The sequence below is a fragment of the Sminthopsis crassicaudata genome, chromosome 5, assembly GCF_048593235.1.
Source record: "Sminthopsis crassicaudata isolate SCR6 chromosome 5, ASM4859323v1, whole genome shotgun sequence".
NCBI classification, from domain to species: domain Eukaryota; kingdom Metazoa; phylum Chordata; class Mammalia; order Dasyuromorphia; family Dasyuridae; genus Sminthopsis; species Sminthopsis crassicaudata.
Genome location: NC_133621.1, coordinates 91,093,161 through 91,157,898, shown reverse-complemented (window position 1 = coordinate 91,157,898; position 64,738 = coordinate 91,093,161). Strand labels below are relative to the sequence as shown.

The following is a 64,738-nucleotide window of genomic DNA, read 5'->3' as shown; positions in this document are numbered from 1 at the left end:
TTTGTTGGGGATTTGCAGGCTTTTGATGAGACAAGGCGCTGGTGAGGTAAAAGAATTTACTAAATTATAAGTAAAAGTAGAAGTAAGTTTATTATGAATCATCCAGAGATCTCAGTGGAGCAGAACTTTGGGATGGAATTAGAGTTCTGTCCGTTCTGCCCACCTGCCCATTCTTCCCACCCTTGTATATATGATTTGAGACAATACAGAGTTTTTGGGTTTGAATAGGCTTCAGTAAGGCTATAGAAAGTTTGATTAATGATAGTTCAAATTATAAAGAGCTTAAGTGGAGTAGTGTCAGCTGAACTCTATAGAAAGGTAAATTAGTGGTACTTAACAGAGGTGGGGTTGGGCTGACTTCTAGGCCAAGATAATGTGGAAAGTGACTCTTTTTAGGGTCTCCAGCCTCAGTTTCCCTTGTCAGATTCCCCCCTGAGACAAGTCCCACCAAATTCTTTTGGGGAAAAGGGACGAAGATCTCATCTTCTGTAGCTTCTTCAAAATGGTAGTAGAGATGTCCCTAGTTCATTTGGGGGATCAATGTCAGGAAGGGAAACACGGGATCTGAAGATGGCAGCAGCTGAGTCTAGAGGGTGTGTGTCTCCTTGAGTCCCACAGTCTGCAGGCTGTAGAAGCAGCTGAAAGTTTGAAGCTCGAAGCCTAGAAGAAATGACTCCCACCAGTAGTCTGAAAATACAAGGGCCAAATATGAGTAACAAGGCAATTATTAAAAGTGGAGTTAGGATGGGAGTTAAGAAACACCATGTCCATGAGCTCCACCCAGAGGAAGAGTGGAGAGGAGTAAGGATTTTCTTTCTCCAGCGTCTTTCCCGGGCATTTTAGGAAAGAGAAACTTCAGGTCCTCTATGGGTTCACAGGAATAAACTGGATTATCTGAAACAGAAGCAACATGCTTAATCCTAGAAATATGAGTCCAGCTGGGGGACCCTTCCAGTTTAACTGCATTTGGAGTAGTTAAGATGACCTTGTATGGGCCTTTCCACTTCATGCCTAGGGGGTCAGACCCCTGGGCTTTCCAGATCTTTAAATAAACCATATCCCCGAGATTGACAGGGGAATTGACCTGAGTAGGAGCATCTGTGGGTTTGGGGAGATTCAGAAAGGGCCTTATGAATTGCACCAAGTTGTGAAGCAAATCGAGTGACCAGATGCTGTTCCAGGTCGACAAGAATGTTGGTTGTTAGAAAAGGCCTTCCATACAAGAACTCAAATGGTCTGAGTTTAATAGATTTTCTGGAGGCAGTTCTGATTCTAAGAAGCCTGACAGGGAGATTTTAAATCCAATCTTCTCGAGTCTCAAGATTTAATTTAGTGAGGACTCGCTTAAGGGTGTAGTTCATTTTCTCCACTTTTCCCGAAGCTTGGGGTCTCCAGGCAGAGTGAAGGTGATAAGTAATTTTAAGAGCCTTTGCTACAATTTATGTCACCTGAGAAATAAAGGCAGGCTTGTTATCACTCTGTAACGAGGCAGGTAAACCAAAGCCAGGTATTATTTCATTTAACAGGCATTTGGATACCTCATGGGCTTTCTCAGTCCTGCAAGGAAATGCTTCTACCCAGTTAGTAAATGTGTCCACTAATACTAGAAGCAACTTGAAACCTCTGCAGGGGGGCATATGCGTGAAATCTAGTTGCCAGTCCTCGCCAGGGTAAGTGCCTCTCCTCTGAATTGGCTTCAGGAGAGGTGGGAGCTTAACGGCTCCTTCAGGATTCACCTGGGCACAAATTGGACAGGCCTGGCAGACTTGCCTGATCGTTTTCCCCAGCTTATGGCCAGTGAAAACGCGTTCAACCAAGGAGTGGAGGGCATTCCTCCCCAGATGCGTAGCCTGGTGCAGACCAGAGATCAGTTTCCTCTGATTTGCCTCTGGAACTAAGAGGTGGTCTGAGAGAGTCTGGTACCAACCAGAGGGAGAAAGGGTGTATCTTCTTTGTTCTTCCAGAGCTTTCTCCTGTGTGCTATAGGAAGGAGTAAAAGACTCAGCTGAGGAATTAAAGATGCCAATAGAGGTGTAAGGCAGCCGTCTTAGCAGCTGCATCTGCCAGCCTATTTCCCTTAGCCTGAAGTGACTCTCCCTTCTGGTGCCCTCTGCAAAATATAACCGAGACCTCCTTGGGTTCATGGACAGCTTGTAATAGACGTAGAATTTCTCCCGAGTGTTTAATGGGAGAATTCCTTGCTGTTAACAAGCCCCTTTCTTTTCAAATAGCTCCATGAGCATGCAAAACATGAAAAGCATATTTGGAATCAGTATAAATATTGACTTTCATCCCCTTCCCCAGTTCTAAAGCTCTGGTTAATGTTATAAATTCGGATTTCTGTGCCGAGGTGCCAGGAGGCAATGGCTTAGCTTCCAGGGTGTTATAAAGAGATACCACTGCATAACCCGACTTTCTCTCCCCATCCTTGAGGAAGCTAGACCCGTCCGTGAACCATTCCTTCTCTGGGTTCTCAAGAGGAATTTCCTTCAAGTCAGCTCTGCTAGAGTATACAGAGTCTATAATGTCCTTGAAATTATGGACAATCTCTGCAGATTGAGAGACATCAGGGAGGAGGGTGGCAGGATTTAGCGTGTGGCAAATTTGAAGAGTCAGGTCAGAGGTATTAGTAAGAGAGCCTGGTATTTAGTAAGTCTCCCACTTGAGAGCCACTGATGGCTTTTGGATTCTAGAATGCTTTGGACCCCAAGGTCAGTTTGGAGGCTTCCTTTATTAAGAGGGCGGTTGCAGCTACCACTCTAAGGCAGGAAGGCCATCCTAGAGAAACTGAGTCCAGCTTCTTTGAAAAATAGGCCACTGGCCTGGGATCTGGTCCCAGAGACTGAATAAAGATAAAGGTCCCAAAGCCTGCCCACGCCTTTCATCTATATACAGAGTGAAAGGTTTCTGGAAGTCAGGCAGGGAGAGAGCAGGGGCAGAGGTTAACTTAGCTTTCAAGGTTTTAAAAGCATTGGCCTGATCAGGTCCCCATTCGAGAGGAAGGTTATCGGGACCTTGAATAGAACCATAGAGGGGCTTATCAATAATCCCAAAATTTGGAATCCAGATCCTGCAGAAGCCTGCCATACCTAAGAAGGTTCTCAGCTGTTTCTTAGAAACAGGAGGTGGGATACTTAAGATAGCCTGCTTCCTCTCCTCAGTTAGAGAGCGAGAGGTGGGGGTGAGATTGTGACCCAAATATTTGACAGATTGGCAGGGAATGTGGGCCTTGGATAGAGAGACCCTGTAACCTCTTGAAGCTAAGAAATTCAAGATTTTTACAGTCGCTGCCAGAGACTCCTCCCTAGTAGGACTACAGAGCAAGATATCATCCACATATTGAATAAGGTTGCTGCTGGGCAGCTCAAGATCTCTCAAATCTTTAGCTGGGGCTTGCCCGAATAAATTGCCCGAATCCTTGAGGGAGGACCGCCCAGGTTAATTGGCCAGGAATTCCACCTGGCTTTACCCATTCAAAGGCAAAGAGAAATTGGCAGTCCTCGTGCAGAGGAATACAAAAGAAAGAATCTTTTAGGTCCAGGGTAGTAAACCATTGAGTATTTCCTGGAATCTGGATAAGTATAGTATAGGGATTAGGTACTATGAGATGGATTAGGATAACTGCTTCATTAATTGCTCTTAAATCTTCTATTTTAGATAATCCCCATTCACTTTCTTAACTGGAAGGATAGGAGTAGTACTGGGAGACTGGCAATGGATCAGGAGTTTAAACTTAAGGAACTTCTCAATCAAAGGCTGTAACCCGATCCTGTCCTCCTGCTTAATTGGATACTGCGGTCTATGTGGAAACACAGTAGGATCCCGTAGCTTAACGACGGCTGGTGTAGCATGCGTCGCCCTTCCAGCAATGCCTTGATCCTAGACAGAAGAGTCTATGTCCTCCCAGATTTCATAAGGAGCATGGGAAGGTCTCAGAAGGAGCACAAATATATCACTTGGAGATTGGAGCAGAGAGAATTGGGTTTCCAGCTTCTCCATTAAATCTCGACCCAAGGCTTGGAGAGACTTACATCAACTGATGCTGAGTGAAACGAGCAGAACCAGAAGATCATTATACATTTCAACAATGATACTGTACGAGGATGTATGCTGATGGAAGTGGATTTCTTCAACATAGAGAAGAGCTAATCCAATTCCAATTGATTAATGATGGACAGAACCAGCTACATCCAGAAAAGGACTGGGAAATGAATGTAAACTGTTATTTTTACCTTCTGAATCCAATTCTTCCTGTGCAACAAAAAATTCGGTTCTACACACATATATTGTATCTAAATTATACTGTAATATATTTAACATATATAAGACTGCTTGCCATCAGGGGGAGGGGGTTGGGGGAGGAAGGGAAAAAATCTGAATAGAAGTAAGTGCAAGGGATAATGTTGTAAAAAATTACCCATGCATATGTACTGTCAAAAAATGTTATAATTATAAAATAAAAAAAAAAATTAATATTGGAAAAAAAAAATAAATAAATCTCGACCCAATAGAGGAGTGGGACAGGAAGGAATAATTAAAAAGGAGTGTGGAAACAGCAAATCTCCATATCTACAAGGTAGAGGAAAAGTTTCCAAGCAGCTCTGGAGGTTCCCTTCAATCCCCATTATTTTACAGGGGGAGGGGCTCATTGGACCAGAGTGGGATAATAGAACCAAAAAACAGGCTCCAGTATCAAATAGAAAATTAATGTGCTTACCTGTCACGTCTAGAGTCACCCTGGGTTTGGCTGAGCTGATGGAGAATTGTGGGGCCTCGACGAACCCCGGGCCCCATCATTCCGAGTCCTGAGAGGACTGGAGGGCAAGGTTTGAGGCAGTGGCTCTACCCCTCCTCTCTGGGCAGTCCCTTTTCCAGTGTCCTTCCTTGTGGCATGTAGGACAAGGATCTGGAGGCTTTTTCTGGAGGCATGTTCTCGCCCAGTGACCCTGCCTCTTGCATATAAAGCATGAACAGGTCTGATCTCTAGAAATGGCGGCTGCTAAGAGCTGAGCCTGTTCTTTATTTCTGGCTCTGGCCCTGTGATCCTTCTCCATTGCTGCTGCTTGGTCCCTATTATTGAACACCCCAAAAGCAACTTCTAATAGAGTCATGGGGGTCTGAGGCCCTAGGGCCAATTTTTGTAGCTTCCTTCTGATATCTGGGGCAGACTGGTTAATAAAATGCATGCTAAGAACTGTGACACCCTCCTGCTGAGAAGTGGGGTCCAGATTAGTGTATTTTCTCAGGGCTTCTTCCAATCGACCTTGGAAGAAGGCAGGATTCTCCTCAGCTGTTTGAGTAATCCCCCTGAGCTTGTCATAATTGACTTGCTTTTTGATTCCTTTCCTCATGCCCTCAATGAGGCAGGTTAGTAGGTGGTCTCTCCTCTCTATCCCTGCTTCCCTCCTGATAGTTCCATGAGGGGTCTGATAGAGGTACAGCAATAGCCCCTGCCTGGTACCTAGCAGGGGAGGAGGAAGCCATATCGTCCCCGAATTTCTGAGCTAAATCCCAGGTTCGCCTTTTCTTCTCTATGGTATAGGAAGAGGAGATTATAATATTAATATCTCTCCAGGAAAGATCATTTTGGAGGGTGATGGCTTTGAATCCCTCAATATATTTAGTAGGATCCTCAGAATATCTGCCCAATTTTTCCTTGATTTGGGAGAGATCCGACATGGAAAAGGGCACTTGTACTCTGAGTACTCCCCCCTGAGGGTCGGCGACTTCCCTCAAGGGGAAGAGATTAGAAGGAGGCTCCTGATCCACAGCTGTAGCAGAATCAGGCTCCTGTGGAGAAGAAGGGGAATCTACAGCTTCAGCCCGAGGAGGGCAAGGCCTTGAGACTGGCCGGCTTCAGAGGGAGGTGGAAGGGATTGGGTTGAGGAGAAAGGCAGCCCACTTCATGTATGAGAAGGACTAAGAAGTGGGGGTTGGGCATTTCCAGAACTCGACTCCGGTGGAGAGGGGAGTCCTATATCTTTGGACCCTGGGTCCTGTTTCTGATAAGGAGGAGGTTCTGGAGTGCAAGCATTCTGCTGAGAGCCAGAGGGCGGAGCAGACGCTTTTTGTGCCCTTAAGGAGTGGAGAAGAGAGGATCGTCTAAAAGGTCAATATCTTCCTCTCCATTAGATTTGGCAAGTAACGATTTGCAATTTGGCCTTGGTTCAGCGTCCTGCGCTAGAGCCATGAAGGCCTGAACATAAGGGACTTCAATCCACTTCCCTTGTCTCCTGCAATATAAGTCCAACTCCTTAATAATTCTATAATCTGTTGAGCTAAATATGGGCCATCTTTGCTGGCTGCCTAGAAGGTACTTTGGCCAAGTATTTTTGGAAAAATGAATTAACTTTTTTGTTTTGAGATCTTTTATGCCAAACTTGTCTTTGTTTTTTAAGAGACACCCTAGAGGTGAGTCTTTAGGAATGGATGAGATAAATTGACCCATTCTTTCCTTAAGCCTCAAAAAATTACACAAAAGCCTTAAGAGCTGTATAGCACCCTGAATTTTTCCCAATAGCTCCTTCGTTCTCCAAGGACAGAAATCCTTATCGCAAGCGTCCCCATGAGTAATGTGTGGTACGGAAATGGTGAGGGGTCACCATTTAATAAAAAAGCTGGAGAGAGCTCTAGAGAAAAGCAAAGTTTATTGTACATTCTCATGAGAAGGGCATCCCACCCTTTGAGCAGACAATCGTAGAGAGGAAGCGCCTCCTGTGGGCAGGACAGCCCCTTTAATTCCTAACACAAAACACCCCCTCCCACCACTGACCCTCCTCCTCATTGGCTGAGAGTCTTACATTCTAAGCGAGATCTGCCCATGAAATTGAACTTGACCAATAAGTACATAGTTGCCCATATTTGGCTGAAATAGGGAGATGATATCATGGGAGGGGAACGCAATTATGCCCTTGACTCTGAAGTAGATGAAGCCTTACTCGATTTTCACAACTGTCTTGAAAGATCTCACCTCATCTCATTCAGTAAGAATTTTGCTCGAGCGGAAATGCCCGGGCAGACAAAGTTGATCCGGATCTTTGGCTGCTCACAGCTATGGGGGTTCAGAGAAAGAGGGGGCTTACCTACAGCTGGCTCTGTCGATTCCCCGTACGGGGCCATCGGGTTTGTTGGGGATTTGCAGACTTTTGATGAGACAAGGCGCTGGTGAAGTAAAAGAATTTACTAAAATTATAAGTAAAAGTGGAAGTAAAAGTTTATTATGAATCACCCAGAGATCTCAGTGGAGAAGAACTCTGGGATGGAATTAGAGTTCTGTCCGTTCTGCCCACCTGCCCATTCTTCCCACCCTTGTATATATGATTTGAGACAATACAGAGTTTTTGGGTTTGAATAGGCTTCAGTAAGGCTATAGAAAGTTTGATTAATGATAGTTCAAATTATATAGAGCTTAAGTGGAGTAGTGTCAGCTGAACTCTATAGAAAGGTAAATTAGTGGTACTTAACAGAGGTGGGGTTGGGCTGACTTCTAGGCCAAGATAATGTGGAAAGTGACTCTTTTTAGGGTCTCCAGCCTCAGTTTCCTTTGTCAGTTTGAGCCTCAGATTCAGTTGGAATAACTGAATATAACTGAATGATAAGATGCTTCTGGGCTCAGATCCCATCAGACAGCTAGAATGTTTATATGTTCTGCCTGATGGTATTAAAGGTTTCCTTTAGTCTGGGATTCCTGCCCTAGTTACCTCTCTACTACCCTAGGACCTCTCTTTTTGGGAATACTAAGTCTGATGCAGGTCTCTTTTCAAGTCCACCCTGGATCTGTAACCTGGAACTGGGAGACAAAGTAATTATTTGGCCCCTCTCCCTGTGGCAGTAGCTTAATATAGATCTGGGGATACCCTAATATGGGTCTTCCTTTTGCCTTGGTGTACAGCCTTTCCTGAACATGAGTGCTCCTTGTGGTGTGCTTCTGGCCTAACCTCTCTCCAGACCTTTCTGTCTCTTTCCCTATGTCAACTTGGAATGAACAAAAGACTCACTGTGACTTTTTCTAGATCTCCCCATCAGGATATGGTCTAGTGCATTTTTTAAGTGTATGGGAGCTTGGTACATTGCTCTCTCACATTCCACCATCTTGCCTCTGTCTCTGGACACATTCGCATGGAAAGAAATTACTGGTAATGACTGACAATGGCTTGAAGCTACACAGGAAAAAAAGACATCAGGATTCCTAGAGATGTCAGACACCCTCCATGGATTCCCCTTCTATGTCTGTGCTCTGATCTCTGGAGAGAGAAGGAAAAGTGGGATGCAGAAAATTTACTGGAAAAGATATCATTGGTGGTATCCTACTTCAATGCAGGGGAGAGAAAACTGAATTAGGAGTCAGAGGAATCCTCCCCTCTCATTCCACCAGTTTCTTTATCTGTAAAATGAGAGGGTTGGATTATATGGCCTCTAAATTCTCTTAGGATCTTGTGATGTTATGACTCAACAAAGGGTTACAAAGACCCAGAGCGAAGTCAGAGGGAATGATTTAGCTTTCTTACCCAGGGAAAAGAATAAGAAAGTGAAAATTTATAAACAGACAGAGAATTGCTCTCCCAGTTGGAACCTCTGCTACTTTGTTGCCCTGGAGATTCAGAGTCCCTCCACTCATAGTGGAGGATTTGTCTTTGCAAGAGAAGATATAGAGGGGGAAAGGACACAGAAATGCTAAGAATAATTTACATATGTATAATCGCTAGATGACCAATTCCTTATCTATGCAACAGACTCTACCAATTCCCAGCCAGGAACCTTAGCCTCTATCCGGATGTTGAGGTTGTGAATTATTAACAGCCAGTGCCATGGGAGATGAGGCACAGCTAGGTCACAGAATCCTTAGGAGCCCCTGCTCCCAGGGGTTAGGGAAGGAATAAAGCTGGGCTCAGAGCTGGGGTTTGAGATGGATTGAGAGGTATCCTTTAAGTGAGCAAGACTGAATGAAGGCTGTAAACTCTATTGAGCTATTTAGTAACCAGGGCATCACTGGAAAAGACTGTGTAATAGAGGATGAAGAAAAGAGGAGATGCAAATTGTGATCAAACAAGGGAAAGTGATAGCAATGTATACCTTTGACTGAAGGCAAAGGGGTAGACCAAGGAGAGAAGAGAAAGCTTCAGCCTCTGCCCATTGAAGTTGAGGGGGTTGAGATCTGACAAAAAGCATTAAAACTTTTTTTTTTGGTCCTGTCCTATTCTTTGTGATTCCTGGCAAAGCTATTGGGGCTAGTTTGCCATTACCTTCTCAGTAATTTTATAGATGAGGAAACTGAGACAAAAAGAATTAAGTGACTTGCCTAAGGTCACACAGTGTCTGGGGTTAGATTTGAGTCCAAATCTTCCAGACTTCAAGCTCAATGTTCTACCTGCTCACCACCTAGTTGCCCCATGAAGATCCTAGCCATTGCTACTAACGAGCTTAATGAACATGGATCCTCTACAGATTACTTTTACTTAGGGGGAGGATTATGGGTTTAACTGTTGTTAATTAGTCACTGGATCTTGGGAATGTGAGTAGAAAAAGAGAGGTAGAACCTTATTTTCATACTTGAGTTGATGTGATTTTCATGGAATGACTGCTCCCTCCACTGGTAAACATCACAACATCTCTACCATCAGCAGATCATGGATTCTTAACCCATGGTCTGATGAAATTGTTTTTGTTTTTGTTTGTATTTAACATTTTGATAGTTCTGTTCTAATATAATTGATTTCTTTCATAATCCTATGTATTTTATTTTACCAATTTAAAAACATTATTTGACTACTGAGTCTATAGGCTTTACTAGTTTGGCAAAGGAGTCTGTCTATGAAATTTTTATGCTTAAGACTTACTCCAATAGATAGTTTTTTAAGACATCTGTAGGGCAAGAATTCATCTTCCAGTGATGAACCTCTAGGAAACTAAGGTAACAGTTGTCACAGGAGTAGGATGCAAAGTTTTTCTGCCTTCATAGAATAGGATAATTTGCATTCTGTTGATATGACCTTCAAGAACCCAGAATCAACTCCATGTCTTGATGAGATACTAGAGAGATATTAGATTAGGACTTTAGAAGAGGAATTGAACACCTATAAAATCCTAATGCTCACCTATACATTATCATAGTATCGGGTTCCATTCCTCCAGATGTCATATCTATATAGCCTAAGACAATAGTTTCCAATGTTATTTGTTCCTTGAACCTTTTTCAAGAATAATAACAAGCTATATTTTGAACCCCCAGGGTAATTTAATGTAGTATTACTACATGTAATACTCTTTTATCTTAATAAAGTGCTTATAATGATTGTGATGTTTTGCCCTTCAAATTTCCAAAATAAAATTTGCATTATATAATTCATTATAAATAAATTCCCTCCACTATCTTGTTTCTTCTTACAGTCTGTAGCAATTTGATCTACTTTTCTTCCCTGCTCTCAATAACCCAATTATATAATTCATTATAAATAATAAAATATTATTCTATACATAATTGTGAAAATTCTAAGATTATAAAAACCTCTATAAAGTTGTTACAAATATTTTATGTGGGATATTCTTTAAGAATTAAAATGGGGGGCAGGTAGGTGGTGCAGTGGATAGAGCACCAGCCTTGAATTCAGGAGGACTGGAGTTCAAATCTAGTCTCAGACACTTAACACTTCCTAGCTGTATGACCCTGGGCAAGTCATTTAACCCCAGCCTCAAAAAAAAAAAAAAAAAATTAAAATGGAAAAAAGCCCCCACTGGGGCTGTTATAATTTAAGAAAATTTTCTACAAAAATTTCATTTTTATATTCAATAGTCATTAAATATATGATACTATACTAGTTATTAACACCTGATGCAAATGTATAATATTTCACACATGCATGCCTTTATCAAAGAGGAAGAATATTTGTATTATAATGGTCAATTATTTTCTGTTTAAGGTGTCATTAAAGATTTTGGTGTAAATCTCTTGGACTATTAAATTAATAAATGAGAACCATTGGCCCAAGAAATGTAAAATCTTAGCAGATAATCAAACATACTATTCTATTGGAGATCTGCTGAATTGATATTAAATTATTTCAACTGCTCCTTGAATACAGTTGTCTAATTTCCAGGGTTATGAACTGACTTTTGAGAGCTGATTATTAAATTTTCATTGTGAATATTTATGCCTTGGAAATTAATAAATGCTTCTGTTTATGTTTTGTTTAATGTCTAGACTTAAAATGATGGAGAAAAATTTTAATAATGCAGATTAAATTTAAGATTGAATTGTAAGTACATTTTTCTCCCAGAAGAATCAGTTTTTAAACATTTACCAGTATATTCTTGTGTCTAGACAGTTCTGAGTCCATCTCTAGTATAGAACTGTCTAACTCTACCACTCCCAAATACAATATAGCATAGAAGATGTTAATTTATAGTGTTCTAAGTCAATATGTAGCTCACAAGACTCCATATTCTATTTGAGCTTGATACTATTGATCAGATCCACATCTCAATCTTCATAATAATATAAAAATACTTTATCAAAACTTTGCTAAGATCTAGGCAAACCATATCTACAACATTCCCTTCAGTTACTAGCTTAATAATCTTGTTAAAATTTGAAAATAAGGGTAGGTAGTATGAAGTGTTTAAAGCTTAAAAAAAAAAACCCTAATAAACATTTATTTTTTTTTCTGCCACTCACATATGTTCCATTAAGGGGAAAATAAAACTCTTATAACAGATATGCATTATCAAGTAAAACAAATTCCCATGCTGTCCATGTCCAAGAATCTATACTTCATTCTTTATCTTACCAAATCACCCTTTCTTTCTTTTTTAAAATTCTTTTTTATTTTTATATTTTTTAGCTTTTAAAACTTTTTTATTATAGCTTTTTATTAACAGAACATACACGTGGGTAATTTTTCAACATTGTCCCTTGCAATCACTTCTATTCCAATTTTTCCCTTCCTTCTCTCTACCCCTTCCCCTAGATGGCAGGCAGTCTCATACATATTAAACATGTTAAAGTATATGTTAAATACAATATATGTTGCACAGGAAAAATCAGATTCAAAAAGGTAAAAACTACCTGGGAAGAAAAAACAAAAATGCAAGTAGTCCACATTTATTTCCCAGTGTTCTTTCTCTGGGTGTAGCTGATTCTGTCAATCATGGATCAGTTGGAACTGAATAGGGTTTTCTCATTGCCCAAGATATCCACTTCCATTAGAATATATCCTCATACAGTATTGTTGTTGAAATGTATAATGCAAATCACCCTTTCTTTTAGAAGATGAGTAGCTTGCTTCCTTGTCAGTCCTCTGGAATTGTGATTACAAAATAATACAGGAGTGTACTGGTAAATATTTAACAATCAGAGAGGAAAATGTATGCACACACATTTTAACTTTCACCTGCATTATTAATACTTTTTAAAGTCTAGATCAACAAGAAAACAACACATCAAACTCTGATTTGTAGATTTCAAGATTTGAACACTCAAATTGAAAATTTAACCATGGACTCTTCTCCATTCCAGCCTACTGTTGGGGGAAGAAGATGTTTTCAATTATGTAAAAAGATCCAATCTAGCATCTTAGTGACTTGATACAACTTCCCAAGTATCAGTTCTTTTTATAGCTCCCATTTATATAGCACTTTAAGATTTGAAAAGTGCTTTATGAATATCATATTTAATCTTCACGACAATTCTATGAGATAGGTGTTATTATTATTATTATCCCCATTTTATGGTTAAAGACAGAAGTGAACAGAAGTGAAGTGATTTGCACAGGCTCACGCAGCTTAAGTGTCTGAGACTGAATCTAAACTCAGGTCTCCCTAGCTCCAAGTCTGGCAGTCTATCCACTGGGCTATTTGATTGCTTCTGTCTGGAAACTGTCTGAAGAATTTTTCCTTTTAGTACTTTCACCTTTCACTTCTTGTTCAGTTTCCTTGATCACTTAATTCATTTGAGACAATCACTTCCCAGATACTTTCCTGAGCTTGATCTGTGATGCCTGATCTTTGTTGATTACCTGTCTTCTCGCCTCCATAATTACTTGGGGCTTTGGAGTTGGTTCCAATTCTGGGTTTCTCACCTTATCTCCTTTCCCATCCCTCACTATAAATAAATACTTGCTTTTTGGACTTTTACTTTAATAGAACATGGCCATTTATATATAATGTCTGGACTAGATTTCTGGAGGATCTTGGTACCATCCTGAGTCTTTGATCTTAGGAGAGGAGTGAAGAGATGGGACTCAAATGGATAGTCAAACATAGTGTCTATTCCATATTTTCTTAGCCTTATATTTTCTAATATGTTTACATAACTATAGCATATTGTGCATGTGTTAACTATATACTATGCACACAGAACCGCATAAACAACTTGCTATTGTATGTAAATGTTTCTTTGCCACTTGGTATAACTCTGCTTTAATTATAACACAGGTTGTCATGCCCCCTGACTTCTCAGGAAAGCTGGGAGCCATTGGGGCAGCTGGGGACCTGAACCAGACACTGTAAGCAAGGTTTCCTTTACTGGACTAAAGGGTCTTATTCCTTGCCCAGGGTTCCCCATTATCTGTGGCCCTCTACATTTATATCCCTCTTTAACTTTTTGGCATTATAAGCAAATTATAGTAGACGGGACACAATACACCACATAGAGAAAAGATACAGCAACTCTAATGTCCTGTCTCTTGATATATACAGTACATGTTGACCTTATTATGTGTTAAAATTTTAATTTATCTTCCTGTAGAGATTATGTGTGAAGTTATTCTTCATTTCCCTCCTTCATTCCCTCCACTATCTTGTTTCTTCTTACAGTCTGTAGCAATTTGATCTACTTTTCTTCCCTGCTCTCAATAACCCAACACACAGCTTATCCTTTCTTACTTTCAGGAAGTATAATTAGCAAATAGTAATGTAGTGGTTTGTTTTGGTGGTTGTTTTTTAGGCATGTTTGAATGAAAAAGGGAATAGAGTATTTCAGACTATTCTATATATTTTTTTCATTAAAATTAATGGAAATAGCATTTTTGCAATATAGGTTTTTACTTTATTGGTAGTTTTCATAGAATGGAATATGTGTATATGTGTGTGTATGTGTTTGTAGCAAATGAAGACCATAGACAGTGACTTGGGGAATATAAATTAAGGAGAATATTAATTTCTGAAGAAAATATATCTGGTTTATTTGAAAAGGCATAAATGTATAGGCACAAATATGTTTTATTATAGATATGTATAAAGGTATATGTGGATTATAAGTCTGTAACAAATAACAAATATGTTGAACCTGGAAAGAGTGTTGAATTGGGTTGCCTCGTTTAAGATTTTTAAGTCTAGTGTCACATATAAAAGTGAGGTGCATGTGCATGTATATATTTATTTATATTGTTGATTTGCTTTTGTCTAGTTAAAAATCCTTTCAAGGGGCTTGAATAAATTCAGTGCAATAGCTGAGATAGCCACCAGATAGCACTTTTCTCAAACGCTATGGGGACTATGAATATAGTCTATCCACCTTTTAAAAGGCTGCCATATGCCTTCTAGCCACTAGAGGACTATCAAGCCTGTGAAGTCCTGAGTTTTTTGTTTTTCTTTTTCTCTCACAAAGATGCTGCTTTTGTGACTACAAAACATGTTCATTCCTTATTCCTTAGTGCCAACCTAGAGAATGAGTTGAAATATTTGATGATATAATTTTTACAACTTTCTGGATCTGCTCCTCCCTCTTGAAAGAATTTTCTCTTTCAGGTGTCCTTTGTTAAAGTGACCATAGATTTAGAAATTTAGTCTCTGATCACTGTAAAGTTTATTTTTGTTGGAATAAAATGAAAAGTAAAATAGGCAATTCTTTCCTTCACCTGATATATGTTATTTCTTTCTTCTTGCTAACTCAATTTATGCATCTTATCTTTTCTCACTTTCAGTAAGTATAATAGGCAAATAGTAATTTAGATTTTAAAAAATTTGGATGTATTTAAGTGGAAAAGGGTAATGGGTTATCCAAGAATATTCCATATTTTTTCTCATTAAAAATAAATGGAAATAGCAGTTTTGTAATTCAGATTTTTTTTTTTTTTTTTTTTTTTACATTAAGGGTAGTTTTCATGGAACAGCATTAATAGTGATAGTTAAAACTGACCAGATACCAGGCACACACTGTCATTGACCTTTGCTAATTCAGGGATGTTCCTGGCAAGGGCCAGAATTATATCAGAAACTGTCACTGAATTAAGCCTTCAATGAAGGCTGCTGAATTGTCTTGTAACCAGGATTACTTTTGGTGTAATTGAAATTCCACTGGGATAGAAGAACAGGAACAGGTAAATCTGATATATGAGCCTGGGTTAAGCTCAAGATTGGACCTCCTAGAGGAATCAAGTCATCTGCTGAGAGTGACAGCAGAGAACATTCTGCAGCTAGAGGAGCTAGCAAAGGAACTAGACAGTCCTATTGCATCTGCTATCCAAGATTTGAGCACATCAAATCCATTAAGGACTATTCCATGTCTTCACAGGGTATCTCTTCCCTGATAACCTCCCGACAAAATCCTGTATTTGATCAGGACAAGGAAATGGCTAAAGTCCTAGGTTCAAAGCCATGTTCAAAATGAGCATGGTTGCTGGCATGGCTATTTCCTTCAGTGAAGTTCAGGGGGAGGGTGTGTGAAAGAAAGGGCATGAAGGAATGATTAAGGGCTTTATCTCTCCTGGATTTCATCTAACTTTTCGGTCCAGAATAAAGAACATCATCCTGTGACTCCGAAAATTCTAGGGTCAAAATCAGTAGAGTTGCTACTAGTGGCTTGCCAGAAAATGAGAGTTCCTTGTAAAATTTGCTGTGAGAAGAAAGAATCTCTGATTCTAGAAGCTGTGAATAACCAGCAGAAGGCAAAGGAAGGATCAAGAAAAGTCTGTTCCAAATACTAGAACATGTTGCCTTTTGAGGATATTGGGCATGATAGAAATATGGAGATGTAAATGGAGTTTAAAATCTGCTAGAAATATATCATAGAAGCAGCAGTTAGTTGGAGGTTGAAGAATATGGCTTCCAAGGTTTTTTTTTTTTTTCTTTTAAAATATTTTATTGTTGCCCAATGATTGCTGTTACTTTCTGTTCCCTTCCCTTCCCCCCATAGAACACTCTCTTGTGATAAATCGTTATGATCAAATAGTAAATCAACACAATTGTTTCTGAAAATGTATCCTTTTTTAACACCTATAATCTATCATCTATTTCTCGAAAGGTTATAGATATGCTTTATTATCAGACTTTTGAAGTTTTTCCTCTGTGTTACTATATTCAATACACAACTAAATTCCAATTTTGCAAATTTTACCCCTCATGAGCTTTGGATGATTGATGTGTTTGATGGAAACTCAGGAGAGTTGATGTATCGATTTTTGACCCAAACTTCTTTGGTATCATTTCATTAATTTTTTATTCCTTTGCTCTGAATCAGTTGTTCTCAAGTTTCTCTGAGTTCTTCACATTCACCATTTTTCTTGGAGGGAAGGGGAGTTGTAACAATATTCTATTATATTAATAGACAGTTGTTGCAAAAAAAAAATGTGGATATGAATTTTTTTTTTGTATTTATGAGTTCTTCTTCCCCTTTCCCCCCTTTTAATGTTTGTAGGTTATGTCTGGTAGTGCTATTATTGAGTCAAAGTGCCTTTAAAATTTAGTGATGTTCTAAACATGTTTTTAAGGATAGTTAAACCAATTCACAGTTCCCCAACTTCTCTCCCATATTTATCATTTTCATCTTTTGTCATTTTTCTATTTTAAAGGGTGAAATACAATCTTAGAGTTATTTTAATGATCCAGAAAGATCCAGAACATAGGCACAAATCACAGTTCAATTCCTATGTTGGAAGGAGGCTCTGTGCTAATCTCTCTGGTTACAGATTTTCTTCAGTGTCATCTCTGTTTTCTTGTATGGATTAGTGTTTAAGAAATAACTCATTCTAGTTATTTTTCTGTGCATTTTTCAATTAATACTAAGTCAGAGGCTCTTCCTAGATGCTTGTTGGAGCAGGTCTGAAGAAGAAAGCTGTACTGAGTCACTTTTTTCCAACACACAATCTTTCCTATTTGATAGGAGAGATGGAGCAGCTTTAGGATTCTGAGTTTCCTGTGAGGGAGGGATGTTTTCCCCACAAAGGGCATGAGAAAAAGCCTAGAAAGAAAAGGTTGGAATCAAATGGACAGACTCCTCATATCTGTTTTGCTAAGAGGATAGCTCTGCTGAAGAGAAGAAATTACTTACAGAATTTATAGTCTAGACATAAGAGCTAAAAACTATTCTCACAATAGGGGAAAAATAGGGGAAATAAAATAGATGGACACACAGACTCCAAGTTCAGTGACTGTGTAAGAAAGAGAGACCCACTTTGGCTTCCAACCTTCACCTGACCTACTTCATATGTTCCCTGGATATAGATTAGGAATCATTGCCTAGAGAAGGGTTTGTCCTATCTGAACACACTCTTAGAGAAATACCTGAAGGATAGTTATAAATATTTAAAGGGCACATAGTGAGAGTAATACAAGGCTGAGGCTTAGCAGGACAAGAAGGATGGTAGGATAAGGGAATGAGAAACTTAAAAAAAAAAAAAAAAAGACAGTATAGAATTGAAGTGCTTCAACAAAAGCTCCTCATTAGGAAAATGAACAAAAAGATAACTTACACTATTGCCCTCACAGGGTTGTTTTGAGGGAAACAGTTTGTAAATCTTAGGGTGCTACTTAAATGTGAGTTACTGTTCTTACTATTATTGCTACTTATATGGAGATGTTCCCATGAACAGAGTAATTGTAGACATGTTCAATAACCACTGGGTGAAGAAAAGGGAAGAAGAGCACAGTGGCCAAAACATTTTTCTTTGGGAATGTTAGCCCTGTGTAGATAACAGAGATAGCTGGGATAATATCTTCTTGGTATCCACTCCCTCCCCCACCCTATCACTCACTATAGCCTCTCAGTGAATATTTTTGGGTGAATTTGCATAAGGGTTTCTTGGAGATAAAGCTCTATCTCCTGGAATAATGGAAAAAGCATTGGATTTGGAATTAGAGGGTCATGGTTCAGAACCCAGATCTGCTACTTTCCACCTCTGTGACCTTAGGCTTGTCACAAGTCCTCTAAGTAATTTTGACAATGAGAAATTAAGCATTGCTGATGGCATTTAAAAGTTAGGTAGACCTTGTAGAGCTCACAGATCATCCAGAAACACTACCAATTTTTTCATCTCAAATAGAAGTTTTCATTATATCATATTGCCCCATGGGGGCTCCAGAGTTCAATGGATAAGGCCACTTCCTGAACTTCATGATGTAAAGAAAACTTAGTTTTAGAAGCAAAAGTGAAAGCAATTTTCTAAGACTGCTTTACTAGCCCAGTGGAGAAGATAATTTCTACCTACCTCTCTGGCAGAAGGTGAGCCTGGGGAAAGGATTGGAGAAAAGTAAGGAAAGTAAGGAGAAATTTGATGGGTTAGAGGAGTCAGGGGGAGGCAACACTGAAAGAACTGGAGCAGAGATTTGGGGGCTTGGATTGTGGAAAAAGAGAGAATCAATTTAATGTTGTGTTTTGCTAATTCTCTTCTCTTTATGAAGGGGAAGAGGATTGTCAGCTTTCCTCTTCCTTCTTAGTAACTTTCTTTTTTTTTAAAACTAAACTTTAATGAAGGAAATGTTGCAAAAATTGTTCCAACAATTTTTAGAAAGAACATTATACATACTGCTCCCCTGAATAATTGTCTAGCACTGCATATATACAACAAATAAATGTTCCCTTTTATTTTGATGCATTTCTTATATTCTTGTCAGTGTCTATTTCTGCTCCAACATGTCTAGAAAAGTAAATGGTGTTTTGGATCTTTAGATTACTATATTAAGATGCTTCCTGGGGTTCACTCAGAAAAAGAAAAAAGCACCCTAAGAGTCTGTCTAAAGCCAACCAGAATCAGCTTAATTGACAATCACATAGCAATTAGATAATAGGTAACAGCCAACTTGCTAAGTTTAAGATCTGTCTGTCTGTCTGTCTGTCTGTCTGTCTATCTATCTATCTATGTATCTATTATCCATCTAGTTATCTAGCTACAATATAGCTAAGGACATATGTTAAATGCATATATATATATGTCAATGCAGGAAATAAAGGAGTTTAGTAGAAGGAGAACTGAATATAAAGGTAGGATACCTACAGTAACTTCAAATCCTCCCTTAGATGCTAACTATATGGCCACAGGCAATTTTTTGATTTTCAGTTTCCTCATTTGTTAATTAGGATAATGGTACCCATACTATGTGTTTTAAAATAGTGTTGAAAAGAAAACATTTTTAAAAGCCTTAAAACATTAAATAGGAGCTATTTTGACAGGTCTCAGATATTTCAGAAGGCATTATTGTTAGGACATTCTTCTGTTATGTCCCTGTATGTTCCTGATGAGATTTTGGCGATACCCTTATGAAACTAGATTTGTTTTGGGCATTCATGAGGAGACCTGAGTATCCCTCTATCATCATCGGAGTTGTGTGGTTGTGTGTGTGTGTGTGTGTATGTGTGTGTGTGTGTGTGTGTGTGTGTGTGTGTGTATTAACTTAAAAAAATTTTGAATCTTTCTCTTTTTCATGATATTATGGTATGATGAAATAAGAACCCTTTCTTTTGCCTAGTTACCCTACCTATTGTGGAAGTAATTAGTCCTTCACACAGAAAATCTCTCCCAGTTGTATAAAACAATTCTGGTTTGCTTTCAAGAGTCAGCTCAATTCATCAGCTGTTTACAAAGCTTTTATGAGTGCATTTTATGAGCAAAACTCTGTTAGACTCCGTGGAAGAGTGTGGGAGTGGGAGACTGAGGCACAAGTCTTTTGGGAGTTTAGACTCTGATACACAGATAACTCCAATTTCAGCTAAAGAACAAGATCTTTGTGAGTTGTGCATTAACAAATACATGAGTTCAGAGGAGGGAGAGATGATCCCCAGTTATGATCTGGGAAAGCTTTATAGAGGAGGTGGTCCAGAGCCTTCACTGACTACTTGGAACCTTACTGATCATCCTACCCCTGGAATCTCTGACATTTACAATTTATATCACACAGTTGGGAGCTTGTTTTTATCTGTATAAATCTCATCTCCTCAGGAAGACTGCCAGCTAAGACCTAAGTGTCTCAAACACTTAACACTTCCTAGCTGTGTGACCCTGGGCAAGTCAATTAACCCCAGTTGTCTCAGTAAAAAAAAAAAAAAAAAAATTCCAGCTTCTTGAAGTCAGGGGACATTTCCTATATTTCATTTATATCTTCTGCAGGACTAACCATAGTTATAGGAATATAGGTACACAATAAGTAGTAAATAAAAATTTGTTGATTAAATGTTCATATTGCTATAAATGTCAAATGCAGACGCATATTGCCCTTTGTCTCTCTTCTTCCCCACTTCCAGACCTGATACCTCACCACTGTTCAAAGATGGGATCCATCTTAAGTTCTGTCAGTTCAGTGAGTATCTCCTTCCTCAATTTCTCATATTCTGGTGATTAAGTATCAGAGATAGACTCCATAGAAGCATAAAATGCCTACACTAGTAGATCTAGTCCAAAGTCAATGTGTTTCTTTCCTTTCTCTATTTGCCTTCTACATGTCTCAAAACAGATGAAGATTAGCTTTTGAAACCCTTTGGAAACCATGGAACAATTTTCTGTATCATGCCAAAAGCATATTTTGATGAAAGTAATCTAATCAATCCTATTTTATTTGATAGGGAACCCCCCCATTCCATATTTAATGACCCAATAACAACTTTTTGAGGACACATTAGTTTTATGTTGACTTCTAAGTAAATTATGAAAATTTGGAATATGTAAAATTTAGTAAAGTGTCAAAAACTCTGTTCTCAGCTGAATGATGAAGTAAGAGACAGGGGTTTCTAGGGATTTTACAGCTCCAATTTTGAGCCTTTATCTCTTAAGAACCCCCTTTCGTGCTTTGTGAATCTTCCTGGATGACCTAGAACTCCCCATTAAGAATGTCACAAAATAGGCAGATCTTCACCCTTGACCTTGCCTTCCTCTCTTCTCTGTTAGCCATGCTTACCTACCATTTGTGCCACATTCTGACAGCAGACCATCTGACATTTATCAAACAGAAAGCAATAATTATGGATAATGACTTAGTGAGATTCCCTTTTCTGAAAACATCTTTTGCTTATTTTAAGTTTTTCAGTGCTTGAAGTTGGAGATGAGTGAAAGTGGGAGATATTTTGGGGCCTTATCAATTCCTTTCCTTCTTCTTCTAAAAAAGGAAACTCTACCATTAAATCATCTCCTAAGCCTCCTTATGTAAAAACAGGTACAAGGAAGAGGGAGAGTTAGAATAACAACTAATTTTGATAAGATTTTTAAAAATCTTATAAATCGTGATATGGACATGGAACACTGGTGGGTGATGGGAAATATAAATATATAAATATAAATATATTTCACTTATATTTATATTTATGTTCACTTTTCTTGTCTGATGCTTCCATCAGCTTGATACAATCTCTCCTCATTTCATTCTGAACTATTGCAGTAGTCTTGTTAGCCTCTCCAAAACATGTTTATCCCTGGTCCAGTTCATTCTCCACTCAGATTTCAAATTAATCTTTTTTAAGTGCAGGTCTTTCCATATCATTCCCCTATCCTATAAAATCCAATTGCTTTCTATCATTTTCAGGATCAAATATATAATATTTTGTTTGGCCTTCAAAGCCTCTTATAACTTGGTCCTTTCCCACTTTTCTAGTCCTTTTCCATCTTTTTCTCCCTCGCATACTCTGTGATGTAATGACAGTGACCTCCTTTCTGATTCTCCCACAAGCACCACCTTGAGACTCCAGGAATTTTTACTGGCTGATTCTCATGTGTGAAATATTTTCTACCCCTTATTTCCATCTCCTGTTCTCCCTAGGGTCTTTCAAGTTGAAGCTGAAATCCAGCCTTCTCCATGAAGCCTTCTCTAGTCCATCATAATTTTAGTTCTTTTTCTCTGATAATAATCTCCAGTTTTTCAATCTATACCTTGGCTGTACATAGATGTTTGCCTGTTGTCTCTCTCTTTATACTGTGAGCCCTTGGAGAGCAGGGACTAATTTTTTGTTTTTCTTTTTATTCTCTGTACCAAACACAGTGTCTGGAATATAGTAGATATCTAATAAATTCTTGTTGACTGAATGATAAAGTTCTGTGGGGATTCAAAGGAAGGAGAAATCACTTTTAGCTGGAATGATCAGTAAAAATTTCAAGGAAGATGTAGGTTTTTAGATAAACCTTGAAAGATGGGCAGGATTTGATAGGGGAAGACTGGAAGACTACATTCTATGTGTAAATAAGGACAGGAATAAAAGTTTGAAATAACCTTGAGGAATGATGATTCATTTTGTATGTATTATAGACTATGAGGGGATTAGTGGGAAGGAAACCATAAAGGCAGGTCATTACAGCTTGCACGGAGAGCCTCAAATGTCTGATTGAAGTAGACTTAGCACCACAGATTGCTAGCAATATGTGTTCTTTTTTGATTAGGACCTTATTATGATTAGACCTGCAGATTAGAAGGATTCATCAAGGAGCTCTGTGAAGGAAGGTTTAGAGAGAAGAGAGACTATTGGTGAAAAGTCTACCAAGGAAGTTATATCAATAGTCCAGGCAGGAGATGATGAATAATAATTAACCAGGTTAATAACAATGTAAGAATGGAGCTAAGAGGTGGTAAAGGAGTCTTACTTTCCTTAATAGGTTGAGCTTTCTTGAGTGTTTTTTTTTTTTAAACTTAGTGGCATCTATATGGTGTCTTAAGAGGCTCCAGAATTGGGAAGAAAAGGGCACAAAGTTGAGGAGTAAAATCTTCCCTCCTTGACTAGCAATGGAAACCCTCCCAATGGCTCTCTGGGACACAGGGATTTATCTGGTTATCTGCCTAAACCAAACAAATAGCATATGAGTCTATGATTCACAATCTTAGTAGGGACCTTAGAGATCACCTCCTTTATTTTTACAGATGAGGAAACTGAGGCTCAGACAGGTAACATGATTTGCCCAGTTACATATTGAGTTAATGGCAGAGAGACAAAAGTAAAACAACTTATTCTGCTCCTAAGATAAATGCATTTCCCCAATTTCAAAACTGACTATACCCCAATCTCTATAAATGGGGATAAAAGGAGCTGCTGTTTTTTAGACAGAATGGAGGATTTGTTGTGATTGTTGCCACTGGCCTGCTATGTGATCTTGAGCAAACTGCTCTTTGGGTTTTTGTTTCCTTTTATGTCAAATGGAAAAATAATGCTTTGCCAATCCACTTAACTCAAAGCGTACTCACAGCCCTCTTAAGAGATGATGAGTGCTGTCTGAATGGAGCTGTCCATGGTGAAAGGGATATAGGAAGGTCCTGAAAAGCTGGATCAAGGCTCCCCTTGGGCAGAGTCAGGTAGACTCTCCCTGCCCATTTCAAAGTTAGCCTTAGTGACCAAGCTGGCTGGTCTGCTCTAGTTAGGACTAGCTAACCAATGGACAAAATCATGTTTTTTTTTTGTTTTGTTTTGTTTGTTTGTTTATTGATTTTATAATTATACATTTTTTGACAGTATATATGCATGAGTATTTTTTTTTTATAACATTATCCCTTGTATTCATTTTTCCATATTTTCCCCTTCCTCTCTCTACTCCCTCCCCTAGATGACAGGCAATCTCATACATTTTACACATATTACAGTATAACCTAGATATAATATATGTGTGTAAATCCAATTTTCTTGTTGCACATTAAGTATTAGATTCCGAAGGTATAAGTAACCTGGGTAGATAGACAGTAGTGCTAACAATTTACATTCACTTCCCAGTGTTCCTTCTCTGGGTTTTTGTCCATCATTGATCAACTGGAAGTGAGTTGGATCTTCTTTATGTTGAAGATATCCACTTCCATCAGAATACATCTTCATACAGCATTGTTGTTGAAGTGTATAGTGATCTTCTGGTTCTGCATGAGTTTTTTTTAAATACAATTTTTTTTTTTTTGGAAAGGTAGAACTCTAAGGGAAAGTATTGGAGCTTTATCTGGGGTACACACAGAGGGTGAGTTCAGTACCTTGGGGCAGTAAGTTTATCTATATTAAACTTGTGCTTAGCAATGTTACTTATATGCTTCTTTATATTATGACAGGAGTTATTTTGCTAAGGTGGGGGAGTACATATTTACAACTTCACACATAACATAGGGGATTTTAGAAATTTAAATTGTAGAAACATGTGATAAAGCAATATCCTCTGCTGTCCCCATTTTTCTATTCTCCATGTCCCTATAGCATCTCTTATTATGGGGGATATCATAAGTTTCAAACCTCATAATATGACATCAAAATAAATTAAACAATAATGTTAAAAAAAATCTTATAATTATCACAGGTCATTGCCAGGAACATCTCTCTAGGAAAAAAAGCAGATATTGTCAGAAACAGGACCAGACTCACACAGATGTAGACAGCCACCCACCTGTGTGATCTAAGGAACAATGTATCTGTTCCCCAAAGTCTTATCCTTAATGGCTTACCCTCTTGTCTGTAATAATGCCATTAAAGTTTCATTCCTTTGGATAAAGCTATTGCATCTTCAGGCAGTGGCTTTTAAAATATTTATGGCCCAGGAAAGGACAACATGGCAAGCTATTTTCTGCAATCAATATGTTATTATTAATTAGTTTTACACAGATTACCAAGACATTAAGGACATTAGGAATGTCTATCTAGAGATTAAGGAATGGAACATAAGGCAATAAAGTTTTGATAGAGAGAGAAGCAAAGATTCAGAACCTTTAGCCACTGTAGGGAAAAATCTGGGCAGGCAAGTTCAACCTGACAACTCTGGATGTTTATTTTAGGAAGATCAAAGAAAGAAATGCAGCTCATTAAAGAGACATTAGAGAGCACCAAAAAGGAATGTGGCTGACTTTATAGCTTTGACAGGGGTTGCTCTAAGCCAGAGAATTGAGGGGAGAAGGGGTATGAACCTGTCCTCCTCTTTGGTCCTAGGCTAGGAACAGAGACCCATAGAGCCAGAAACCAATGATTAAGTCAGTAGTTTAACACAAATTAAATTCACTTTCAAGAACATCAAAAGGATTAGATTTGGTTGTTGCATAAGTGAGATAATCATTGGAAAAAACACACATTTACATAATATATACCCACTGTTGTGTTAGACATTGTGGAGTTAGAAGACAAGGAGAAGATATGGTCCCTGCTTTGGATCTAATGGGGGGAAAAGATGAATATAAATGATTCAGGACAAGGCCCTTTTTAAAGTACTGCATGTGTCTGGTACTGTTAGATACTGGTAACACAAAGACAAAAATGAAGCCCTTAAGAAGCTTGCCTTCTGAAAAGGGAGAAAAGCTTTGTTTAGAGCAAGAAGCAACTTCACATGGTGGTTGGAGCTCTCTGGATTGGAATTAAGAAGACCTGGATTCAAATTCTGCTTCAGAAACTTGCTGTGTAACTCCCAATTAGTTACACCTATCTTTGTCTCAGTTTCTTCATATGGAAAATTAGGATGACTGCTAAGATCCTTTTCAGCAATAGAGCTATTAACCTAAGAAGCAAATATTTAACAAAAAACAGACAGTTTTGGGGAACCTTCCATCATAAATCTATTTTTTTTATTATATATATATATTTTATAATATTATCCCTTGTATTCATTTTTCCAATTTACCCCCCTCCCTCTATTCCCTCCCCCCGATGACAGGCAATACCATACATTTTACATGTGTTACAATATAGTCTAGGTACAATACATGTGTGCGAATATCATTTTCTTGTTGCACAATAAACATTAGAATCCGAAGGTACATGCAACCTGGGCAGACAGATATTAGTGCTAACAATTTTCATTCCCCTCCCAGTGTTTCTTCTCTGGGTGCAGCTACCTCTGTCCATCATTGATCAACTGGAAGTGAGTTGGATCTTCTTTATGTTGAAGATTTCCACTTCCATCAGAATACATCCTCATACAGTATTGTTGTTGAAGTGTACAGTGATCTTCTGGTTCTGCTCATTTCACTCAGCATCAGTTGATTTAAGTCTCTCCAGGCCTCTCTATATTCCTCCTGCTGGTCATTTCTTACCGAGCAATAATATTCCATAACCTTCATATACCACAATTTACCCAACCATTCTCCAACTGATGGACATCCATTCATCCTCCAGTTTCTAGCTACAACAAAAAGAGCTGCCACAAACATTTTGGCACATATATGTCTCTTTCCGCTCTTTAGTATTTCTTTGGGATATAATCCCAGTAGTAGCGCTGCTGGGTCAAAGGGTATGCACAGTTTGATAACTTTTTGGGCATAATTCCAGATTGCTCTCCAGAATGGCTGGATTCTTTCACAACTCCACCAGCAATGTATTAGTGTCCCAGTTTCCCCACATCCCCTCCAACATTTGTCATTATTTGTTCCTGTCATCTTAGCCAATCTGACAGGTGTGTAGTGGTATCTCAGAGTGGTCTTAATTTGCATTTCTCTGATCAGTAGTGATTTGGAACACTCTTTCATGTGAGTGGATATAGTTTCAATTTCTTCCTCTGAGAATTGTCTGTTCATATCCTTTGACCATTTATCAATTGGAGAATGGTTCGGTTTCTTATAAATTAGGGTCAGTTCTCTATATATTTTGGAAATGAGACCTTTGTCAGAACCTTTGTTTTTAAAAATATTTTCCCAATTTGTTACTTCCCTTCTAATCTTGTTTGCATTAGTATTATTTGTACAGAAACTTTTTAGTTTGATGTAATCAAAATCTTCTATTTTGTGATCAATAATGATCTCTAGTTCTCCTCTGGTCATAAATTCCTTCCTCCTCCACAAGTCTGAGAGGTAGATTATCCTCTGTTCCTCTAATCTATTTATTATCTCTCTCTTTATGCCTAAATCATGGACCCATTTTGATCTTATCTTGGTATATGGTGTTAAGTGTGGATCCATATCTAATTTCTGCCATACTAATTTCCAGTTTTCCCAACAGTTTTTTCCGAATAATGAATTTTTATCCCTAATGTTGGAATCTTTGGGTTTGTCAAAGATTAGATTGCTATAGATGTACCCTTTTTTGTCCTTTGTATCTAATCTGTTCCATTGATCTACCGGTCTATTTCTTAGCCAATACCAAATGGTTTTGGTGACTGCTGCTATATAATATAGCTTTAGATCAGGTACACTTAGACCACCTTCCTCTGAGTTTTTTTTCATTAGTTCCCTTGCAATTCTTGACCTTTTATTCTTCCATATGAATTTTGTTGTTATTTTTTCTAGGTCATTAAAATAGTTTCTTGGGAGTCTGATTGGTATAGCACTAAATAAATAGATTAGTTTGGGGAGTATTGTCATCTTTATTATATTCGCTCGGCCTATCCAAGAGCACTGAATGTCTTTCCAATTATTTAAATCTGATTTTATTTTTGTGGCAAGTGTTTTGTAATTTTTCTCATATAATTCCTGACTTTTCTTTGGTAGATGGATTCCCAAATATTTTATACTCTCAACATTTGTTTGGAATGGAATTTCTCTTTGTATCTCTTGCTGTTGCATTTTGTTAGTGATCCATCATAAATCTATTACAAAAGGTCTCATAAAATAGGTGGTATTTCAGCTGTGCATGGAAGGAAATAAGGATTTCTAAGAAGTGGAGGTGGGGACAGAGTACATTTCGAGGATGTGAGAGACAGCCTATAAGCCCATATGGTACAAACTGTGATTTTTGCTACCTCCTCTCACACATGGAAGTTTTCAAGTCCATCTCTAGAGGAAATTTATTTCTTATTAATTACCTTGCTTGTAATTAGGGAAAATTACCAATAGTTTGAGGTGTGCCTCAAATGTTATAATTTAATGACAGTGACCATATAGCAAGCACTGAAACAAAACTGACAGTAGTTATAACTTGGTTTTTTTCCCATTAAGCTTTGACTCATCAATTTACAGCTCACATTCATACAGTGTTGTAGGTTTTACAAAATATTTTACAAATTTTGCCTCATTTTATTTTCACAACAATCCTGAGAGATAGACATTGTAATCTACATTTTGCAGAAGAGGAGACTGAGACAGATAGAGCTTAAGTGACTTACCTAGGGTCACAGAGTTAGTAAGTATATGAAACTAATTTTAATCTCAAGTCTTTATCAGATTTTCCCTGCCAGACCTAATACTTCACTGTGCTACCCAAAAGCCTTAATTATGAATCTTTAGCATTTTTTAAATTTCCAGATCATGTGGAATGTTTCTTTGTAACTCAGCCCACTTCTGTTTACCTTGGATCAAAAGTCGGTCCTAAAGATAAACACAATTTTAAGGTTCTGAGGATATAGTCTAACTAGGTACCTAAAAACCTACAGTTTGGTCATTTCTACAATTTCCCTCCTGTACTTATTATCCCTTAGCCTTCTTTATTACTTAGAACAAAGTTTCTTAAACTTTTCCCATTCATGACAAGAGACATTTTTATGTGACCCCATCTCAAATCTGAGCCAATGTGTTGTTGGCAGTTTTCATCCACACACAGTTCAAAGTGCACTTGCTGTGTGTTCAGAACTAGGACTACAGTGAAGTCATGAGATATAACATGTGCAAGCACTACCAGAAAAAATATTGGATTCAAACATAATTGATTTTAAATTCATTTTTGATGATTGAATTCAGAAACCTTTTACTCTTGCCAATTTTTTGTTGATCCCCCACATTCAGTTATGTGACGCCATATGGGGTCATGACTCATAGTTTTAAGAAGTCCTGACCTAAATGTTGTGGTTTTCAGTCAGGCAAATTTATCTTCCCTCAGACCCCTGATGATTTTGTGAACTCTGAGCCTGAAAATGCCTTGAGGATTGTCCTGGTTAGAAAAACTAGAAATGGAAAAGGTGCATCAGGAAATGCTATCCTTAGAGAAAAAAGCTTTGTATCTGAAATTTCACCTGATTCAGTGACCAAGAAATTTAAACAGTTATCCTGAAATGAATGTCCAACAAAGACCTTGTGCTCATTGTTACACCTGGGCTCTTTGACACAAATCACAGCCTGCAGACTACTTGAGATGAGATTAGTCACTGTTAACCTTTCTTCCCCAGCACACCATTATTCTGGTTCTGCAGCTGGAACACTATACAGATAAAAAAAGCATCAATCTGTTGACTGCATCAAAGGTCTCTTTGGATTCTCTGGCACAAAGTACATGGTATTCTTGTTTATTAGCAAAGATGATCTGGGAAGTCAGAATGATGAGGTTTACATTTAGGGAACCAAAATGAAATTAGCATTTCTGGTGGTCAGGGAGTTAAATGGGTTTGGGGGTTTGGGGTTCAGGGAACCAAATGGAGAGGTTTGGCTCCCCTGCAACCCTTTGGGATTCGGTGCAAGGATAGGGAGTTTGGGGACTCCTTTCTGGTGGCGCAGAGGTTCTCTGTAGAAGAATTTACAGACCCGAAAACTTAGATTGATAAAAGAGTTTATTATGGGGATTGGAAGTAAAGTTAGAAATCCTGAGAGGCATAAAGTCTGGTTAGGGAAATAGGTGAGGGTAGAAGATGGCACTGGAAAGAGTATTCCAATGGACAGAGGCCCTTAAAGTGTCAAGCACAGGGCTGGCATGTTTGGAACCTCTGCCAAGAGAGGATTTTAGTTTGGCTCTTTTTATAATGAGAGATTTAGCTAAAGAGGGCTCGTGGGTGGAGTCCCAAGTTGGCTCCTCTCTGGATTTCAGCTTGAGCTAGAATTTGAATTGAATTCAGTGAGTTTCAGGACTGAGCAGACCCCACCCAGATAACAAAGATGAAACTGTTTGTCCTTTGAGGCGGGGTCCCTCACTGAGTCAGAATTGAAGGAGATTTTCTCCTTTAAGGATTTTCAGAGTTTTGGGGTCCCTTCTTCATTGCCCTCTCAAGCAGTCAAAATTTAAATTCATTTAAGGGAAAAATGACTTGGGGCAGGGCCCCTTATTGAGACAGAGTTGAAAGAGATTTTCTCCTTCAAGGCTTTTCAGAGTTTCCAGGTCCCCTCTTCATTCTCCTCCTTAAGCAGTCACCTCCAAATGCATTTGGGATAAAGGGGTGACGATCTCTTCTTAACTGCTTTAAGTTGACAATGGTTGTAGAGATTTTGGGGGTTCATGCCAGAAGGTGAGGCATGAAGTATGGGGTCTGGAGATGACAGGAGGGCATCTAAGGGGTGTTTGTCCCGGTCAGTCGTCCCCAGTCAGTTGTCCCATGTTCTCCCAGCTGAAGGACAGTTGAGAATCCAAAGTTTGAAGCCTAGAGGAAACATATCTTAGGAGCAGATTAAAAGTGGGGTGTCATCCAGGGTGGAGATGGCAACATTTGGGAATGGGGCCTTTAGCAGGAAATGCATCAGGTCTTTCTGTGGACTGCCTGTAAGCATGCTGATGGCCCATCTAACAATATCGAATGCCAAAGAAAAATATAAGAGAAAATGCTAGGAGCAAAAAGTTTAGCCCTTTCACTCCAATTTCCAGGAAATCTAATTTCTCCTGGGGTTGGGTCAGGGTGGCAGGGATTGAGTGGACAGGCTAGGCAGGAGGCCTTGATATCTATTAGTTTTAATAAACCATTAATCTCTTTGTGAGGCAGAGTCTAGGGATGGGCATGTCCCTGCTTGTCAGGGCTGCAGATCAAGATAAGAATGCAGTTTAAGTTTTTAGAACTCTCTTAACTGTCTGTGCTGCTTTTTTTGTTTAAAAAAAATAGAGAGAGTTGGTTCCTCAATCTCACCATAAAAATCACCAAAATGGTTAAGCAAAGATCCGGAGCCTTCTCCAACTATCCCCACTCTTTATGGGGGAGGGTGGAAGGAGTCAGAGAGAATGCAAAGTATCATCGCTGCTTACCCAGCTTACCAGCCCCTGAGGTGTTCAGACTGTCCTAGGATAAAGGGGAAACAGGGTCAGACCCCAAATTCTTGCCACAGAGAAGGATGTTGGGGGGCCAGTTCAACTCCTGTGGTGTTTGCTGTTGTTGTGGAAAAGCAGTTCTTCCTGCTCGAACTCAGGACAGGGACTGGAGTCTCCTCAGACAGTTTCCATGGCACCTACAGCATGAACTTTTGGGATTCTTGGCCTAAGTCTGGGAGGGATTTAACAAGGCACCTTCACTCTGAGTGTCTCTCCAGGAGGCAGAAGTTGCTGTGAGAAGAAAGCTGAGAGTCTCAGGTTTTTTTAGTTCAGGTGAGAGAGTTAAAAGAAAACCAACAACTGTTTGTAGCAGCAGAGTGGGAGAAATGTCAAGGGTTCAGAATGGGCTTCTCTAGTTTTGGCCTTAGTATATTGGCCTTGGACCCCTGAAAAAGTTGGGGGATGGGTGGGTCCCAGGTCTCTTATTAGACTGGGAGTTTTGTCAGCTTTGAAAGATAATTCTACTGGGTGTGTTTCAATTAGCTGCTTTTTGCCTGAGGGCAGAAGTGTTTCAAATCCCAGGATTTGAAAGAAAAAAAAAAAGCACTTTAAGAGTGCACTGAGATGCAAAGAAGGCTCCTTTCAAGGGCTCTAGAGAGCTGGTGGGTGGAGGGAGATTAGATACCTTTCAACTAATCTAATCAACATTCAAATTTTGAGGTTGAGGTATTTTTCCAAGTCCCTGTGTCTCTGCATTAAGAGACAGCCTAAAGGTAAGTCTTTAGGGATAAGTGAATAGGCCCCAAGCACCCTAGTTCTATAGCTTTTTATTCTCTATAGGTGTCCTTAATAAAGAAGGATATGACAGGAGTTTTCTGCATAAGGGTCCTTATGGAAAGACTCTGCTGAACATTAGAAGCTCCAGACAGCATCAACCACATTCCAGGATGTTGAGCTGTTCCACCTTGCTATAGAAAGGTTGGGATGGTAGCTTACTGAAAAACAAAACAAAACAAAACAAAAAAAATCCTTGTGAATAGTCATCAAATGGGAAATCAGAAAGACTGAAATCCTTGACTTCTAGGACAAAAGCTTTAGTGTTCTTCATTTAATAGCTGCTCACCTGACTCTAGACAGGTTCTATAGTCCCTCGTCCTTCTCTAGAGAAGGAGAACAACAAAATGCTCCTTGGGCTGTAATGCCAGAGAAACTGAGGCAAGATAGAGATCAGTTTAGGGAAACTGAGGTAGGATGGAGATCAGTGTAGGGAAACTGAGGCAGTAAAAGAGAAGTGTGGCACAACAGAGCAAGGGAGAATTTGTCAGGGACCAGCTATAGAATAGAGAACAAGTCTTGGGAAAGGCACCACAGGAATCCCCACAAGGGAATTCTGCAAGTTAGAGAAAAGGCAACAGAAAAGACCTCTTCCCTTTAAAGGTGTTCATCAAATTGAAGGTGGTTAAGGAGTTTTCAAATAGTTTCAGTCTCTCCCTCTAACATCTCATTTCCTGCTACAGTCAGGGAATGAGAAGAGAAAAGAAAGAAAGAAGCTACCTTCACTCTCTTAACAATTTAATTTGCTTTGATTTGGAATTTTATTCCCCAGCCATCATTCCAAAGTCTTTCTTGAAGCTGCAACCTGGCCAGGGTTCGAGCTTAGAAAAGAAATCTTTAATTGTTGGCAGGGACATAGAATGCCAATCCAGAAAAATAGAGAATGTGCTAAGAGCAAAAGGTTTTAGGACTGAGAAAATTAGGAGTTAGGATTGAAATGTTCCCACCTATAAGGTCGAGTAGGAGAGTGAGAGAAAGGGCATAGGCTGCTTTCCAAGCTATGTTCATTTTGAAAGCTAGGCTATTCATTTCTCCAGATGGAGCTACAGAAAGTTTAAGCAAGTGCTCTGAAGCTGGGGGCGGGGGGGGGGGGGAACCAAAAGTAGTTTGGAAACCGTGTCTTTGTCAACATGAGCCTGAGCATGCAAAAGCATAAAAGGCTGTCAGGGAGGGGAAGAGGCATGCACTGCTCTAATGCAGGATAGATAGAAATCAGAGAAACCAAGTCCCTTTTTAAAATGTATGTGACAAGTATACCTCCTGGGAGGATTGGAAGCTGCGGCTCCTTTAAAAGCCAGGCAAAGTTTCTGGGAGGGGTGTGGCCCACTTGTACAGATTGCTGGCAAAATTCATTAGTTTAAAAGTTAGTGGAAAACTTTTCCGGAGATTTGAGAAGATAAGATTGAGTCCCCAATCTCCCCACTGTACAGTACCCCAATAAGAGGACACTATAGGAGCATTTAAGTGACAGGTTGCCAAGCCACATGGGAGAGGTCTGAAAAAGGCCTTAAGTTCCTCTGCAATCCCTACTCTATGGGGGAGGGGAAGGAAAGACCAGAGCAAGGATGGGGGAGAAAGAAATGCTGTCTTACCCTGTGCTTCCTGAATAGCGAGGGCTCCGCTGTCCATTCTGGAACTTGAGAGAGGAGTAGCTCGTCTAAGCCCCCAAATCTTGCTGGGAGAGCAAGACCTGAAGGAGAGACTGCTTGCCCCTGCCCAGGGAGTAGCAGCCAAGGGAAGAAAGATGTTCTCCAATGCTCACTCCAATTCAGTGACCTTTTTTTCTTGTGGCTACAGCCTGACCATTAAAAAGACTCCAGTGTATTTAACGTGGAGTGGGAGAAGGGCTCAAACACAGATTCTCTTAAGTTTCTCCAATTATCTCCCCAGAACAGATCAAAGAGAGTGCTGGCCTTGGATCCCTGAGAGGAGTCCCCAGAAGAGCCATGTGTCTCCTTGGTCTGGGGGGGGGGGGTGTGTGTGTGTTAAAGAGACACTTCTTCTCATGTCTCCTGACTGGGAGCAGAGCTTTCTGGTGAGAGAAAAAGGAATTTAGGAGTGCCTTAGGATGCAAAAGAAGGTCCTTTGTCTCTGAAGGGGCTGGGCTGAGGGAATTTCCTCAAGCCAAGTATCTCTGCTCAAGGAAGGTTAGAAGCAGAGATGTTTCTAGATTGTGGAAAGGTAAAAGCTTTTAGTTTTCTCAACTTCTTGCAGCATCTCTGTCTAGATTCATTACAGAATAGGCAAAGAAAAAAAAAAAAAAAAAAAAAAAAAGGTCTTTTACCTTGTCCAGAGTTCTGGATTTCCTGATTCCACTATCTCTAAAAATGTATGACAAAAAGAGGCCTTTAGAGATAGGGTGAGACAAAAGAAGAAACACAGGCATTCTTCCTGGAAGAATACTGCACCAACAGTTAAAAACCCAAATTGGTTCTGAGTGTCCAGAGTTTTGGGGTTCTGTTTGGTCACCAATGATGTCTAGTTTTTGGGGATCTGGTCAGGGAACCAAATGATGATGTTTAGATTTAGGAAACCAAAATGAAATTAAGGTCAGGGAGTTAAATGATAAGGTCTAGTGGCAGGTTTGGGGTTCAGGGAACCAAATGGAGAGGTTTGGCTTCCCTGCACCCCCTTGGGATTGGGTGTAAGGATAAGGAGTTTGGGGACTCCCTTCTGGTGGCACAGAGGTTCGCTGTAAAAGAATTTACAGACCCAAAAACCTAGATTGACAAAAGGGTTTATTATGGGGATTGGAAGTAAGGTTAGAAATCCTGACAGAGAGGCATAAAGTCTGGTTAGGAAAATAGGTGAGAGTAGAGGATGGCACTGTAAAGAGTAGGGCTGGCATGCTTGGAACCTCTGGCAAGAGAGGATTTTAGTTTGGCTCTTTTTATAATGAGAGATTTAGCTAAAGAGGGCTCGTGGGTGGAGTCCCAAATTGGCTCCTCTCTGGATTTCAGCTTGAGCTAGAATTTGAATTGAATTCAATGAGTTTCAGGACTGAGCAGACCCCACCCAGATGAAACTGTTTGTCCTTTGAGGCGGGGTCCCTCACTGAGTCAGAGTTGAAGGAGAGTTTCTCCTTTAAGGATTTTCAGCATTCCGGGGTCCCCTCTTCAAGACCCTTATGAGTTCTTGAAAAGCTCTAGTAAGAGCCTCAAAATGCTCCTTGAGGAATGCAAAGGGCAATACTGTGCATTCAATAACAAAGTCCAAGGCAACTGAAAAGGAAGGCCAAATGAAAGAGCTGCTGGATATAATAGAGAAAAAAGTGCAGGATAATGAGGGAGTATATTTTTCAGCTGTCATTTACAAAAAAAACCTGAGGAAATAATGACAAAAGAGAAAATGACCTGAAGGAAATATACACTAAACATTTAAAAAATGATGTCCAGGAAATGGAACAAAAATATGCTGAGCTAGCAAACCTCTTAGGTGAGGGACAAAGCCCCCAAAGAGACTAAAATAAGAGAGATACAGAAAAAAATATGTTGAAAATATTAATAAAATACAAACAGAGATAGAGCAAGACAAAGAAAGACATTCTGGGAAAAGTGGCAGCACATATTAAAAATTTTATTTTTAATATTTCATAATGGTTCAAGGAGTTGAAGCAGGTGCTTTTAATAAAACGAACCTACTTTCTTTTGTTTATAGCTATCTCTAATTTTATGTAAACTTTATGTGCAGAATTGGGTCTGATTCCCTTTCTATCAAACAAAGATAAGATTTTTTTTTTTTTTTTAGGCTGTAATAAGCTATAAATGGAGGTCTGAAGCTCCCATTAGTGATGTACAACACTATAGTTCCTAGAATCCAACTCCCCTCTTCTTTTGTCTGAGTCTTTACTAGTCACATGTCTAGAGACCTGGGTTCCAATTGTAAAATCTGAAGCTCCACCACCTCAAATCCTCTATGAAAGCAGATAGGTAATGAATCACAAATAGATGTAGATATTTAAGTCAATAAAGGAGGACCAGAGTTTTTCTGGGCATGGGAGAAAAGTCTGAAGTTTCAGGAGAACCAGAAATTGGTGGATGATATTCTCATTTATTTCCTGGTTTTTTTTTTCTTTGTTTCGTCAAATTGTTTCAAAGCTTCTTTGTTCCTGACTTTCCAGAACCTGACTATTAATCCCAGAATCTTCCTGGTCTACAAGTAATTCCATGTCTCCTTTGTACACTTTTTTTTTTTCCTTGAGGCAATTGGGGTTAAGTGACTTTCCTGGAGTCATACAACTAAGAAGTGTTAAGTGTTTATTTGAATTCCTGACTTCAGGATTGGTGCTTTATCCACATCACCACCTAAGCTTCCCTCCTTTGTACACTTTTAAATAATTTTTTTCTTTCTCCTAAACAACCAGTCCTACTTTTCATGGTTTACTGCTTTGTCCTATGTAGAGTACAAAACTCCTGGAAAATAGAGATTGTTTTATTCATTGCACTTGTAGCCCCACTCCCAGAATTATTTTCCATGTTATTTTTTTTCATCATTTTTGATTGCATCTAATTCTTCCTGATCTCATTTGAGGTTTTCTTGGCAAAGATACTGGAATGATTTGGCATTTCCTTCTCTAACTAATTTTATAGATGAGGAAACTAAAGTAATTAAGTTTAAATGACTTACTCAGGGACCTACAGTTAGTAAGTGTCTAAGGCCAGATGTGAACTCAGGAAGTTGCGTTTTCCTGGATTTCAGGTCCAGCATTCTATCCATTGTAGTATCACCCAAAGAAAAGAGGTTATGGATAATTCTCCTACTTGACTGTTGTAACTACTCCTTGCAACTGTATAAGATGGCTTAAAAATCACAGACCTTGGAGAAACCTGCCAAATCTGATAGATAATATGAAAAAAGGGATGAGGCAAATAGTCAAGTACCTTAGGCTATACAACGGATCAGGCTGTATCCTGCGACTTTAGCAGCAATCCCTACTCTTCTACCTTTGATTCTGGCACTGGTATTGCCCTTAATGACCACTTTGTCAAACTTATTTCCTGATTTGACAATTAGTACAGTTACAGCAACCATATAGTAGATCACATGGCCTCAAGGAGTAAAGTGAAAAGCCATGGATCTCATCTCTAGTCAAAAAAGGAGTTCCACCTCTGGGGAGCCAACAATATTAACCTATCCTGGAGATCCCATGCCCCATTCATACTTTTGTCCCAGAGTCCTATAGTGTACCATCAATAGAGTCACCATATCCAATACAAATAAATAAATAAATAACAGTCATAGGCCTTTGCTCACTTAAGTCACCAAGAGGCCCCAGGTGCTAAGATGAGGAAAAGAGAAATCATAAGCTCTAAGGGGCAGTACAGGGGGGAGAATCAGAGAAAGAATTCTTTTCTCTGAAAATAATGGAAGGAGACTTGGGTTTGAGGACTCCTAGCCTTCCTTTAGTGTACTATTTTCCTTTCCTGATGCTATTATCAACTTGCTTATCTCTTCTTCTCCCTCCATTCTTTTTAAACTCCCAGTGCACTAAGTTATTCTTAGTGGGATTGTGAAATGATCTAACCATTTTGGAGATTAATTTGGAATTATGCCCAAAGAGTTATTAAAGTAGCTAGACCCTTTGACCCAGAAATATCACTGTCTATCTCTAAAGATGACTGGGGGAAAAGAAGAGTACCTCTATGTTCTAAAATGTTTATAGCAGCTCTCTTTATGGTTGTGAAGAACTAGAAATTGCAGGGACACCCATCAGTTGGAATGGCTGAGCAAGTTGTGATATAAGACTGTGACAGAATGCTATTGTATATGTGTATGTGTGTATTTACATTCCTATTTGTATCTAAGGGTAGCCATTTTTAGGACTTCAGGGGAAGTAAGGAAAAAAAAAGAAATTTACATGATTTTTGTTGTATACTTCAAAGGAATAGCAAATTATGCATAGTAGATTTGCAATTTCATATATAATATCTTTGAAAAAATATACTATATTATAGAAATAATTATTTTATTTAATAGATTAATGCTCTTAAAATCTTTCCCCTACTTTCAAAACCCATTTTCTGGAAAATTTCCAATCTCTGTTCTTTACTACTCCCTGTCTATGAGTGGAAGTTCTTCCCCAGTCTCTTACCAAAAGGGAATTGGATTTTGGTACTTGTTCTGCTCTTACGTGCAAGAATTTGGGAAAATAAAGCACTTTCACACTCTGAGTGTTAGCTTCTTCTTCTGTAAAAAAAAAAACAGTGGTTGTACCAAATATTACTGAAGTCCCTTCCAGCTCTAATATCTGGAGTTTTCATGACTGTACTTTACCTTTGAGACAGCAGTCCTTGGCCAGCTAGGGTTAGGAAGAAAGAAGCTGAGCTTTAGTGGCCAAAGGATCAGAGGAAGGACCAGAGATGGACAGAATAAGCCCCTAAGAGTGGCTTATGATTATAGAATCCATTCCTATTGCTCTACACCAGCAATCAGGGAGGTCCAGAATGGACAAAGATTTGATTTCTGCCCATCTCTCCTATAATATCTCCAGAGCTCCTTATCCCAAAAGCTGGGGTCGTTGGGTTTGTCAAACACTAGATTACTATAGTCATTGACTATTTGGACATTTTTATTAAACAATGAATCAAATTCCATTAAATTTTAAGCACCCATTGATAGAACAGAGGATCACAGAGCTAGAAGGATTCTGAGAGATTATTTAGTGCAGATTACAGATGAGGAAACTGAGACTGAGATAGAAAGATGAACTTGTTCAAGGTCCTGAAGGATTAGAGATAAGACCTCCTGCATCCCATTTCAATGTACTTCCTATTATGCATAATCAATTTAGTCCATGAAACTGCCAACCATACTCATTGTCTTTACCCTGTCCTTTCTGTGTCCATATTCAAAATGCCTAGAGGAATGACTCACCTAAAATTTCCCCTATTTATTTAAATCTTATGTTTCTGTACCTGTCCCAGGTAAACCTGAGAGGAAGAAAAGTGGCAAAAAATGAAGAAAATTCATATGGTAAGGAATGTTTTTTGAAAGGCAAATGTCTACTTTGAGCTAAAATTTTAGGAGACAGAAAACTGCTGGTGTGGTTGCTTCCACTCCAAGATGTCAAGGCTAACAGGAAATACCTATTTCTTCCTAGAGTAAAAAGATCTTTATTTTTCATGTTCTCTGTCAGCTCATATGTTTGAGAGGTATTCAAGATTAGTGACACAACTACCAAAATATTAGCAATAAATAGCAAAGCTTAGCTTTTTAAATGTTGTGAAACACTTTACCCACATTATCTTATTTTATTCCCTTATTGTTATCCCAAGTGAGAAACCTGATGTTGAGATCATTTAGATTTGCCCAGGATCATAGACATAGATAGTTCTTGATGAAAGATTTGAATTCAGGTCTTTCTAGATCCATGAAGAGCACATTGTGTCACTTAGCTGTCTCTGTTATATATTATCAGTTTTTATTGACTAACAGAAAAGTCATATTTAAAGCAAGTTCATAATGTAGCTTATGATCAAGGTATATTAAATATATATGGATTCAAAGAATGTAAGAACTGGAGAGGACCATAGAGATAATTTTGGGCAGGTAAATTGAATTGACAAGTAAGGAAACCAAAACTCAGAGAGGAAAAGGGATTCAGTATTGGAGGGTTTACAAGGTGTCAGTGGAAGAATTAGGTCTAGGGCCCAGGACATAATATGGAGCATTGCTGAAGGGAGCAAGCCTAAGTGACAAGGGCAATTCTAAGTCCTAGCTGAGGATACTGAGAAGAAGATAGAGGAGTCAGTTCTGAATGCTAGTTTTCACAGTGAGTATTCTATCATTAAATTGTGGGTTTTGTTGTTAAATGGAAAAATTGAGCCCCAGCTAGTACCCAGATCATTTCCAAAGGTAGATTTGAGTTGCTAATAACAGTTTGCTCCTTACAGACTCAGAAGAGGAAAGGAAGTCCCTACAAGAGCCCAAGCTGAGGTTAATACTGGTGGGGAAAACGGGAACTGGAAGAAGTGCAACAGGGAACAGCATTCTTGGGGAGAATGTGTTTGTATCCAAGCCTGGGGCAATGACAGTGACCAAAATCTGCAGCAAAGGGAGCCGGAGCTGGCATAGAGGAGAGATTGAAATCATTGATACTCCTGATATCTTTAGTCTAGAAGCATCGCCAGGTCTAATTTCTCAAGAAATCATTCGATGTTACCTCCTCTCCTCCCCGGGGCCCCACGCACTAGTCCTGGTAACCCAGCTAGGTCGCTACACTAAAGAGGACCAGGACGCCATGAAGAAGGTGAAGGAGATCTTTGGGAATAATGTCATACAGCACACAGTGGTCATCTTCACCCGCAAGGAAGATCTTGGGAGTGATTCCCTGAAGGATTACCTTAGGTTCACAGATAACAAGGCCCTGAAAGAGCTGGTTGCACAGTGTGGGGGCCGGGTCTGTGCCTTCAACAACCGAGCCACAGGGAGGGAGCAGGAAGAGCAAGTGAAGAAACTAATGGATATAGTGGAGAGCTTAGTAAAGAAGAATAGGGGCATACATTACACCAATGAGGTTTACAACTTAGTGGAAGAGCTCCAAGAGACCAGTTTAGAGGAAAAGTTCAGCATAATTGGAGAGAAACTGGCTAAGTTTAAGGAAGGGAATAAGAGAACCCAGAGATCAGGGGCAGAAGTCTTCCTGATTCTCAGAGTTTTGAATGAATCAAGAAAATCTCATCCTATGCTATGGAAATTCAGCGTCACTGCTTTTGGTTTCTTTTTCCTGTGGCTAGTGACCTCCAGAAGTCTTTTTAATGGCTTGCGGGACACCACCAGTCATTAATAGCTTGCTATCATCTTTAATAGTTATCAGGAGAAACTGATCAAGAACAATGCCTTCTAAATATGATCATCTCATGGCTATCTATCATCTTTTTGTAAGTCTATCTAAAACATAGCATGAAAAGTTTAATTCATGTCTCATCTGCTTCAAGAAACCTCAGACAATGCTGGGAAATTAATGCATTTAAAATAGCAATGGATTTATAATAATTTGATTTATGTTCAAAATTTAGTTCTACACCTCATGAGCTATCTGAATTCTGACACATTATTTAATTTCAATACATTTCAATTTCCTCATCTGTCAATTAAGGGGTGGGAGGGCTAGATGATTTTTAAGGTCCCTCCCAGCTCTAAATCTATGAAATCCCTTCCCTAACTTCTTTTCATACATGGATCTAATTGCTGTTTTATATTGGCTGGTTTCATAGGCATTTGATCTTCATAATCTTCCATTAGACTCTGCAAGGCTATAGCTACAATTGCCCACATTTGTACAGAACATAAATATTTCTCCACAACTCTTTGAGGCAAGTAATGTAAGTATATTATCTATCTATCTATCTATCTATCTATCTATCTATCTATCTATCTATCTACACACACACACATATATATATAGGTATATATATATGTATATATATATTTTTTTTTTTTTTCAGATGAGGAAAATGACTTAGAGAAGTCAACTTGCTCCCAGTAACACAGATGCAAATATTAGAGCCAGATCCTCCAATTTCAGACATAGAGTATTCTTTCTACTTTTCCTACACTGTTTTTCCTCTATTTTTTCACAGATCCCAGGACAGGGTTAGGTATGTAGGAGACAGGCAGTAAACATTGGTTGGATTTCACTAAAGTCTATTATTTCTATAAAGGAATATACTATGTAACCTAAAGTCTCTTGGCTGACCATTATCAAAGGGAATTGATGATTATGAATACAAATCCCATGTAATTTATATTCATTGAGAGTGATTTACTGTATCCAGCCATGTAAACTTTAGGGATTCTTATCCTAATTCTGATCCCCACTTTCACTAATGAGCTATTTCCCCCAAAAGTGAAGGGTATCTATGTCTCTTCTTTAGAAGTGGAGTCTCAATCCTGAGGGAATGAAAGAATATCTTTCTCTAATGTTATTTGCTCAAGCCCCCATTCTGGTGTCTACTCATTATCAATTGTCAGTTATATTTATTATATCTTTTATATTATTGATATCCTTTAGTGATTGACACTTCATTATTATATAAGAAATTACTTAGTTTTTAGGAAGAAATATTTACTGAGAAGATATAGCAAAGGCAGAAGTTACAGGGACTTTATGCCTAATACCTGGGTTCACACTCTTTTCTATAACTACTCTATCGTTATGGAGAGTGGGTTTAACTCCAAAACAATTTCTGCCAAACATTTTCAGCACTAAGTTCTCTTATGAATGTGAAAGGCAATGGAAGAATCATGGTCATTCCTTCTTTGTTGATTAGATCCGCTGCTATATCAGGCAAGCACATGATACTTAGATCCCTGATCCCACCTTTCTCAACTGTCTGCAAAATGTGGCATGGACTCTGGCTTCCAAATCCCTCTTCCAACTATGCAGCCTACTCTAAGACCCCTTCATCCAAGAGCAAGAAAGTGCAAAGTGCCAAAGAACATGATCCCCATGAAATCAGGCGGGGACCTAAGTAGGTGGCAGAAGGCCACTTGCCCCTACTGCTATTGCTTCCCTTGGGGCTAGCAGAATCATGTACTCTTGGCTTCTTGGGAGCTTTGAATCAGAGATGGGCTAAAGTGTCTCTCTTATCTAGAGGAGGTTCATTGCAGCTCATCTTCCTTGTTCACTACCAAGGAAAAGAAAAATTTGAGCTGTGCCCTTAGCAGTCTTGTATTCACTTTCACCTTCACCTCAGCAGCATATCAAAAATCAGTCTTTTCACTTTATGGTTAATGAACCAGAAATAGAATACTTGGAAATGCTCCAAAGTCAGGTGGGAAACTAGCTTGTGCTGAGCATGCTGGACATGCTTACAAAGACTGGACTCTCACTGGCATTCATCTCCATTACAAAACCATTAGTGGCTTCGCATCTTCAGAGATGTGAATTGAAATCCATCTTTTTCCAAGTGTTCTTAACACACCTGTCTTTTCTACATGTGTTCTCTATGTGTATTCTATCTTCCTATTGAAGCTGTATGTGTCTTTTGGAGAATGTGCTCTAGACTTATGGGCAATCTTATGTTTCGTTGATACTTTTCTTGCAAGATATTTCATTAAAGACCTTTGCTTTGAACTAATTAGATAATTTAGATGACTATTAAAAGTAAATTTATGGTAGTACTGGTGGGAACATAAGATATAATTTTAGAGGTGTAGACCCACTAAGTACTAGGAATGTGGTCTAGACATTTGCTATGATTTGGCAGGTCTTACCATGTTTTGCATCAGCTTTTATTGTGATTAACTTCAGGACACTCAGGGACAAACAAATTTAATGATGATTATATGTTACAGTGAAATTTACATATGTATGTATGCATATGTATACATATACCCACATATTATATGCAGTTCTTATCATAGGTTCATAAAAAAATTCAAACATGTAAGTAAATAGGAACTGCCTAATATAGAAGATAGCTCTTCTTAAGATATGACAAGCTATGCATTTGATGTAGAATTATAATGAATTTAAAAGCAGTTAATTAAAAAAACAAAGAAATAGTCTCATAGCTTTTGAGCTATGAGCCCTCAAGAAGGGCTTTAAAGATTAATTTTAATGACTTTATCACATCATTTTTCTCAATAAAGTTTTGTTTCCTTATTTTTTAAAATAAAAACACTTATCACTACAATCACTATTTTAAAATTCATTAAGTGTTTTAATTCAATAAAAATTTTATTTGAAGTCTCATATTAGCTTCTGTTTGTCTTGGGTAGATATCAATCTGTGCATTTAAAATATATATTTGCAAAATAATCTGTTTTCCATGAATATTCTACTTGTTTATTTACAATGAACAAAAATTATATTTTAGAACAACCTCTGAGCAATCTTCTAAAAATAATATCTATATTTTTAAATGTTCAACCAAATGATTAATTCTAACAATAGTCCTTGTTCCCATGAATTCTCTTCCTTGGATTCTCTAGCAGTTCAACAAGTAAGTCAAACATTTTGTTAATTTGAGAGTAGAAGACTACACCTCTAGATGCTAGAGTCACATCAACAGAATTTTTTCTCTTCCTCCCCTATCTCTCCAATTCTGCTCCTCACATATATTAGGCCTCAAGGATCTTCATTCCCATCTGAGAACAGTGATTTAGGAAGCAATATTTCAAACTGATACTTATGTTAGAGTGTTGGGGAAGGGTGATAATGAAAAGATGCATCCTGTTTCTGAAGATCTTGCAGAGCGTATAACACAGTGTGAACACAAGAGACCCATGATGTGGGGGATATGCTTTGAATCAGTTCCTCTAACTCTTTCATTTCTGAGAGACCACTTCTGACTGAAGGAACATGAATCAATCCAATCTTTGCTTCTGGACTCCTCAAGGATATATATACTAGCTCTTCCCAGGGTGATAAATCTAGGAATTGAGATGGAATTTTTCTTCTAAGAGGCTGCGTCTGCAGGCTCTTCACCACACAATTGCTTCTCTCTGTGTAGTCAAATGATTTCCTAGAGAAAGACTATTTGAATAAAGCATTTCTCTATTCTAGGTCTAAGGTGGAACCAGTTGTAACTGGCTCTCAAGAGCTTGATTATTAAGTTTTTAGCATGAATATTTATTCTTTGGAAATGAACAATCGCTACAAATCAGGGCTCAATTTACTATTCTTGGTTGTCTAGATTTTAGAAAATATCCCTGATATAAACTGTAGAGAAGACAAAAAGAAGGTAATAACAGGGAGAACTGTTTTGTTCAAACAATATCAACTTATTTTTATAAAGAAACACATTATAAAGTTAATTTTATGAAGTAAAAAAGTCTACCAAGAATCAGGGCTTGAGAAAATGAAGATGTTATTCTATCACATCTGGAAATCAATATGAAGAGGACAGTGGGAGAGAGATTTCCTTTTTCTCTCTTTTTTAAAAAGAAAATTATTGTAACTTTTATCTTGTGAAGAAAACAAACAAACAAAAAAATTCTTCCAAAAAGAACTTGTTATCCCAAGTGAACTAAATATCATGGGGGTCATTTTCAAAAAATGAAGAGAAGTAATCTCTCACAGTGTCACTTTTCAGTTGACTGTGTATGACCATTCAAATGCCAATTTTGTAAATAATTAAGTTTTTGTCTTATTGTTGACATTGTTAACAAATTGTATTTTCGTGCCTTGATCACACAATTACTCTGTCTCTTTAGGGCTAATATCTACTTTTGAATTTGCCATTCTAAATTTTTTTTTTAAGGTAATTAGGGTAGAAATTAAAATTTTTTACACCCTTTAGTTTAGATGTCTGTAATTCTCAGTAACATTGTAAAGCAAAGGTGTCAAATGCTCCCAAATATGACTAAACCAGATTAAAATATATTGGAAAATATTGAAAAAAATAAGCTACAATATAACCTAGTTAATGTTAATTGTGGTTCTGAAGAGATTTGTTCTTATTTGAGTTTGACTTCATTGCAAATAATTTGTAACAACAAATGTTGTAATTTGTAAACTCCATAATATTGTGCTGCCTCTCAACTTGTCCCTTTCTGTTCCCTTTCACTTCCTCTCCCCAACTCCATTTTAAGTGATCTCAAGGGTCTAGGGAGAATGCAAATGAAAAGTAGATACCCTTCCCCTAAAGACTTGTGTTTGTTGTTTCACTGATTCAGCCATGGCAGACTCTTCATGACCCCATTTAGGGTTTTCTTGGCAAAGGTACTGTTGTAATTTGTAACAACAAATAGCTACCTCCTGTGCCCTCTTGATAACTCTCCTTTTCCCCCCCTTCCTCACAATCACAATCACAGTTCTGTTACCTGAGTTTTTTGTGCCCCACTCCCTAACCCCTCCCAGTATGTAGCTAGGCAACTGTTTACTGCTCAATAGATGATTTTTATTTTTTTATTTTTTTTTTAAATTTTATTCATTTTTCCAAATTATCCCCTCCCTCCCTTCACTCCCTCCCCCCGATGGCAGGTAATCCCATACATTTTACATGTGTTACAATATAACCTAGATACAATATATGTGTGTAAATACCATTTTCTTGTTGCACATTAATTATTAGCTTCCGAAGGTATAAGTAACCTGGGTAGATAGACAGTAGTGCTAACAATTTACATTCGCTTCCCAGTGTTCCTTCTCTTGGTATAGTTATTTCTGTCCATCATTGATCAACTGGAAGTGAGTTGGATCTTCTTTATGTTGAAGATTTCCACTTCCATCAGAATACATCCTCATACAGTATTATTGTTGAAGTGTATAGTGATCTCTTGGTTCTGCTCATTTCACTCAGGAACAGTTGATTTAAGTCTCTCCAAGCCTCTCTGTATTCCTCCTGCTGGTCATTTCTTACAGAGCAATAATATTCCATAACCTTCATATACCACAATTTACCCAACCATTCTCCAATTGATGGACATTCATTCAACTTCCAGTTTCTAGCTACAACAAAAAGAGCTGCCACAAACATTTTGGCACATACAGGTCCCTTTCCACTCTTTAGTTTTTCTTTGGGATATAATCCCAATAACAGCAATGCTGGGTCAAAGGGTATGCACATTTTGATAACTTTTTGGGCATAGTTCCAAATTGCTCTCCAGAATGGCTGGATTCTTTCACAACTCCACCAACAATGTATCAGTGTCCCAGTTTTTCCACATCCCCTCCAACATTCATCATTATTTGTTCCTGTCATTTTAGCCAATCTGACAGGTGTGTAGTGGTATCTCAGAGTTGTCTTAATTTGTATTTCTCTGATCAGTAGTGATTTGGAACACTCTTTCATATGAGTGGAAATAGTTTCAATTTCATCATCTGAGAATTGTCTGTTCATATCCCTTGACCATTTATCAATTGGAGAATGGTTTGGTTAATAGATGATTTTTAAATAAATAAATGAAAAGATGGAACTCATCCAGATGCATCACCTGATCAAAAACTCAAATAGCATTTTCTAAGCACTTACTATGTGCCATGTACTATGCTAAACTAGTATGTAATAAGTCAGGACTTTAGTTGCTTTCCCATCAAGGACAACCTGAATTTTGTTTGCTTCCTCCACCTCTTTCTACCATACCACCTAAAATATTACATATCATGCTCAGCAAATTTGTGAATGACATGAAATTGGAATACCTTAGATTTGTTGGGGAGTATTTGTGCCTACCTCTCTACTAGATATGTCAGTAAAATATGTGGAATGGGAAGAGTGGGATGGAGTATAGGTGGAGAGAGACAGGGAAGGGAAGAGAGATTGACCAAAATACTATGGAACACAGTACAATTAATTCCCTCCTCTATGATGTTTTCCTTGTTCTTGTAGGTAGAATTATTTCTTCAGATGCTGAACACATCGTTTGATGTATACAGAGAATTGTGGGAGGGACTAGGGGGTGCAGGGAGACTAGCCAGAGTCACTTGGGAGAGAGAGAGGAAGAGGTGAGGTCGTAGAGATCCTATGTGTCCACTCTCTTCACTTCTACCGCTAAAGACCTAGAATAAAGACTTTTGCTTATCCTGACTCAGGCTGATTCTAAGATATCCAGGATGCTAGCGCGATTGCCACAAGTAAATATAAAGCTGGCTTAATGTGTTATTCAGTCAAAATATATTTGTATTTTCAATGTCTTGCAAAGGCATTGAAGGAGCAATACTGATGGAATTTCAGGCCCTGTGCAAGATAGGTGAGGGATAGATTTGAGGATCAAGGCAAGCTTTCCTGGTACTCTGGTATTATTTAGGTCACCAGTCTTTATATAAGGTCAGCTTCAGTTGTTCATAGGCAGAGTTAGTATTACTCTTTTTTAGTCAAAAGTCTTTATTATGAAAAATTCTCACCATCTCCTTGGGCCACCTATTTGGCCACATGGCTCTCCATTTTCTCTTCTCCCTTCTATCTGAAGAAAGAACTAGAAATGAAACAGAAATTAATTTTTCTTCCAAGATCCAGGATACAATGACTTTTACTTTCCAGAAATGTATATGGCAAGTTTTTGACATTCTATGGAACTGAATGAGAAGAGAGAAGGGAGAATGACTTTCTATCTGTTTTAGTAAATGAGAGATTCTGTTTCTCCTTTCTAGCTCTATTTTTTCAAAGTTTGAAAAGCTTCGTGGAATGGGTGGGACATGTGAATACAGGCAGATGACAAGGATTTGGAGGAGAGGATAGGATATAAACATTCTCAGAGAGGGAGAAGACGGTATGGGCAAGAATGGGTCAGTCAAATATGAGGGAGCAATGAGGAGACAGGTTGAGGTACATATGAGAAAGTGTGTTGGAAACATAGGCAAAAAGATTGGATAAATAACACAAATATTCATCATGTTCTATGAGATTCATAAGGAATTTTTTTCTTACAACAATCCTGTGAGATCTATAGTGGAAATATAATTATGCCATTTTACAGATCATAGGCTATAGAGTGGAAGGAATTTTACATATCACCCAAGTAGAAACCTTTCAGTTTATAGATGAAGAAACTGATTTCCAGAGAAGTTAAACAAGTTGACCAATGTTAAACAGGTAGTAAATAGCAAAGTCAGGATTTAAACTCAGGTTTTAAAAACTGCTTCCTTTTCTCTCCAGCTTTGTCTAAACCATTAAAAAAATTTAACACTGCTACTTTGGAAATATTTCAATAGGGTAAGATATTAGTCAAATATTCCCCACACTCCTTAATAAGCTCATAATTCTTAGGATATCTGAATCCATGGTATACAAGGCATGTTTAAGGGAGAGAAGTATATTGTGTGGTGGAGGTAATAAGTAGTTACATTCTAAGGCCAAGGGACAGCAATGCAAAAGTACAGAATGAGATAATAGACGTACAATGTTGTGTAAAATCAAAATACTTAAGTGCCATTTATGAAGTCTGCCTTGGTTCTCCTGCTTCCATTGCTATTGCTGTCAGGAAATGTTTTTTTTTTTTTTTTTTTTTTTTAACCCTCTCCTTCCCATTTCTCCCAACAAAATGCTCTCAAATAGTTAATACATTTTTAGTTCCATCAGCTTCTACCAAGCTGATACACCAAAGGAATGATAAGTACTTAGAGACTGTTGATTCATTTTTCCTCACAGAAAATTCTCTAGTTCCTACTCTAAGTTGAGTTAGGTAGGGTGACCAGCTCGAACTTTGACCACCATTCTGGTGGCTCTCCTGCCTCCTGCACTCCTTCACTAAGATCAAGGCTGGTCCTGAGATTCTCCAGAGAACTAGTCCAGATACTACATTTTGGTGCCGGAATAGGGACTTCCAGAAGGACTCCATTTTGGCATTGTTCTCTTGCCTCATGATGCAAGCAGCCTTCTACTTATACATTATCAATGCCTTCTGTTTTATTTTCTTGAGCTTAAGAATAAACTTCAATACACCATTTTCCTTAATCTTTTTAGCTTCTGTCATGTCCCAGGCACCAAACCAATGCTTTCTCTAAGAAATAGATTCCCCCAGGTTCAAAGTATTCTGTGGGCCACATTCCCTAAAATTGTAACTTAGAAACTCCACCAATGTGTTTATTCTTGGTGGTCAGCTAGAAGACATAATTAGTTTGGAGAAAAAGTATTTAATGACAAAAAGTTTCTTCTCTTATATTGGGACACACTCTTTGACAATTTGACATAATATCAGTAAAAAGAGTAGATACATACAGGGTGTATCACTGTTAGGTAAATAGTAATATGTGGCCAAGCACATGTCAGTCTGTGGGGCTATTCATTTCTTTGACATTGCAGACCCAATGTCTTCTAGTGATATCATTGTGCTGCTCCTGCTTAGCCTGTTGCTTGCTGGGTCTAGACTCTGTTACCTACAGCTCCTGGCTCAGCTCGATCCTTGGCATGTTCTTCCTTAAGAGAAGAGCAGGTGCTTCCATTCTCTTTTGATTTAAGCCTTAAAGGCTCTTCCTAATTCTTTTAGAAAAGATAGAAACCCTTGTTTGGGACCATCAAAAAGCCTTCCCTTGAATTTTTCAGTTTTATCTTCATACTGGATCTTGGTTAGAGACTTCTCATCTTTCCAAAATCTTCTGGCCTAGGAATATAATAGTATTTCTTCCCTTAGACTTTAGGGATAATATATTAGTGATCCTGAGACCCGTGCTATTGTTCTGTCAATCTGTCTGTCAATGATCTAAAGTCTTCTGGCCTTAGAATAGTCCTACAAACATTACTGACTGACAGACAAACAATCTGTGGGTCAGTGATAACCAAGTTTCTGAGAATACACCATCCCTCAAACCTAGGAGAAAGCCATAAAATTAGCAAATAAGCAACATGAAGCTCTGATCTAGCTCTGCCCTATAAACCTATCTGTTTTGTCTCAGTTTTTTTTTTTTTTTTTCTAAATTCTTTTGGAACTTAGTAGCCCATTTCAATTGGTGTTGTTGCAATTACAATAAACTTTGCCCCATGACTTAGAGATGGGTTCAAATCTGAAAATTCTTTTAAGATACCTGGTGACACAAGTCTGTGACCCTCCTCTTTTGTGGTCCCTTATAAACCTCAATGATATGATGGTATATTTGGAGGATCCTAGAGATTCTACAAAAAACAAACAAACAAAAAAACTAATTGAAATAATGAACAATTTTAACAAAGCTTCAGGATATAAAATAAGTTCACATAAATTATCAGCATTTCTATATATTGTCAACAAGAGGACATCTACTCAATTTCCCATTCTTAGTCACTACATTAGTGAGTGTAGAGGCAGTAAGGCAGGAACACTGCTGGTTTTGGGCACTTACAGGAGGGCAGTATTCTTGGCTTTGGGTTCTAAGCCTGAGGGGAGAACTAAAGGAGGGCTTGAGACCAGAGGCACCATTCTCCATATACCAGAACAAGAGGTGATTACACTAGCAATATTTTTGTTTTTTTTGCTTTTTTATATCCTTTTGTTTGTGTGTGTTTTATTAAAGCTTTTTATTTACAAAACATATGCATGAGTTCTGAGTGGTTTTTCTGGAGGTCTTGGAGCAGCTTTCTTTTCAGCAAATTAATCACCACAAGAATAGCCAAATAGTCCAAATCCTTTATTATCTCTTTAACAATCTAGTTTCCTTGCCTGGGGCCCAGGCTAGCTTTGCTAGAGACCTTCTGGAGTCTTGGTTTCAGTGGAGAAGTGCAGGAGGTCAGGCCAGCCACAAGACTGATTGATGAAGATGGAATGAATGTGTCTCTGGGTCCCTTCCAATTCTGTGTCTGGCCCTCCTGAGTCTCTCTCCAAGCCCTTCTGAGTCTGTCTCTGGCTCTCAGTCCAAGGGCTTGGCTCCAGCTTCCACAAAGGTAGATGATGGAATGAATCTGTCTCTCCTTGGTTCAGAGAGCTCTCACCTCCAGTCTATTTTTCTTTTCTGGCTCTGAGTCCCAGCTTATATGCTCTTTTATAATTACATTATCATAGGTGTGAATCTTGTAGAACTCTATTAAGTACTAAGTACATGTACTGAACTAGAGAACTATTAAGCACCATGCAAAACTAGATAACCATTGTCTTTATCAATTTCACTGAATTCCACTGACTTAATGCCTTGTAAGAATCTTTGTTTCAGAGTTCTGGCCCATAAGTAATTTTTCAACACTGACCCTTGCAAAACCTTCTGTTCCAAATTTTCCCCTCCTTCCCCCTTAACCCACCACCTTCCCTAGATGGCAGGTAATCCACTCCATGTTAAATACAATTTATTGGATTTATACATATTTTTACAGTTATCTTGCTGCACAAGAAAAATCAGATCAGGAAGGAAGAAAAAAAAAAGAGAAAGAAAACAAAATGCAAGCAAATAACAACAGAGAGAGTGAGAATGCTATATTGTGGTACACACTCTGTTCCCACAGTCCTCTCTCTGGGTGTAGATGAACAAGTAGAACTGGTTTGAATCATCTCATTGTTGAAGAGAGCCACATCCATCAGAATTGGTCATCAGATAGTCTTGTTGTTAGCAATATGATTTAAATAAAAAACAAAAACAATGATTAACAGGGAAAGCAGAAAGAACCCAACTGTAGAAAGGTACTATGGAAATAAAGATAACTGAGGTGGCAGAATATAGAAAGAAAAAGAGCCTCTCCTGCTCCAAAGAGAATTATCAAATATTTGCCTTCCCCCCCCCTTAAAATTCGTAGAACTCAAAAAACTTTAAAAATCAAATGAAAAAGATTGAGGAAATTGTTTTTTAATCCAAGAAAATTACCAAGAGAATGTCAATGAACTAGAAAAGGAAGACTAAATCTTAAAGAAGAAAATGGATAAAAAAAACCAGACTTCAACATAATTACCAGAAGCCAAGAAACAATAAACAACATATAAAGATTGGAAAAAAAAAGTATGTGACACATCTCTTAAAAAAAAAAATCAATGTATCTGAAGAAAAGATCAGGAAGAGAAAACATAAGAATAATCAGACATCCTAAAACCCATAATCAAAAAAAATAATCTTTTTTAAAAATATAATTTAATTTTTATTTTATTTTATAATTATAACTTTTTTTTTTGACAGTACATATGCATGGGTAATTTTTTACAACATTATCCCTTGCACTTACTTCTATTCAGATTTTTTCCCTTCCTCCCCCAACCCCCTCCCCCAGATGGCAGGCAGTCTTATACATGTTAAATATATTACAGTATATTCTAGATACAATATATGTGTGTAGAACCGAATTTTTTGTTGCACAGGAAGAATTGGATTCAGAAGGTAAAAATAACAGTTTACACTCATTTCCCAGTGTTCCTTTTCTGGATGTAGCTGATTCTGTCCATCATTAATCAATTGGAATTGGATTAGCTCTTCTCTATGTTGAAGATATCCACTTCCATCAGCATACATCCTCGTACAGTATCATTGTTGAAGTGTATAATGATCTTCTGGTTCTGCTTGTTTCACTTAGCATCAGTTGATGTAAGTCTCTCCAAGCCTCTCTGTATTTCTCCTGTTGGTCATTTCTTACAGAACAATAATATTCCATAACATTCATATACCATAATTTACCCAACCATTCTCCAATTGATGGACATCCATTCATCTTCCAGCTTCTAGCCACTATGAAAAGGGCTGCCACAAACATTTTGGCACATACAGGTCCCTTTCCCTTTAGTATTTCCTTGGGATATAAGCCCAGTAGTAGTATGACTGGGTCAAAGGGTATGCACATTTTGATAACTTTTTGGGCATAATTCCAGATTGCTCTCCAGAATGGTTGGATTCTTTCACAACTCCACCAACAATGCATTAGTGTCCCAGTTTTCCCACAGCCCCTCCAACATTCATCGTTATTTGTTCCTGTCATCTTAGCCAATCTGACAGGTGTGTAATGATACCTCAGAGTTGTCTTAATTTGCATTTTTAAAAAAATAATCTTGATAAAATAATGCAAGAAATAATTGTAGAAAATTGTCCTGAAGTGTTAAAATAAGAAAGGAAAATAAAAATAGAAAAAAAAAATCCATCAATCACTATGTGAATAAAATCCTCCAAGGAAAACTATAGAGTCAAATTTATAGTCAAATTCTGAGACCCCCAGCTCAAGGAGAAAATATTATGAGCAGCCAGAAAAGTAAATTCTAATATGACAGAGTCACAATTTGATTCATAAAAGACTTAACAGTCACTACATTAAAAGACTGCAAGGTTTGGAACATAATATATAGAAGAACAACAAAAAAAGTAGGGTTACAGTTAAAAGTACCATATCCTGCAAAGTTAAACACAATCCAGAAAAATAATTGGATATTCAATGAAGTGTTAAATTTTTGGAATTTTGTTTCAAATAAACCTGAATTCAATAATACATTTAAAATCTAAGAATCAACATCACAGACTAATTTCAAGAGAATCAATAAGGACAAAGTGTTCATGTTTGGCAATAAGAATAGAGAAAGAGATTAAAGGAATTAGAATAGGTAATGAAGAAATCAAACTATTACTCTTTGCAGATGATATGATGGTATACTTAGAGAACCCCAAAGATTCTGTTAAAAAGTTATTAGAAATAATTCACAACTTTATCAAAGTTGCTGGATACAAAATAAATCCACATAAATCCTCAGCATTTTTATACATCACCAACAAAATCCAACAGCAAGAGATACAAAGAGAAATTCCATTCAAAACAACTGTTGAGAGTATAAAATATTTGGGAATCCATCTACCAAAGAAAAGTCAGGAATTATATGAGCAAAATTACAAAACACTTGCCACAAAAATAAAGTCAGATTTAAATAATTGGAAAGACATTAAGTGCTCTTGGATAAGCTGAGCGAATATAATAAAGATGACAATAGTCCCTAAACTAATCTATTTATTTAGTGCTATGCCAATCAGACTCCCAAGAAACTATTTTTGTGTGTGTGTGAGTTCTAGTGCCATGCACAGCTGAGAAACAGTCATACTCCTTTCTATACTCTTCAGTTTTCTCCAGAAGGCTATTACATCCAACTTTTCTAAAACTGTATTCATATCCTTAACTTCTTTCTTATTTACTTTTAGATTATATTTATGTAGATCTGAAAGGGGTGAATTGAGATCGCTTATTAGTATAGTTTTATTGTCTATTTCTTTCGGTAACTCATTTAACTTTTCTTGAAGTCTTGTGCCATATTAGTCAATCTGGTGATTAATTCTTTTTTCAGTAACTCCTGACGGCCATTGATTATGCTATGGAGCTTTCTCTATCTGAAATGGGAAAGGATTACTCATATTAATGAAATCTTTGATCTTTGAAAAATTGATAATATTAGCCTAGTGTTACAGTACAAGCCCTATTATAATAGCCCAGCTGGGGTTGGGTAGGGAAAGGGGAGTTAGGGAAGGGATAATATAGCTTGGAACAAAAACTTTTAAGAGAATGATTTATATAATCCTAGAGTTCTGAATCCTTACCCCCTTACACAAACTTTAACTGATTATTTTGTCCCCAGGAACTGCTGGGCTACTAAGGCCTTCTGAAGCAATCTAAAATAGATGTCTGACCTAATTGTATGCTAAGGATTTTTCTCTGTGGACTATATAACTGTAAAGTGTTGAAATTCACCTATCTCCAGAATTAAAGACACAGGCATACCTAGGCAAGGAAGGGGAACCTGTATAGGTGTAAAGAATATCAAGATGTCTCTTACTGAGACATCATTGTTATAAAATATGTAATATGTTGTGTAAATGTAATATATAACATTATGTCAATTTATATAGTTATATAATTCCAATCTATTATAATCAAGTGATTTTTTTAAAAAGTACTTCATAGGCACTGTGTAAATATTTATTCCCTACTCTTCCTGACTAAGCCCAGTTGTATCTCAGGAAAACATTATTGATAACTTTTGTCCTTTTGTCACTTATATTTCTTCATTCACAACTGCTTTTTCCTTCCTTCCCTGCTGGAGAATAAATTTTTAATCATTCATTAAGACAACTCTGAGGTACCACTACACACCTCTCAGATTAACTATGACAGGAAAGATAATGACAAATGTTAATGGGGAGGTGGAAAAACTGGGATGCTAATTTATTGTTGGTGGAATTGTGAACTGATTCAACCATTCTGGAGAGCAATTTGGAACTATGTCCTACAGGCTATCAAACTGTGCATACCCTTTGATCCAGTAGTGTTTCTACTGGGCTTGTATCCTAAAGAGGTCATAAAGGAGGGAAAGGGCCTGCGTGTGCAAAAATGTTTGTGAAAGTATTTTTGGTAGTGGCAAGAAACTGGAAACTGAGTGGATGCCCATCAATTCGAGAATGTCTGAACAAGTTATATAGTACATGAATGATATGGAATATTATTGTTCTATAAGAAACAATCAGTAGGATGATTTCAGAGAGACTTGGAGAGACATGAACTGATGTTAGGTGAAATGAGCAGAACAAGGAGGTCATTATGCATGGCAACAGCAAGATTATAGATGATCAATTCATATGGACAAGACTCTCATCAACTATGTAGTGATTCAAACCAATTCCAATGAAGAAAGCCATCTATACCCAGAGAGAGTACAGTAGGAACTGAATGTGAACCACAATATAGTATTTTCACTCTTTTTATTGTTGTTTACTTGCATTTTGTTTTCTTTCTCATTTTTTTTTCCTTTTGGATCTGATTTTTTTTGTGAAGCATATTTGTAGAAATATGTATAGAAGAATTGCACATGTTTAACATAATGGATCATTTGCAGACTAGGGGAGGACAGGAAGGGAAGGAAAAAATTAAAACACAGAGTTTTGTAAGAGTGAATGTCAAAAAGTATCCATTAATATATTTTGAAAATAAAAAGCTAAAATTAAAAAAAGACAAATGTATAAAAACAGAAAGAAAAAGAGGAATTAAGGAGAAAAGAAATTCATCAAAACCAATAAAGAAAAAATAAATTTTAATCTTGTTCTTAAACCCTGTGAATAATGACTTTGTATTCTCTTTTTCAAGGCCAACATTATTATGTATTACTTCCTATCATTCTGTTTTAATGACTTTGTAGTGATTGTTATCCCCCATTTCTTGTTGTGGTTATTATTATATAGCTTGTTTTCTTGTTGCTACTTTTTTCCCCTTTGTATCTTTCAATTCATTATTGACCATTGTTTTTTATAGTATAGTTGTAGTCCTTTATATTTACTTATCAAAGTTTGTTTCACTATAACACTTAATGGAAATATCTTTTATATCCAGTTTTTTGCTACTGTGAAAAATAGTGGGATATTCATTAAAGAAATTGCTCTTCATGATTTCTGGAGACATTGTTCTTCTCTGTTCTATAAATATTTTTCTCTAATAATTGGTATTAGTCATTAGCATTTTAGGATTATAGAATTCAGAGCTGAAGGTGACAATAGAGACCATCAAAAGGAAATATAAAGAGATTAAATGAATTGCTCAGGGTTACAAAGTCTGTACATAGTACTCTAGTTTCCCAAATTCAGCTCTTTTCCCATTCTAACATCTGCCATTGTGGAACAATGCTGAAGAAACATTAATATATTCTTGCCTTGTCTCAGTTTGTCCTCTTTTTTATATTCCATGTAACCATCGATCACCTTTTGTGTGTGTGTGTGTGCCTATGTGTGTGTTATAAACTTCTTAATGGATTTATCTCCAAATTTACACTTGAAAATTGTTTTGATACATGGAAAAATAAGCTTTCTTCCAATGGCATGAGTCTCCTTCTCCTCCCTTTTTTTTTTTTTTTTGCAGTTCCAAAATTAAATATGTTGCTTCAATTGACTTTTTACTTTTTATTCACAGTAATAAAAAAACAATACTGTAGGATTTCAAATTTTGTTCTTTCCTTTAAAAAACTATAATTTTATCAATATAACTTTCATGTTTTAATTGTAAATTTTGAGGCAAAGCAGAAAGTGTCCTATTTACAAGTAATCAAAAAATTATACATTTTAGTCATGACTATTCCACCCAATATTATTCCCCCAAAATAAAAAAGTACAAATTTAATATCGTTTTCCTTGTATTTCTTTTTTATATTCATTATAAAACAAATATTTCAAATACTTTTCTATTTTATTTCAGAATTGTGACTTTTTATCAATGACTTTTATCAATTTCCTGATTGGTGTGCTGAATTTGAATATATTGAGATTTCTTACTAACATCTTTTAAAACATTATTTTTTTCAGATGTTTCAGATTTTTGCCCAATGATTCACTGGGACTGTTACAATTAAAAAAATTTTTTCTACAAAAATTTCATTTTTATATTCAATTGTCATTAAATACATAACAATACTGTCCTAGTTATAATACCAAATGCAAATGTATAATGTTCAGACATGCATGCCTTTGTCAGAGAGGAAAAATTTTGTAATATAATTAGTCAATTATTTACTGTTTAAGGTGCCATTAAAGATTTTAATGTAAATCCCTAGATCTATTAAATTAATAAATGAAAACCACTGGTCTAAGAAATATAAAGTCTTACCAGATGGTCAAATACTGTGTCCTGAATTGATATCCAAATATTTCAACTGTGCCTTGAATCCAGCCATCTAATTTTCAAGGGTATGCTGGAGAAAGCATTTAACTGACTTTAGAGAGCTGATTATTAAATTTTCATTGTAAACATTTATACTATGGAAATTAATACATGCTTCTTTTATTCTTTTATTTATTGTCTAGACTAAAAAATGATAGAGAAAAATTTAATAATGCAGATTTGTAAACAAGATTTGTTTTGTAAAACAAAATTGTAAACACATTTTCCCCCCTGAAGAGTCAGTTTTTAAACATTTATCAGTATATTCTTGCATCTAGATAGTTCTGAATCCACGCAGTAGTGTTATCCTCTAGTATAGAATTTTCATACTCCATCCTTCCCAAATACAATACAGCATAGAAGATGTTCATTTATAATGTTCTAAGTCAATATATGGCCCACAAGATTCCATTTCTATTTGAGTTTATACCACTGATCATATTCACATCTCTATTTTCACAATAGTATAAAAATATTTTATTAAAACTTTGCTAAGATCTAGGCAAACCATATCTATCACATTCTCTTCAGTTACTTAATAATCTTGTTAAATAAAAGTAAGGTTAAACTGTCATGAATTGATTAAAGCTTTTAAAAAAAAAACAACTAATAGGCATTTTTTTTTTTTTTTTTTTTGTTACTCACATACTTCCACTGAGGGTAAAATAAAACTTTTAGAACAAATATGCATTATCAAGTAAAGCAAATCCCCACACTGGCCATGTCCAAAAATGTGTATTTCATTCTTTATTTTACCCCATCACCTTTTCTCTTAGAAGATAAGTAGCTTCCTTCCTTGTCAGTCCTCTGGAATTGTGATTACAAAACAATACAGGGTTGCATTGGTAAATATTTACCAATCAGGCTTTCCGGAGAGGAAAATTATATGCACACACACTTTTGATGTTTGTCTGCACTATTAATACTTTCTTAAGTCTAGACCATTAAGAAAACAATACATCAAAACCTGATTTGTAGATTTCAAGGTTTAAAATTTTACCATGGGCTCCAAGCTCATTCAAACCTACCTTTAAGGGAAGAACATATTTTCAGCTGTATAAAAAGATCCAGTCTAGGATCTTAGTGACTTGGCATAACTTCCCAAATATTAGTTCTTTTGTTTTCAGCTTGCATTTATATAGCACTACAAGATTAGAAAAGTGCCTTAAAAATAACACACTTAATCTTCACAACAATCCTGTTTGACATATGCTGTTATCATTATCCCAATTTTACAGTTAAGGAAACTGAGACAAACAGAGGTTAAGTGATTTGCACAGGCTCACACAGCTTAAGTGTCTGAGATTGAATGTAATCTCAAGTCTTCCTGGTTCCAGATCTAGCAGTCTATCCACTGGGCTACTTAATTGACTCTGTCTGGAAGTGGTCGGAAGAATTTTTCCTTTCAGCCCTATAAGTACTTTCACCTTTCATTTTTTGCTCAGTTTCCTTGATCAATGAACTCATTTGAGACAATCACTTTCCAGATCCTTTTCTGAGTTTGATCTGTGATACCTAACATCAAACAAAAAAGTGAAAATTCTATGTTGTGATCAACATTCAAGTCCCCACATCCTCTTTCTGGGTGCAGATGGCTCTCTCCATCACAAGTCTATTGGCCGGAATTGGCCTGAATCTCGTCATTATTGAAAAGAGCCACGTTCAACAGAATTGATCATCACATAATCTTGTTAACAGTTACTGTGTACAGTTTACTCTTGGTTCTACTCACCTCACTTAGCCTCACTTCATGCAAGTCTTTCCAGGCCTTTCTGAAATCATGCTGCTGATCATTTCTTATAGAACAATAATATTCCAATACATTCATATACCATAATTTAATCAGCCATTCCCCAACTGCTGGGCATCTACACATTTTCCATTTCCTTATCACTACAAAAAGAGCTGCTACAAACATTTTTTGCACATGGGGGTCTTTTCCCTTTTTTATGATTTCTTTGGGATAAAGACCTAGTAAAGGCACTTTTAGGTCAGAAATTATGCACAGTTAGAGCATAGTTCCAAATTGTTCTCCAAAATAGTTGGATCAATTCCAACTCTACCAATAATGCATTAGTATCCCCATGTCCCATATCCCCTCCAATATTTTTCATTATCTTTTCCTGACATCTTAGTCAATCTGAGATGTGAAGTGGTACCTCCAAGCTGTCTTAATTTGTATTTCTCTGATTGATTAATTTAGAGTATTTTTTCATATGACTAGAAATTATTTTAATATCTTCATCTGAAAATTGTCTTTTCATATCCTTTGACTACTTATTAATTGGAAAATGGCTTATATTCTTATTTTAAAAATTTCAGTCAGCTCTCTATAGATTTTAGAAATGACACTTTTAGGGGCAGCTAGGTGGTGCAGTGGATAGAGCACCAGCCTTGAATTCAGGAGGACCAGAGTTCAAATCTGGTCTTAGACACTTAACACTTCCTAGCTGTGTGACCCTGGACAAGCCACTTAACCCCAGCCTAAGGAGAAAAAAGAAAAAAAAAAAAGAAATGAGACTTTTATCAGAACCCTCAGATGTAAAAATTTTCCCCCAGTTTTCTGCTTCTCTTCCAATCTTGCCTGCATTGGTTTAGTTTGTACAAAACATTTTTAGTTTAACATAATCAAAATTATCCATTTTGCATTTCATAATGTATTCTAGTTCTCCTTTGACCATAAATTCCTTCCTTCTCCACAAATCTGGGAGGTAGACTATCATTTGTTCTCCTAATTTGCTTATAGTATCACTTGTTATGTCTAAATTATAGACCCATTTCAACCTTATCTTACTATAGGGTGCTAAGTCTATTTTTTGCTATAGTATTTTTCAATGTTCCCAGGAATTTTTGTCAAATACTTAGTTCTTATTCCAGAAATGGGGGTCTTTGGGTTTACTAAACACTAGAGTACTATAGTCATTGATTATTGTATCTTGTGAATTTAACCTATTCCACTGATCAGCTACTCTGTTTCTTGGCCAGTACCAAATGGTTTTGATGACCACTGCTTTATAACAAAGAAAAACACTCTTTATTATTTCAAAAAGTAGTATTATATAGTGATCTGCTCTGAGAGAATTCATAGAAAAACTCAAAAAAGACTTTAAAATGAAATGAGAGAAATTGAGGAAAAAACTTTTAAAAATAAGAACCATCTAAGAAATACAAGATGATTATGAAAAGAAAGGAAATTTCAAAGGAGAAGGATGTTTCAAAGAAGAAAACAACTTCTTGAAAATTAGAATTGGACGAAGGGGAAACCAGCAAAGTTATAAGACCAAGAAATAATAAAACATAATATAAAGAATGAAAAAATAAAAGAGAATATGAGATATCTCATAAGAAAACAACTGATTTGAAGAGCAGTTTAAGAAGAGAAAATATAAGTAATTGAACTACCTGAAAGCTATAATCAAAAAAAAAAAAAAAGGAATCTTGATACAACAATACAAGAAATAAAGGAAATTATTCTGAAATGTTAAAACAAAAGGACAAAATAGAAATTAAAAAAATCCATTGATGAACACCTGAAAGAGATCATACAAGGAAAGCCTACAAAAACATCATAGCTACATTCCAAAACCCCCATTCAAAAAGAAAATATTATGAGCAACAACCAAAAAAAATATATATTAAAATATGGTGTAGCCACAATTAGAATCATACAAGACTTAGCAGTGGCTACATCAAAAGACTGCAGATCTTGGAATACTATTGTGTGGAGCAAGATATGGTGAAGAACTTACAGATTAAGCACATAATGATCAGAGACTGCTAGCTAACATAAAATCAGACCTATAGGCCCCAGTCATGTGAAGGCCTAGGCTGCATTCCTTTGCCCAAATAGGGATTAACCTATACGTGGCCGAAGAGGTTATAAATCACATAGTCAGCTGTATTCCACTGACCAAATATGACCAATCACAACCTATGGAGGGTGGGATTTTGGAGGTTCTTTGTCTGAAATGTATAAAAGTCATGAGCATCTTCAAGGAAGTGGCTCTCTCCTGCTGTGAATCTGGCTCACAGACCAGGATGGGGTCTGCTTCTTGAGATTCTAATAAATAATTCTGCCTTTCCATGAGTGATCTCTGAGTAGTCATTTTTTGATAGGATTTTCTATCCCTTACACTATATATTCAAGAGCAAAAGAACTGAAGTTGTACTCAAAAGTATCATATTTAACAAGATTAAGCACAATCCTGAATAAAAAAAAAAGATGAACATTGAGTGAAATACCAGAGTTTCAGAATTTCATTGCAAAAAGACCTGAAACTTAATTAAAAAAAACCCCAAAAAACTGACATACAAAATCCTAAAGAAATATGAGGTAGATATCAATTAATTACAAGGGACTCAATATGGACAAACTGCTTATGATTTATATGTGAAAATATAAACCATATGTCTAAGACTGTCATTAGTAATTGAGGAGTTTGAAAGAAGATTGATGTAGATCTGAGTTCGATGCAATTTTTAAAAGGAAATCTGTACAAAAATGGAATATAGTAATTATCTTATAAAATGAAGTGTTAAGAGGAAGAATTAACAGAGAAAAATTAGATGGGGGAGGAGGAATCTGATGGAGTTCTGAAGCCCTATTCTCATTAGAAATGGTTTAAAGAATGAACAATACATACATACATACACACACACACACACACACACATACACACACACACACACACACACACACACACACACACACACACACATATATATATATACACTCGTATTTAAAAGAGCCAAATTTACAAAGAAAAAAGAGAGTGAGAGAATAGGATAAAAGGGTGTATTATAGAAGAGTATGTAGATTAAAAGGATTGGGATAAAGAGGGAAGAAAAAGGTGTGGAGAAGTGATAAAGGAGGTATCCTTGGAGGATGGGGGAAATTAAGTAATTGGAATTCAATATAGCAGGTAGAAAAAAACAAGAGTCAGGAGGAAAAGAAAAGAAAAATGGAATATTGCTATGGTACCATAGAAAATGATGAGTTAGTAAATTTAGAAAAATATCAAAAGACTTATGAAGATGTTAATTACCTTCAGGAAGACAGAATAAATAAGCATAGTACTGATGAGATGTGGGACTAGGGAGAGAGATCCCCTTTGCTTGGAGACACAGGTCCACAAACCTGAAATCTCTGTGTGGCAAAAAAGGGAATTTTATTGTTCACTAAGAAGGAAGCTTTCTTAGCCAGCAAAACTCTTCATTAGGAATTTGGCCCAGATGGAATAACAAAATCTTAGTTATAAGGGATAAGTTTTGGGCCTGGGGCTGGGAGCAGTTTAGGTTAATCAATAGAGGACCATCAGACAGAGATCTCCCATTGAATAAAATTACTTAACTAGGAGTTTGCAGGCTTTTCCCAAAGGGAGTACAGTTTCTACCCCCCCCCCCCAAAAGATCTCAGTTTATGTCAATGGAGGGTGATTGACTAAGATCTCTGATTGAATGAAACCATTTTGTAAAGGGCTACAACTGAGCAGATGCAAGGTAACCTAGCACTTGAGGTTATTACCAATTGGACAATTCTCTATTAACATGTTTGAGGATGACCCTACTTAACTATTCTGTGCTGACTCCATAGGTGGGTGTGGACAAAGAAGGGGAAGTGAGATCAGTGATTGGAATAGAAGGGGGCAATTCATTCTTTGGTAGGAGAGAGAGAGAGAGGAAGGAGATGGAGAGATTCCTATATCTAATCCCTTGAGAACGACCCCAAAAGAACAAGAATAAAGTCTTTTGCTTATCTTGATTCTGGCTGATTCTAAGATATCCAGGGTCACAACACCACTTAACCTGGAAAGGACCTGTCTAGGAAAGGTATGCTTTTCCCCGGGTTTGGGAGCTCCCCAGAAGGGGATCTGGAATCCCCAAAAGATCTCAGTTTACTTCAGTACTGTCTTAAATAGATGTATATGAATGTATATGTGTGTGATTATAGATATCTAGGTATATTTATGTATATATGTGTATGAACATTGCTGTACATAAATGTGTATATGCATGTACATATATAAATTTATACAGGATTAATTATATCCTTCTTGGGGGAAGGGGAAAGAAAGAGGGGAAAAAGAATGAAGTAAAAGGGCATAACAGAGAACAAAAGAAAATCTACAAGGGAGCAAAGAAAATATGGACGGTTCTGAACAAATTTTATAATGTTAATTATACAGGCTTTCCTGAAAAGGAAATTTATTGTTTTATATTTTGAATCCTCTCTTATATTCTGCTGTGCAAATAGCAATGTTAGACACTTCTGCCTTTCAAACTTGGGCCTAGCCAAATAATATTTTTGACTTTTTTGGGGAAGTTTTGAAAGTCATATTTATTTTTCATTTAAGAAGCATTTATTTTTTCCTGCCCTCCTAATTTTTTCATTCTTAATACAAAAGAAAGAAAAATGAAACTCGTATGACAAATATTTACAGTCAAGCTAAATAAATTCTCACCATATCTCTTTTCCAAAATGTATATTTCATTCTATATCTGGACTCCATCACCTCACCTCTTTTGTTAGAAGGTTGGCACTATATTTTATCATTGGTCCTGCCCTCTGAAATCATAGTTGATCATTGCATTTCCTAAAGATTTTACATTTTTCAAAGTTGTTTGTCTTTTCAGCGTTGTTCTTTATTACACACATTGTTCTAGTCCAGTTCACTTCCCTTTATGTATGTCTTCCTTTCAAAGTTTCTTGGAGCTATTCATTTAATCATTTCTTATGAGTATCTTGTTACATTCATAATTTGTTTATTCACTCCCTAATTGTCACTGTTGTTTAGTTGTTTTAGCTATGTCTAGCTTTTTGTAACCCCATTTAAGGTTTTCTTGGCCATAGAAACTGCAGTGGTATGTCATTTACTTTTCCAGGCCATTTTACTTATGGGGAAACTGAGACAAACAGTTAAATGACTCATCAAAGATATCCCCAAAGTATCTGAGGCCAGATAGGAACTTATGAAGATGAGTCTTCCTGATGTCAGGCCCAGCATTCTTTCCACTACACAACCAACTGCCC

At 37.3% G+C, this 64,738-nt stretch overlaps 1 protein-coding gene and 1 pseudogene across 1 annotated transcript; both read left to right on the top strand.

Moving 5' to 3' along the window:
• The first annotated feature begins 18,365 nt into the window (after positions 1-18,365).
• On the top strand, positions 18,366-45,671 carry LOC141542868 (GTPase IMAP family member 1-like). The gene is made up of 4 exons (XM_074267523.1): positions 18,366-18,433; positions 20,450-20,505; positions 38,695-38,743; positions 39,664-45,671. Exons 2-4 carry the CDS (start codon positions 20,476-20,478, stop codon positions 40,554-40,556), a joined length of 972 nt encoding a protein of 323 aa, XP_074123624.1. The 5' UTR covers positions 18,366-18,433; positions 20,450-20,475; the 3' UTR covers positions 40,557-45,671.
• LOC141542682 (GTPase IMAP family member 7-like) lies at positions 22,269-35,105 on the top strand (annotated as a pseudogene).
• Positions 45,672-64,738: the final 19,067 nt, after the last annotated feature.

Bases quoted from the DNA above. Each gene is read 5' to 3' on its own strand.
- LOC141542868 (XM_074267523.1), top strand. From the start codon at position 20,476: ATGGGATCCATCTTAAGTTCTGTCAGTTCA. The intron at 20,506-38,694 runs GTGAGTATCTCC...TACCTGTCCCAG, and splicing joins TCTTAAGTTCTGTCAGTTCA to GTAAACCTGAGAGGAAGAAA. The intron at 38,744-39,663 runs GTAAGGAATGTT...TGCTCCTTACAG, and splicing joins AAATGAAGAAAATTCATATG to ACTCAGAAGAGGAAAGGAAG.